The sequence below is a fragment of the Dipteris shenzhenensis genome, chromosome 33 (genome assembly GCF_047967505.1).
Source record: "Dipteris shenzhenensis isolate YYH24624 ecotype China chromosome 33, Dip_SZ_1.0, whole genome shotgun sequence".
NCBI lineage: Eukaryota > Viridiplantae > Streptophyta > Polypodiopsida > Gleicheniales > Dipteridaceae > Dipteris > Dipteris shenzhenensis.
In genome coordinates this window covers 12,388,436-12,460,524 of record NC_141628.1, presented here as the reverse complement: position 1 = coordinate 12,460,524, position 72,089 = coordinate 12,388,436, and the positions used below count along the sequence as shown (strand labels likewise).

General features: G+C 43.6%; 2 protein-coding genes and 1 pseudogene across 4 annotated transcripts; 2 read left to right on the top strand and 1 right to left on the bottom strand.

The window, feature by feature from the left end:
• The first annotated feature begins 3,670 nt into the window (after positions 1 to 3,670).
• Positions 3,671 to 6,429, top strand: LOC147879706 (putative xyloglucan galactosyltransferase GT15). Its single transcript, XM_087371437.1, has 4 exons — positions 3,671 to 3,767; positions 3,900 to 3,949; positions 4,031 to 5,235; positions 6,192 to 6,429. Exons 1-4 carry the CDS (start codon positions 3,671 to 3,673, stop codon positions 6,427 to 6,429), a joined length of 1,590 nt encoding a protein of 529 aa, XP_087227563.1.
• Positions 6,430 to 28,991: 22,562 nt separating this feature from the next.
• On the bottom strand, positions 28,992 to 69,133 carry SWAP70 (Pleckstrin homology (PH) domain-containing protein). Of its 3 annotated transcripts, none has more exons than XM_087371876.1 (11): positions 68,995 to 69,133; positions 68,744 to 68,860; positions 67,983 to 68,044; positions 67,729 to 67,812; positions 67,561 to 67,592; positions 67,361 to 67,442; positions 46,992 to 47,220; positions 46,669 to 46,875; positions 30,283 to 30,551; positions 29,732 to 30,108; positions 28,992 to 29,579 (listed from the first exon to the last, which is right to left on the bottom strand). In XM_087371876.1, exons 1-11 carry the CDS (start codon positions 69,028 to 69,030, stop codon positions 29,569 to 29,571), a joined length of 1,506 nt encoding a protein of 501 aa, XP_087228002.1. In that variant the 5' UTR covers positions 69,031 to 69,133; the 3' UTR covers positions 28,992 to 29,568. The 3 variants fall into 3 exon arrangements, with proteins under 3 accessions (XP_087228002.1, XP_087228001.1, XP_087228003.1); XM_087371875.1 differs by having other exon boundaries at positions 28,999 to 29,579; positions 46,648 to 46,875; XM_087371877.1 differs by having other exon boundaries at positions 29,019 to 29,579; positions 29,732 to 30,081; positions 46,648 to 46,875.
• LOC147879705 (uncharacterized) lies at positions 48,127 to 50,590 on the top strand (annotated as a pseudogene).
• Positions 69,134 to 72,089: the final 2,956 nt, after the last annotated feature.

The following is a 72,089-nucleotide window of genomic DNA, read 5'->3' as shown; positions in this document are numbered from 1 at the left end:
TCTTAATGATACTAAATATATTAAAAAAGTACCTGGTCTTTAGATTTGCTTGTAGTTGACTACTCGTATTAATTACTTGCCAATTGATGATAAGTCACGTCTTCACTCTACATTACAAATGTAAACACTTGAAGTAGGATGACACGTGAAAGTAAACGAAAACTAGAACATAGTTGAGAATGCATGAAAGAAATGTTGTTTTAATTGATATATATAATCACGTAGCATTGTGCAAATGTTGCATACAACTGCACATTGATGTGGATATAAAGTAGATAGCAAGTTGGTAGTGTATGTAATCATATGGTCATGTAAAAGCATGATCATCTGGCTACAAATTTTGTAATATATATAACCATATGTTCGTGTAACTACACGCTCATGTGGGGGGAGCGTTGGCACAGTTTCTCTCCAAAAATTATAAGACCAAGGAATGTGCCATTCCTTGGGATCTTGGAAATTGCCTAATGTATTTTGTACATTTTCATAATATGGAATATGTTGTTGCATATGATCGTGTATCCTGTGTTTTGTAAGTCACATAATGTATTTTGCATATTGCATAATGTGTTTTTTTTCAAAGAATTTTCTTGTTGTTTTTATTATTTTAATAAAGAATGTTAGAAGAAATAGTAAAGGTACCTTTTTTAATGAAGATCCTTGTATGAAACAATGATTTCCAGTTCCTTGCAGTACCTGCAATGTGAATATGTACAAATGTTATGGAATTCAAAATTGATAAGCTGGCATTTCTTGATCTCCACAAACGATCATCGGAGGAGGAGATGTATGTGAAACTTGCATTGTGCAAACCTGGCAATACACGAAGCACATGACCACCTTGTCAATCAAATCATTGCCATGCATTTTTATAGACAGGGCCTCTTTGACCTTGGCGATTGTTTCATAAACGAAGCCCTAGATACAGGTGGTGGTCTGAAGGCACCCTTTTATGAGATGTACCAGGTATTGGAGGCCATGAAGGTGAGAAACTTGGAGCTTGTGCTAGCGGCTACACTACAGGAGGGGGCAACTCCAGTTTATATACCGATGTACACATAATGCATTTGTTTCTCTCTCTCTCTGGGCAGAAGTCTTTTCACTGCGTGGATAACAGTAAGGACAAAAAAGTTGAGAGCTCAACACATGGACCAAACACCTTTGAGGATGAGCTAGTTTTGTTGAGGTAAAATTGTCAATTCATTGTACAACTTTTCATCTTCCTTAGGTTTGTTGGTCACACCTTCAACACTCACATGCCGATGACAAATGCTTATCACAAAAGAACGACAGATCCTGACAAATGCTTATGATGGAATGTGCGCACGGAGAAGAATAGACAAGCAATTGCACAAGGAAAATATTTATCAACTGACAATCAGAAAAGGTGGTGATTATCTAAACATTGCGGCATGCAATGTAACTTTTGCAGCTCGTTGTAGAAGATACTGTAGTAAATAGGATGTGTTGAATCTACTTCATAGTGGAAGAAAGGGTGGCAAAAGGCAGTCGAGAGGCACTCAGCTAGGACAATATATCTGCAGTCGCAATGCATGTGGTAGAAGCTGAGCTAGCTCAGTTACAAAAGCACACGACAGGGGACAGTGTTGGCCAACAAAAAACAATATGGACGACGGTTCAATTGTAGCGATCAGGAAGTCCAATCATGTGCAACAGCCTGGCGAACCTGATCGATTTGTGAATGAGATCATCCTCCTATCCAGCATCAACCACAGAAACATTGTTCAGCCACTAGCTCAGTCTTGGAGAAGGCTTGGGTGGCATAGTTTATAAGCTCCACAGATTGTCGCAGAGATCGCGTACTCTAGTATGAGCTTTTGAATCCCTGGATGAGGTCCAGAAGGATAGGATCATAACTGACTTCCGTCAGAAGAGCACCATGAAACGCGCTCGAGTTTTGCAAGCGAATTTGTTTGTACGATTTCAAGTCTTTAGTTAACCGATAAGCGAGCACTAGAGTCGTTGACGTTGTTCACGACCAGAATGCTAGCTTTTTGAAGTGGAAAGGTGTCTAAATTTTAAAGATATGGTGACACGATTCTCCTACCAAAGTACGACGGTCTTGTTACGGCGCTGAATACGCACAATAGAAATCCGCCCCTCAACTTTGAGGATTTCAGATCAACAAGCTACAGAAAGATGGATGGGCGGAGAAAATATGAACGGGAGAAGAGATGGACAGGCAATCATGCATGCAAAGCATTAACATGCAGCGAGAGAAGGAGAAGCCAATTGAACAGAAGGCTCGTTGTGGCAGTGGAGCGATTGTCCTTAGAAATTGATCCTCGTTGAGATCAATCAGTCGCGTTCTACTTCAGGCTGGACCCGACTAATCACCAGCACTACCGAATCCACAACTATTAGCCCCACGGAGGCCCATTGCAACCGCACGGCTTTTTCGTCTAACCTAAAGACAATACCTCGGATTCCATCAAGGATATGATTAGATCTGGTCTCCATGATAAGAAGATTAGACCGTAGCCTTGCCCCTAGGAAGCTAGGACTCGGCCTGAATTGAACCTTTTCTGGTGTGTAATAATATTATACTGTTGTGGGCGCTTCAGACACCGGTCGAGAGACTACTGCTCGCAGGCTTGGTTGCAAGGCTTGGTTGCACAGAATGATCACCTCTTCATGCTTCGTTTGGACATTGACAGCATCTAGTTTTGCAGCCTATTGCAAACGAAAAGGATTATCAATGGATAGAGTAGTTTTTGTGAATCGGATGATAGCCAAAGCTCTGCCAGAAATAGAGGAATTACGAAAGGAGCGACCTCCATAAATCCTAAATGATATAGTAGTTTTTGTGAATCGGACGATAGACAAAGCTTTGCCAGAAGCAGAGGAATAAAGAAATAATGATTGGTGGAAGGTCGTTGAGAGACCGAATGTGCAAATTTTATCTCGAAATGTGCTTGCCAGGATATACAAACTCGATGGATTTGATGGATTCTTGCTATGGAGCAGGGCTTTCACTGCGGTTGTGAACTATGGGACGCGAGTGCCCAAGAATTTGCCATACAAGGCGTTCATGTGCCAATCTCGTTAGGTAGGCCTGAGGATGTGTGAGGATGGGGAGGGGGTCAGAGCACGGTGCTCGACAGTCCTCTGTGTGTGTCATCAAGAGCGAAGAAATGCAGAGGAAAATGAAAATTGGCAAAGAAGGCTTACCTTAATGCAGCTGCACTTGGAGACTAAGAGAAGGAACGATCCAGAAAATTGCAACAGGCAATGCCCAACCCACAACTGCAAGGAACATTTAATCGCAATACAGCTATGCAAAAGGCAAACCATCCTTTTAGGATCATGCAAAAAGCAAACCATTCTTTATTTAGGATCACGACTGATGAGAGCTTGAATTAGATTGCCATGTGGGTGCTTCAGAGCTTGGACAAGTGGCTCAACCACGGCTTGCCTTTTGAATTGATCCCGCTATGGTGTGTGCCGAAAAATTGTATTGGTTACCGAAACTGTTGAAGTTGAAGGATTTGTATTGGGTACCCAAAAATGTGCATTGGTGAACACTCATTGCGTGGCGAAAGGCACAAAAGCCCGAAACGTGTGTGGAGTGCAAGTGCGACGACGTGCAAAGCAAGATGGGGGGTGGCGCGTTGTGAAAGATTGTCAACGTAAACGTTGACCAAATCCCATGCACGTAAAGATCAACGTCGTCTTTCTCCGTTCATCTTCTTCGTCGTCGTCTTCTTCGTTTTCTTCTTTGAATTCTTCGAATTCTACGTCTTCTTGTTGCTGCTGCTGAATCGTGCGTTTTCTCCGTTAATCTTCTTCGTCTTCTTCGTTCGTCGTCTTCTAGTTCTTCTTCTTCTGAGCTTCCTCCTCTTTGAATTCTTCGAATTCTGCGTCTTCCTTGTTGCTAGCTGCTGCTGAATCCTTCGCCTTCTTGTTGCTAGCTGCTGCTGAATCTTTCGTCTTCTTCTTGCTGCTGCTCACAACCATGTCCTCCCTCCTCCTCCTCCTCCTCCTCCTCCTCTTCTCTTGTTCTTCCTCCTCCTCCTCCAGCTCCTCCTCCTGCCTTGGCTCCCGTATCTTCCTCTACCCCCTCCCCCCCTCCTTCAACTCCCTCTTGCTCCTCAAATGCTTCAAACTCATCACCCCCTGGCTTGACTTCTGCTCCCACATCTCCCACCATGGCCTCGGCCTTCCCCTCTCCCCCTCCCCCCCCCTCGGCCCCGCCTGGCATGCCACCGATGCTTACATGCTCGAAGTCATCTTCCACTCCCGTATGCAACGTTACCCCTGCCTTACTGACGACCCAGACCTCGCTGATGCTTTCTTCGTGCCTTACTACACCGGTTTGGACGCGCTGCATTACCTTTACAAGTCCCACAGCCGCCCAGAAACCCCGCATGGATGGAAGCTTGTTTCTTGGCTCGAGCGGAATGCACGGGAGCAATGGGAGAGGTATGGAGGTCGGGATCACTTCTTGATCATGGGGCGAACGCCCTGGGACTTCGTTCCGGCAAATCGGCAATGGGGCACAGGCATTTTCGAGTTTCCTCACTACGCAAACATGACGGCCCTTCTGATCGAGAAGCAACCCTGGATGCCCAACCAGCAGGCTGTTCCCTACCCGACCTCGTTTCATCCTTCTCCACAGCAATTGCTACAGTGGTCTGACAAGGTTAGATCTGTAGAAAGGTCGTCCCTCTTTGCGTTTGCTGGCTCTATCCGCCCTCACTTGATGAAAGGCGGCATCCGGGACATTTTGCTCAAGCAATGCATCGATTCAAGCAGATGTGCCCTCTTGGACTGCAAGCGGTTCAAATGTTCCCACAATCCCGAACCCATCATAAGCACATTCCTGGGATCCGAGTTTTGCCTTCAGCCGCGAGGTGATACTCCCACCCGCCGATCTCTCTTTGATTCTATAATCTCCGGCTGCATCCCTGTTTTGTTCCATCAAGATACGGCCTACACGCAATACACGTGGCATCTTCCGAAGGATGCAAGCAAGTGGTCTGTTTATATCCCTGAGGATGAGATACGGCAGGGTGCTTCTGTGGAGGAAGCTTTGAACTCTATTTCACAGTCGCAGATAGGGCGGATGAGGGGGACTCTGATTAACTTAATCCCGAAACTTATATATGTAGGCATGTCTGATGAAGAAAACCGCATGGATGGGGTAAGAGCACCGGATGCTTTCGATGTGAGCGTCCAGCAAGTCCTAAAGAGGGTTGCTAGTATGAAGCAACAGCTACGGGGAGACGAACGGGTGGACGTAGAAGCTCCCTGAGTCTAGAGTGACAGTTGCCGGCCAGCTACAGCCTACAGGCATCGTCGCATGATCTTCCCGTGCAACGGTTGCGGAATGTTCCTGTTATTCCATTAACTGCAAGCTATCTGCCTGATCTGCAGAACAGAACTTGGAAATCGGTACCAGTAACTCTATTCGATCTAGTGCTTTGTTTGGGACCGTTACACTGTGAGTCATGTGGATAGCAAGCCATTCTAATTTCCAAATTCTGAGTTTGCTTCTACGAAAAGCTTAGTGCCTCGAGATTGCGGAGAGGGGATTTACGAAATTGCGGAAATTTGTCATGACAAATACTTTGTGACGCAGAAAAGATTTGGATTCAGTTTGGGTCGCGTGTGAAGGAAATGAGGCCCAATAACAAGGCCCAAAAGTATTCGCCTTTTACATGTAAGGCTGACAGTAGATTTCGTATATCTTGCTCTCTTTTGCTACCAGCCAATTCTCACTTGTCATAGAATTTTTCGTGTTCTGAGAACTCTTTACTTTTTCTGTTACTTCGATTTGATTTGCGCTCGTATCAGGTAAGGAAATTTTTATTAGCATTACATCGGTTGAGAAGTAGGCTATAAATTCTAAGCTTAAACAATCAACTCTCACACACATTGTAAGCTCATTACACTCATCACACATCAAAATGGAAAGGACTTCATGATTCGAGTTGAGAAAATGTTATAAGAACGATGTTTCAAAAGCTTTTGAAATGTAACTCTCAATAAAATATGATCGTGATTTGACGTCCCAATGTACAAGCTATCTTTTGGCGCACAAGTTTTGGAAGCCTACCTCTACGCCTCCCCCACATAAGACTTCTTTCCACACTCGTAGAAATGCGGGCATTCGGTGCTGAGGCCGAGGCAATAGAGCATTCGGTGGTGGTTTGGGTGTTGCAAAAAAGGTTGGACTCCTTCCGTCGCCTAGGTGCGGGAGGCCTTGGGCAAACTGCCCATAGCAGGCTTCCATCCCTCCTCTGCAACCCTGCAACCTCCCTCTGCAGGGTTGCAGTTTTGGTTCCCAAGCACTTGCCTTCAGACTCCCTTAAGCTCCTTGTGGGTAAGCATAGCAACTTAGGGAATAGGGAGGCTAGACGAAATGAGCAACCCACTCATGAAAATGGAAGACAAAAAAAATTATGAGTACTAAGGAGATATGGCATAATTTATGCCTACCATAGAAGTAGTCCTTGTAGGGCCCAAAAATTACATGTAAGCCAAACTAATGCTACAACCAAGTCACTCTAATCACTCAGTGCTTAGGAGATATGGCAGAATTTATGCCTACCATAGAAGTCATCCATGTAGGGTACAACAATTCCACATAAGCCTAGCTCGTGTGTATTGTGTTAGACATCACAAGTCCACAATAAGTATCAAGTCACAGCTCTTCTATGGTCTAGTATAACATGCACAACTCTTGGAACCCCCATAATCCACTATATTTAACATGAATAGCTCTTTAAAAATCTAGCTAAGAACATACACATCAAAGGCAATCGAATATGGCATTGGCGCCATAGATCTAAGAGCTTTGGAGTAAGCCATTTAAAAGGGGCAGAGTGTTGCTTTGATTGCTCTACATGAGCTTGAAATTCAGGATCTATTTCTATTCTTTTATTAAGAGTGATGAGGAAATCTCTCTACTCACTAAACTAAGAGGATTTCCCTATTTAATAATCACACATTTCAACTAGTGAAAATTTGGGTAACAATATTTGTGTCTATAGCACACTAAATCAAATAAAAGAACCTGTCTTTAAAACCCTTATATTTAGTCATTCTATGTAATTGTCCTATAATCTTTATCTAATTGTAAAAAACTAGGTCCATGAAAGCCTTTAACATCTATAGCCCATAGCTCAAAGAGAGCTCAAACAAGTGTCTAAAATAGAATCTTAAATTTACATCAAGAATGGACCAAGCATTAATGTATTAAATTACCAAGAAATACAAAAAGAAGCTTATATTATGAGGCATCTCTACTCATATTTATTTTAGGCCCATAAAAAATTCAATTTGCATTTGGCCCATAAAGATCCAAGAGCTTTGGAGTAAGCCATTTAAAAGGGGCAGAGTGTTGCTTTGATTGCTCTACATGAGCTTGAAATTCAGGATCTATTTTTATTCTTTTATTAAGAGTGATGAGGAAATCTCTCTACTCACTAAACTAAGAGGATTTCCCTATTTAATAATCACACATTTCATCTAATGAAACTTTGGGTAACAATATTTAGTGTGTCTATAGCACACTAAATCAAATAAAAGAACATGTCTTTAAAGCCCTTAAATTTAGTCATTCTATGTAATTGTCCTATAATCTTTATCTAATTGTTAAAACTAGGTCCATGAAAGCCTTTAACATCTATAGCCCATAGCTCAAACAAGTGTTAAAATAGAACCTTAAACTTGCATCAAGAATGGACCACGCATCAATGTATTAAATTAACAAAAAGAAGCTTATACCATGAGGCATCTCTACTCATATTTATTTTAGGCCCATAAAGAATTCAATTTGCATTTGGACCCAATGCTACTTACACCCTATGATTTTCTAACCCTACTTAGACCTAGTGATATTTTAAACCCGATGGTTTTTGGCCTATGAAGGATTTAACTTTCATTTGGCCTAGGAGAAACCTTGCCATGAGGTCTAAAAGGCAAAAAAATGGCTAAGGAGAGTCAAAGGTACATCTTCCTCATCATGCAATCAAGCAAGATGGGTGGGGCTTGATGGGTGAGGGCAATTTGTAGCAACATGGCTTAGGAAACTGAGAGGAAAGTAGCTACAGAGGTGGATTCCTCCCACCATGAAATTAGGGTCAACCAAGACGAATCACACAAATGAGAAATACAAAAACCTTTTGCATTATGAGATATGAGAACTTGCTTATCACACATTGTTTTTGTGTAATTTTTATAATGCAAGGTTTACGCATTATGTATTTAAAAATTTAACTTCAACATTTCTTTATGTTATTTTAGATGGGGTGAATTATTAAGCAAAAAATATTATTTAGGATATGATATTGTTGTGCACCACACCACTCATAATTTTCATCGCTAGGATGTGGATACATAATGAATACACAAATTTTGCACAAATAGGCAAAAACTATCCTCCTCCCTTTTCATTTTTGCTTCTCCTCTTCTTTATTTCTAACTTGTTCGACTCATTATTTTTTCAACAAACCTTTCATATCTTCCCAAAGTGGTTGTAGGAGATCTTTTACTTTAACAAAGATGCCAACTCGAGTCTCTCACCACATTTCATGAAAGACAAGGGGGTCCCAAGTATCTTCTTCTTTTTCCTTAGTTTTTTTTCTTTGATGATGATGTTCTCTTTATCAAAATACTCATCCTCTCTTGAAGAATGTGATCTTTGAAAGTCACTTTCAATACTCAACACAATTGAATGTTCAAATGGTTCACAATATTGACAAGAAAATGCCATAATCTAAAGATAACCAAAACATTTCATTTTTGTCTTTTAAAGGTATATAAAAGAAGATAAGTTATCTTTATGTATCTTTAAGAAATGGAAAATTTACCTTTATGAAAGATACACATAGAAAGCTTATCACATTTATACCATGAAGAAAAAATTCCATTCATTTATCAATTAAGTGAAACATTAGTGTTTGAGGTTTGTAAGATTATATTCCTTCATATACTATTCAAAAAAAAGAGAAATATTATTAACCTTGAACTCCACTTTAACTTATGCATAATTCATTCATAATGTGAAAGAATAATCTTCTACTACTAAGTCTAAGAGAAATAAAAATAGAAGCAAAAATTTGCTTTGCAAAATAGGATAAGACAAAAAATTTTAAATCGCTTTGCAAAGTAGGATAAGACAAAAAATTTAAAACTTCACAAATTTATAATAATGCCTAGAAATCTGAAAAACCATAAGCTATCCCCAAGGCATGTGAGCTATTAAATGTTGTTGCCGACACAAATAATCTAGTGAATGTCAACGACAGTGAAAAACATGAGTCTATTAGTGTAAAATAGGAGTTTTCAATATATTTGTGTGATTATATTGAATGGAGAATAAAATTTTATCATGAGGAGAAATCTAGAGGTCCCTGTCGTATAAGGGGTTTAAGGGGTCACTCACTTTGTTTTGTGAACAAATGCATTGCATTTTTTTAGTGCTCTAAAAGAAGCTCACTCAATAATTTAAGAAAAATGTAGGGGCAAATGGAAAAGAACAATTATGAGTGATAGTTCCGACGTCCCATGTTCCATTACTCTACAACAATATCTAATTATACAATAGTGCATAAGTAGTGAGGATTACCCAAGCCCATTTTAGTAGTATTGGTGGAAAGCACACATGAATCGAGTAGCAAGAAACAAATCCATCTCTCCTACATAAACCTGGAGTTATTTGCTCACAAAGTGGAAGTCAAAGCATGAGGCAACTATCATTTATAGATAGTCTTTGGATCCAAGGCTTTGAGATTTCGCATTTTGGGGAGTATGGTGAATAATGAAGACATGTAAGATGCATGGATTTGCATATAGGTTATTAGCATAAGGGATTTTCATATAGGGATTGGTACGTAGGGATAATTCTAGGAGTTTCTGTATCTCTCTTCTCATGGTCAACAATGATGAGGAAACTTCCACTTGCTAGGGCATCAACTTTTGACTCTTCTTTGAGTCCTTCAGGCTTGCATTAGTTGTTCTATTCTTTGAGCCTTCATTGCTTCCCAGTTGTGGCCTCTTTTTGTTCCCCTTTGGATATTGTTTGCTCTCCAACTCCCTAGCTACTAGAGCTAGCAAATATGTGAGGAATTAGCTTGGGTATAAGATTTGCATTTAGCCTGGTCAACTCCTATACTTCTTCCTTAAGAAAGAGGTGCTTGAATCTCACAATATCACAATTCATCTCAATAACTAAAATTTGCTTATGTGGGGAGTAAATTTTGGAGGGCACTGTGAACACTCACTAGAAGATCTTTCATCTTCACTGTAAGTGACAAACCTCACTGTGCCCCAGCACCTATAGTTCTTCTCATCTACCTATAGAGTGCAACCCCTAGACAAATGCAAGAGCAGAACATTCAAGGAACCATCTATGATGAGGAAATGGGTGGTTGTTCTATGGTTGGGGATATTGGTGGGTGGTCTATTGTTAGGGGTCTTCATCTATTAATTGCACTGCCAAGAGCCTCTATAAAGGTAATTTAGGTTTAGTAAGCCTTCTTTACTGACTGCTTAGGGCAAATATCTTGGACTTGACAACTAGAGAGGCTTGCTTAGTAGATATCTTTTTGGGGACGACACTAGGGAGTCACTCTCTAAAGCACTAGCCTTCTTACTTACAATCTTTAGCTTTAATGGTCATCATAAAGAAAAGGAAACAATTTGGTAGTTGGATTCAAATCCATTGAAGAAACTAAGCAAAGCTACAAATACCATCTTAAATGAACTTTCTTAAGGCAAAGAATTGATTTTTGATACAAGAACTTCATCAATGTGGAAAATAAAGCTAAAAATTATAGTGAAAACAATGAGAAAATTGAACTGAAAAATACCCTAAAACACAAATGAAGTCTATCTCAGGGATCAAATTAGCATCATTTTAAAAAAAAATTTGATCCTTTAGATCAATGTAGCATGAGATGGACAATAGTTTGATACTTGAGAACAACAAGTGGCTGAAAGAATTAGAATTAAAGGCAAAAGCAAAAAGAGATGAGCCAAATGATAAATCCACAAGGCCAAAAGGGCGAGGATCTTGAGATGATGGTGGCCTGATAGGAGCCACAGGGCTCGGTAATTGAGACCTACAACCATGATGGCAATTGGTTGGGAATAGGATAAGGATGGTAGCATGGGGAGCCGGAGTACAAGTGGCTAAGGGAATTGGGAGGGAATTTAGAAAAGTCATGGCCAAAATGCTATAAAAGGGCATGCCCTCTTCCATTGTAGGGCTTAATGGATCATGAGGGTGATAGATTGAGCAGATAGATCAAAGCTGATGTAAAGATTGACAATTTATCTTTGTGTGTGTGTAGTTAGGTGGGTTGAGGGTGTGAAACCTATGTCACTCGGAGGTATATCTATGAGTTGTAAAGCTAATTTGACTTGAGGTAGTAGAACTCTAGTAGAATGGCCTCTATATGTGTGTGTGTGTGTGTGTGTGTGTGTGTGTGTGTGTGTGTGTGTGTGTGTGTGTGTGTGTGTGTGTGTCTATCACTCTCTCTCTCTCTCTCTCTCTCTCTCTCTCTCTCTCTCTCTCTCTCTCTCTCTCTCTCTCTCTCTCTCTTCTCTCTCTCTATGTTGTAAAAGCTATTTTGACCTCATTAAGGCTAATAAAATGGACTGATTTGTAGGTAGTCATTGAGAACATCTAGATTTGGTTATTTGGCACCTATGTATTGCCCCCCCCCCTCTCTCTCTCTCTCTCTCTCTCTCGGCTATATATATATATATACACATATATATATCAGTCTCTCTATCTATCTATCTCTGTTCACGCACGCGTGCGTGTGTGTGTGTGTGTGGAAGACAAGACAACAACCCCTTTTGCATAGTGAAAAGACAAAAGAGTTAGGCTAAAGGATAGAAAGAGAACATTATAGAATTAAGAAAGAGTTTGAGCATGTAGGTAAAGCACCTACGAAATTGCTTAAAAAGTACATAATAGATTTGATGAGAAATGACAATAATGTTTTTGCAAAAAAAAATTGAAGCTTGGTGAAGTCCTGATAAACACCTCCTTTATTGAAGATAAGACTCTGCGTACCTACCACCATCCAATAAGAAAACATGGAAAAAAACCAGCTTAACTTTAATTGAGAAGACAAGTGTCATAAACACCCCTCCCTTATTATTAGGGTCACAATAAAATAGTAGCATAAACACAGACTTAAACAACTCGATGTGGACTTTAAAGGTGTAATAAAAAGGGCCTAGAAAGAATTTGAAAAAAAGAAAAAAGGATTTAAAAAGTTAGTTTTAAAAAATTGGGGAGAAATCAAGTGAAATTAGGGAAAATTATGGGGAAGGTGTGGGGGTTAAAGGTCACTGTGCCTTTACCCCGGTTATGTACAATACTCAAACACATATATAAATGAATGAAAAAGAAGATTAGGGGGTTCTGCACCCAGCAAAACTTGTGTGGCTCTCTGTTTTTCTCTCTCCCTCTTCCGTTCTTGCTTTCGTTGAGAGCACTCTCAACTGGTATCAGAGCTCGGGTGATCTAGTTGAGTGTGCGTGAATGCTTGAAGCTCAACAACTCTGTGGAAGGAAGGAGAAGCTCTGTGGGAAGCTTTGTGGGTGACTTTACTTGCATCCGAGTGTGCAGAGACCTTGGAGGAACCTTTGGAAAAGTCACTTTGGTTTTGCGAAGTGGTTTTGAGAGCCTGTTAAGTGTTTTCAAAGAAAAAGTTGTTTTTTGAGCTTTTCTCTGTTCCGAGACTCCATATTGACTTGTAGAGGCAACTATTGCTTGCTTTTAGTGTCCACTTCACTTCAAGAGCTTGGAAACACCTTCATTCCTGAATTTGGGATCATTTCATTGGATTTCTGACTCATCGTGTCAGTTTCTGCGTTTTTCTGCCCGGGTGTTGGAACTCAAGTTTGGAGCAACCATTTACAGATCTGTCGGTTCCGGTGGACTCAGGAGGTCCTAAAACTTCTATGTTGCTCATCATTCGCACTCCGGTGGAGTTTACAAATAGCTCTGTTTCCAAAAACGTTTTTCAGTCCGTGTGTTGGATCCGGTGATTGAGACCACGGTTTCCAAAACCGTCTATCCCATTGCGTTCCGGACGCCCAAAAACCCCTACGTGTCAGTCCTTACATGATTCGATGGAGGATTTTCAGAGTTATAGATCTCTGTGTATTCAATTTCGTCTCTCTGTTATGCATTTTTCATTCTAAGTTATATGGTGTACAAAATGAAGGTCACAGGTGATGATGTGCCTAGGTACAAGGCCCGTTTCATCGCTAAAGGGTTCAAGCAAGAGAAGGGTGTGGACTTTGATGAGATATTCTCTCCGGTTGTGAAGATGACCACACTTAGATGCATGCTTGGACTAGTGGCATCAGAGGATATGGAGCTTATGCAGATGGATGTCAAGACAGCTTTCTTGCATGGGGATTTGCATGAGGAAATTTACATGGTGCAGCCGGAAGGCTTTGAAGAAAAGGGCAAAAAGTATTTAGTTTGCAAGCTGAAAAAGAGTCTCTATGGTCTTAAGCAAGCGCCTAGAGAATGGTATCAAAAGTTTGATGCTTTCATTCGGTCCCAGGGTTTTAGAAGGAGTGAAATTGATCACTGCCTCTACACTAAAAGGGCTAAGGATAATAGCCTGATAATCTTGGCACTATATGTGGATGATATGCTATTGGCTAGCAAGAATACTTATGAGCTAGATGCATTAAAGGCCAAGTTGCATGAGGCCTTTGATATGATGGATTTGGGACTTGCAGGTCATATTCTTGGTATGCGCATCACGCGTGATCGGAGTAGGAAACTCCTTTGGCTTTCACAAAAAGAGTATGTTACAAAAGTATTGCAAGGTTTCAATATGGAGGAGGGGAAGGTAGTGAGTACTCCATTGCCTCCATATGTGAAACTGAGTCATATAGATAGTCCCAAATCAGATGAGGAAAGGGCCATGATGGCCAAGGTTCCTTATGCATCAGCAGTTGGGAGTCTTATGTATGCTAGGATAGCTACTAGACCAGACATTGCATTTGCAGTGGGAGTTGTTAGCCGGTATATGGCTAATCCAAGAAAGAGGCATTGGGAGGCAGTTAAGTGCATCATGAGGTACATGAAGGGTACCAAGGAGATGTGCATCTGCTTTGGTAATGGAGACATGCATGCACTTGGGTACACAGATTCAGACTATGCAGGGCATGTGGATAGTAGGAGATCCACTTCTGGTTATGTGTTCACCTTTGCAGGTGGTGCAGTGTCGTGGATGTCTCGCGCACAGAAGTGCGTTGCTTTGTCTACCACAGAGGCTGAGTATGTTGCAGCCACAGAGGGTTGCAAGGAGGCTATATGGCTTGATCAGCTAGTGGGAGATTTGGGGATTCATACAGGTGTGCCGACATTGCATAGTGATTCCATGAGTGTTATTCAGCTAGCACGGAATCCGGTCTTTCATGCAAAGACCAAATACATTGAGGTCAGGTACCATTTCATCAGGGAGGTACTTGAGGACAAGCGCATAGAGCTTGTCAAGGTTCGTATAGATGATAACCCTACAGATATCCTGACGAAGAGTCTACCTTGTCAGCGGTTTGAGTATTGTCATGTATTGATGGGCATTGATGACAACCCTCTTCCGTTGAGAGCTCTCTGTTTCTCTCTCTCCCTCTTCCGTTCTTGCTTCATCAGGATAGTGCTCTCTGTTTCTCTCTCTCCCTCTTCCGTTCTTGCTTCCGTTGAGAGCACTATCCTAACGCAGAGTCTACCTTGTCAGCAGTTTGAGTATTGTCGTGTATTGATGGGCATTGGATAGTATGCTCATTGGTTGTTCTCCCTTAAAGGCACATTGTCCTTTAAGTGGGAGGTTATGGGGGTTAAAGGTCACTGTGCCTCTACCCCGATTATGTACAATACTCAAACACATAAATAAATGAATGAAAAAGAAGATTAGGGGGTTTTGCACCCACCAAAACTTGTGTTGCTCTCTGTTTCTCTCTCTCCCTCTTCCGTTCTTGCTTCCGTTGAGAGCACTCTCAGAAGGAAGGGGGGGGAAATGGGGAAGAAAATAGGAGAAAATTAGTTAAAGATGCCGGGGGGGGGCGTCAGAGAGAGAGAGAGAGAGAGAGAGAGAGAGAGAGAGAGAGAGAGAGAGCTTTAAGAAAGAAATTGGAAAAATTTAGGAGGAATTAGGAAAAGTTAGGGAGTGTTTGTGAGATATAAGGAAAAGGAATTAGAAAAAATAGGAAAAGGGAAAATTAAGAAATTAAGTCGATGCAAAAGAAAAAGGAGAATAGTAAGTGTGTGTGTACCCACCTTTACCCTAATAGGATACAACACACTAGGTGAGACAGTAGGTCATCACCTAGTGTGATGACCTATTGTGTACCCGAAAAGGACTAGTAATGTTTTAGAAGTGTCAAAATAAGCAATGGAAAAAGAGTAAGAGAAGTGCTAGAGTAAGACATGCGATTTTGGATCAACGGGAGCTATTGGTTTTGCAAGTAACCAAGGGATAAAAGAGTTTATATGATAGCCATGACAGGGATGGAGTGGGCTAATCTAGGAATTGTTTGGGGTGGAAGACTTCTTAGAAAGAAGAAAAACCAAAAGAAAGATAAATTGCTCGGCGAGCGATGAAGTGAGTCAAAAGGAAACGCCATGATGACTTAAATGTAACAAGTGCAACCAACCAAAGATGCTTGGGATGAGGGAGAATGAGCCGGAAGAGGGTTGTTGAGAGATTCTGATTGGAGCAAAACATCCCATGAATTTTTTTGAAAGGAAAACATGACAAGTTAGAGAAAGGAGTCAAGAAGCCAAAAAAGCCCTTAATGACTTAAGTGTACTATGTGCAACCTTCCAGAGTTGCAGGGAAAAGGACGTGTGTGGAAGACAAGACAACAACCTCTTTTGCATAATGAAAAGACAAAAGAGTTAGGGTAAAGGATAAAAAGAGATCATTATAGAATTAAGGAAGAGTTTATGTAGGTAAAGCACTTACGAAATTGCATAAAAAGTATATAAGAGCTTTGATAAGAGATGACAATAATGTTTTTGTAAAAAATTATTGGAGCTTGGTGAAGTCCTAATAAGCATCTCTTTTATTGAAGAGGACAATTTGCATACCTGCAACCATCCAACAAGAAAACATGGTAAGAACCAACTTAACTTTAATTGGCAAGACAAGTGTCATAAACACCCCTCCCTTGTTATTGAGGTCACAATAAAATAGTGGCTTAAACATAGACTTAAACAGCTCGATGTGGACTTTAAAGGTGTAAAAAAAGGAGAGAATTTGAAAAAAAGGAAAAAGGATTTAAAAGGTTAGCTTTAAAAAATTAATTTAAAAAATTAGGAAAAATCAAGTGAAATTAGAAAAAATTGTGGGAAAAAATTTGGAAAGAAAATCAGTTAAAGAGGCAGGGGAGAGAGAGAGAGAAATTGAAAGAAATTAGAAGGAATCAGAAAAAGTTAGGGAGTGTTTGTGAGATAGAAGGAAAAGGAATTAGAAAAAATAGGAAAAGGGAAAATTAAGAAATTAAGTGGATGGAAAAGAAAAAGGAGAATAGTAAGTGTGTGTGTGTGTGTGTGTGTGTGTATTTCTCCCTTATATGACCAGCTGCAGTGCTTGTCCACAAATCTAGAATGCGAAAGACCAAAGGGAGAAAATATTCACTTAACAAATCCAATCTTTGGGAATGGATGTTTATAATTATGCTAATTTGATCCCAAGGATTGGCTTACCTTGCAAGAGCACACTAATTTGATCCCAAGTATCAAATTACATGTAGCTTTGTTGAGATCGAGATGAAAATCAATCAAACCTAATAAAACAAATAAATGTTTTTTCTCTTTTTTATCAACAAATTTTAAAACAAAGGAAATTAAGAATTTTTAGAAAAGAATTTGCATTGTATCCAAAAAGCGTCAAAATAAAATCCTTTTATTATGCTTCTTTAGATTTTAGGCCATTTTGTTGAGGATGCAATTCTTGATGTTTAAGGATTAGTTGAGGGAAACACACACTATCATGTGTTGTGTTGAAAATTGTTTAGGGAGAGGAGGGGTGAGAAAGTTAAGACGTATGAGGACAATACTTTGGTTTGAATCATGAGGAATGAGATTATTACTTGAATGCAACAATCACCCCTCTAAAGAATGAGCAAGAAAAGTATAGTTTAGGGTGTATGCAAATTTGTAGATTAGCCTTTGTAACATTCATACCTTGGGGAACATAAGGCTAGCACATGTGCAAAAGAGGTTTTTAGAAGTCACATCTTACAAGGCCTACCAAACATTTAGCCTCGATTAATCACTATGGTCCATCCCAATTAAATTTTAAATTAGGATTCAAAGGACCAAGCTTGGCATTGTAGAGAAGAACCAATATTCCTTCCTTAAATGGCACATAACGATAGTCTTGGACTCTATGAACCCTCCGTTGATCATTAATTACCCCATTACACTTATGTGTCCATTGAATATCTTGCATGTTGTACTAGTATTACAATGATGAGGGCTCTTTCTCATGATTCCACCTAGCCGCCGCAGATTCCAATGATCCCCATGTGAATACCCTCTTTCCTTCTTCATCCTGGAGATTTCTCTCTAGAAGCCTCCCCCTAGCCCAATGCTTGCCAATTGGCCTCATACCTTGGTGCCATGTGTCCCACAAGGGACCTTACCATTCTAGCCCTCACATAGAGCCCATTTACACCCCTTCATTAATGTCTAGGCCTAGGTGTAACCCTAGTCCCAAACCCTCTAGGCCTCATAGTATGCAAGCATCATCGAGCCCTCTGGTTTCCTACCTAGCCATAATCACACCACACGGTTTCGGAATTATGGCTGACGTAACATTCCCTTCCCCTTAAGAATGGTTTACATCCTCAAAAACAAAATTGGGAAACCTCCTCTGGAGATTGCTTACCCTTTCCCACGTTGAACTCTCTTCAGATCTATCTTTCCACTCAACCAAACATTCTTGCCATATTATATGTCACGTTCTTTTTTCTTGTCTATCTAAAATTCTTTCTTGTTCGTGTGGTAAAGATGCAAGTTCAATGAGTTCAATTGGGACTTCATTCCCTATGAGATTATCATCATCTCCTAATTTTCTTTTTAACCTTCTAATGTACTCTACATCCTTCGGATAAGGCTAATTTGTAAGCAAGTTCTTTAATTCTCTTAAGTATTGTGAAAGGTCCACAGCACCTAGGAGATAACTTCTGACATTTACCTGTCTTTAGAGATTCTGAAGATTCAGGTACCTTGAGGTAGACTTTCTCATTTACTTCAAACTCCGACCTTCTACGGTGGGGGTTTGCATAACTTCACGCTCTATCCTGAGTTCTTCTTATGCTATCTTTAGCTAACTTAAGCATTTGATTCCAACAAGAGCCCCCATCCCCTAGTAGGATCTCCTTTGCAAAAGGATCTGATCACCTCATCCATCCTATGTATGAGGAAAGCCCGCTTCTTATGCCATGTCACTCGATGTGAGATCCGTTGTGCCTCTGGTGAAGTCAAATGTCCCAGTACTGGCTCACGTGTGAGGTGGGTTCTCATCTCTCTGCACTCATCGTCAAACAAAGGGTTTTGGGCATCTTTCCATCTGGGGCAGATGCAGATCAAGTTGTGGGAAAGGATCTAGTGGTAACATGATGTATCATTGAGATAAGGGTATTTGATGCATGTGCGAGGCCCGTACCATCTCCAAGTAAGACTAGAAGCTCAAAGGCCAAGAGGCTCTCACGTACATCGGGTCAACAGCACGGTCAAAATGGATTTGAACACGGGTGGGTGGCGGGGGGGGTCTCCTCATGGCTAGCATGGCAGCAAATATACAAAAGGCAAGGTATGAGTGGTCGGGACCGAGTAGAGGAGGAGGCACAATAAAATTGTGCATCTGTGGGGCAAAGGCTAGTGGACCCAACAGGTAGTCCACTGTACTTCTCCCCCCACCATGTAGGAAACAAGTGAGCCCACCAGATGATGGCCATCTCCAAAGACCTCTATATGATCAAGTCATGGATAGCCCCCAACTCAAGTAGATGCCTCCCATATGATGTCACTGGTGTATCTGCATTTGCCGATTGCCTCACGATCCCCAACTCTGCTACATCCATCTTCGGTACTATGAGGGAATCCTCATCAAAATCTAGTAAGCCAACTTGTCTATTCCTAGTACGTGCATTGAAGACACCAAGGAGGAGAGTGTCCCCCTGTCTAAAAATCTTTGTGATGTGCCCATCAGTGGTGGCTTTTCATGTATAAGATGATGTGTCTGGGTGAAAGTAACACAGTGCAATGAACATCAAGAGTGTATCTGGTAGCTGAACTTGCACCCACATGTGTCGTGCGTGCTTCTCTCTCCGGATCATAGATATGGGTGGTCTCATATGTGCTTTGAAAAGGATAGTCACACCTCCTGACCCCTGTATCCCACTGTCTCCTCTCATCTCCTTCCTATGGGCTAAGATTCCCAACTATATCCTGTCACTGTCGGCAGCCCTCTTTTCGGGCTTTCATGGGTCTTGATGTAGAAGATCTCGTCTTTGTTGCTGTATGTTTCCAAGAAACCCCCAGGATTGAACCAAAGGGTACCATTGCAATTCAACACTGCTATTCTCAACCCCCTTTATGCCCTCATCTCCTAGGTCTAACACTATCATGAGCTATCCATCTCCCCCTCCTCTTTCCTCCTTTTCATCCCATACTACTCTCCCTACGATAATCACTTTGCCATCTCTATATGCAGCCCATTTACCTGCATCTCTTGCTACCATAACACGCACCATTCCCTCTCTCTCATGCTCCTGCAATAGCAATGTGAGGTCATCGTCCAAGTATATTCTTGTCCCTTTCAATGTTGTCCTCATGCTCATGAGGGTAGACCTATCCATTGCTATCCGGAATTTCATTATAAGGGGTCTTGTTGGAGCCTTGGCTTTGCCAACTCTCCCTGCTGTCTCGCATGTGAGGTTGACTCCCATCTTGGTGGACAAGGTTTTGGCATCTAACATGGGGGTATCTTTAATTGTTAAGCCTCTAACCAAGACATTCAAATTCTTGTTGCTCCTCCTCGAGAGCCTCAGAGATGCTCTCTTGCTTGGGGGCTGCCACACCCTTCTTAACCACATTCTATATGTTTGCTTCCCCTTTGGTGATTTGTTGTGTAAACTTGGCATACTTTCCTTGTATGGTTGTTTGCAAGGCTGCCATCTCCTTCTTGAGCTTCTCATTCTCAAATTTCAGCTCTTCCATTGCCTTGTGTGCCCCTTTCGGTGTTCCTTGCATGTCTCTTAGTTGCTATAATTATGTCCCCATAGCTTGCCTTTTGTCATTAAGGCCGTTCTTTTCAGTTTCCCATGCTGCCTTCTCCTTCTCCCACTCATCCTTCTTGTTTCTCTCCTTTCTCCATTCATCTTACATATGCCCTCCTTGTTTCTTCATTTCATTGAGTGTCTTGCTTTCTCTATTATTAATGTCATGTTGATGGTCTCGAGGCTATCCACTTTCTCAATCAAGGCCATAAAGATTTTGCTAAGGTGAGTCAAGACCTCACAGGTATTTTTGGCCGGTGACCCTGCCATGTAAGCAGTCATTGCACTTTCAAGAGCTTTTATATAGCCTCGTGTTGTGATTATCTAGTGTGATGAAGCTGCTCACTGTTTATTGCATATTCCAAAAATGAAAGGCAAGGTAGTTGCTGCCCTTGGGACCTCCAAGTGTGTTGGTAATGCTTCTCTTCCCTTTCTTTGACTTTATACTGCCACATCCACCAGTGGAGCATTCTTTTCTCTTCACTTTCTTGGTGTTGATGCTAACGTTCTTGATTTTCTTGCCGTCCTTGCAGGTTGGGAGCTGGTGGGAGTTGCAAATTTGAACCTTTGTTGGCTACCCAAGCTCTGTTGCCCCAACAACTAGGTGGAGTTTTAACAGGGGCCTCCCGAGTCTCGCAAAGGTAGGCCTTGCACGCATTGAGGATGTGCGAGGTCTAGAGACAGCTCCCATGAGCTGCAGGTGCAGCTGTGCACCAATGGGGGAGGCAAGGGCCCCTGTGAGCTACAACAGTAGCTCTACGCACCAGGAGGGGAGGCAAAAGTGGGCAGTTGCTTCGCGATAGTAGCTGTCATGGAAAAGTGGATGAGGGCCTAGGTGAGGCCAAGGGCCCGCAAACAATAGCCTTGGATGCCCCTCATGACACAACAGGCAGGTGGGTTGGAGAGAGAGAGAGAGAGAGAGAGAGAGAGAGAGAGAGATTGTAGTCTACATTTATCTCTCCCTACAGTACTGTAGAGACCTATGGTTGTAGCACCAGCAATAGCCATCATGGTTGCCATAACTATAGTGTTGTATAGTAGCAGCAGCTGCTGCTACCCCACTACCCACACTATCAAAACCCCCTTCTCTTCTCCATTTCACTACCCCTCATAGTTACTAACCCCCACCTATCTCACTCTTACCCCCCTTGCAATGTGGTTGTGCACTAGTAACTAAAGCTATTGCCACAAGGCTACAGTAATAGAAACAACAACCACCATCATTGCCTTAATAGCCCCCTTTAATAGTCTTTCCCTCTTCTATATCTCTCTACCCTTAAGGCCCTCTCATTCTATCACTCCACCCACCCCCCTTCTCTTGTATATCTAACTTTGGAGTTAGTGCATGTTATGGATGTCTTTGAAGTGGCATTAATCCAATTGGAAGATAACAAGTAGGAGTACGATGGAGGTGAAGTACAACTTCATCAAAGTGGGAAGTGTGAAGCGTGGGTGCTTCATTGAATGAAAGGGGAAGTACAACAATTTTGACCCCCTTTTCATATCTCACTCAACATTTTCACACACATCATAAATTGCATTGAATCGTACACATACTTGTGACTCATATAACAAAAAGTAATTGGAAACTTAACTACTTTCATTGTCATAAAAAACATGGAAAATAATCAAGAATTTGTACTCAACTTTGATCCGCAAACAATTATACCAAACTTTATGGAAACATCATATACTCATATACACCAAAGTTTTTTTGGCAAGGTTGGTGAATTTTGTGTAATCATGAGGTTTGCAAGTTCTTCAAATTTAGCACAAAAAAGCAAGTGCATTTAGCATGGCCAAGAGATTGTTATTGGGTAGTTTTTAAGTTCCATTTTATCAAAAATTGCAAAAGTTTAAGATTCCATGCTATTTTATGAAAGAGTGTGCTATATAATAAAATTAGACAATGCTACTTTGTGAAAGAGTGTACTACAATGAAAGATTCCATGCTATTTCATGAACGAGTGGGCTACATGATAAAATTAGACAATTTCCAATGACTCGTAGTTTTGGTTCTTTAAAAAAAATCTTCGAAAGATTTCTTTTGACTTCCATTTGACTATAATCATCCTTGTTTCAAATGTACCCCTTCCTCCTCTTCTTTTTTTATTTTATTTTAGGGTGTGTATCGAGGGGGGGGGGGGTTGGTGATGAGGTAAATTTAGAAACCCTCGTTCATATGTATAATGTTTTTGAAAATTGAACTTAATTATCTCATATATTTCTAAAAACTCATATAGTACGTGCAAGAAAACATCTGTTAAAATGCCCCTATGATTAAGATTTTACATCTCTTCACATAGTAATAGAAATGCAAATGCTTATATGCAACGCTCACATTCAGATACACATTTCTTGCACTGCTAAAAAGGTGTAAATAGGACATGGGATGACAAAATGCAAAATACTTATGTTTGTTCAATCCTTTTCTGAGCAACTCTAGGTATGATGAGATTTCGATTTCCATGTTAAGATATTTAGCTTGAGAAGAATGTGTTGCATGTGCATGGAACCGAACAATGTTATTCATGTTCTCCTTCTAATATATTTGGATTCATGCATGTTATCCCTATCTTGGAATTTCTCGATTTCTAATATCCATCATGGGTGCTCATCAGGGTATTCCCAATGAGTGCACCATGAACATTATGATTTCTAAATGTGTTGTTCTGGCAAATTGCATAGAAGATAATGCCATGGCACATGCAAAGCTCTCACTTTCCCCAAGTTTCATCTAGGAGCTCACAAAAGGATGCTCTAGTATTTTACCTCCCACTACAACTATTCATTACTTTTCCAATAAAGAGGACAATTGAGCTTCATGACTATAGGGTTGATTTCTTAATTGCTAAAACCATGATCTTGAATTATTGAGCTTCAAGATATACAATTTAATATGCCAAATCTGTATGTTCTTCAAAGCGTGCATGCATGTATGTATGTTGTGCATACATACATATACATATATGTGTATGTATATGTATATGTATATGTATATGTATATGTATATGTATGTGTGTGTGTGTGTGTACACACACTCACACACATATGTGTTTGTGTGGGTAGGTGCTTTTCACCTAAAAAAGTGTGTAGGTACCCCACTGACCGGGTCGCCTCTCCTCTACATGCAATCCAATGTCCGTCCTAAGCCCAATAACGTCACCATGATTATTACACGGCAATACTACACAGCTGAATATAGGACGAAAAATCACCTGAGGAGGAAAACAGCAACATTATCGCGTACTCATAGTCCTCGTCTTCGATGGATGGATCCTATATGAACCTCTGGACTGCTCTCACACCCTCCTCCCTTTTGCTTGTCAGATATGGCAACACCTGGATCCAACATTGTGAGAGAATCCAACATTGTTGGTGACTTGCGCAAAGTTTTTTAAAAGAGCGAATCCAACATTGGGTCTGTGATCATACAGGGTAGTCCACTTTCCAACAACTCCACTACTTTGCAAGAATGCATAATTTTAGTCTCCATGTACTCTGGAAACGTCTCAGAATACCTAGTATTTTCTGGTCATGGTGGCACATGTTCGTCCAAAAGGATATAGCCACCTATGAATGTATAAGGGATGTCAGATCATGTAACAAAGGGAACCAAGTGTAAAGCCTGTCGGAAGACTTCGAACTTGGGACGAGGAAGTGCCTTTATAAACATATTTGCTATGTTGTCCTCTGTGGAAAGATAGAACAACTCTACGTCTCCTGCTGACAACCGCTCCCTAACATAATGATAGTGAACTTCAATATGCTTGGTACGCGCATAAAACACTGGGTTACCCGCAATGGCCAAAGCACTCTGGCTGTCAGTGTAGACAATAGTGAACGATGTCTAGCGAATACCAAGATCTGTAAGTAACTGTCGAAGCCAAACACACTCTGCTGTAGCGGTGAAAGCTGCCCTGTACTCAGCCTCACAGCTAGATGTGGCAACTGTTGGTTGCTTCTTGCTGAGCCAAGAGATACATGAATTGCCAAGCAAAAAACAATTGCCAGTATGTAACACTCTGGTGTCGAAACATCCTGCCCAGTCACTATCCATGTAAGCATGCATGGTCAGTGAACCCTCATCACCATAAAAGAGGACTAAATCCTGAGTGCCTCTGCGATATCTGAAGATACTCTTCACTGTCTGCAATTGCTGTGAACTGGGCATGTGCATGAATTTGCAGAGCTGAGATACTGCATACTGTAAGTCAGGTCTCGTGTGACATAAATAAATAAGGCATCCAACAGCCTGCTGATACATAGATCTATACAAAGCCCGTCTGGTTGCAAAAGGGTATGCCCAACAAGGCATTGACTTTGAGGAGACATTTGCTCTCACATCCAGGATTACCACCATTAGATGTGTCATTGCCATTGCAGCCCATCATCATTGGCAAGTGCACCAACTTGACATCAAGATTGCTTTTCTTCATGGGGATCTGCAAGAAGAAGTATATGTCACACAACCTCCTAGCTTTGAGGTTGTTAATTCTGAAAATAAGGTATGCCGGCTTAGAAAAGCCCTTTATGGTTTGAAGTAGGCACCCAGGGCACGGTATGCCAAAATTCATGCACACTTACTATCCCTTGGTTTTCAGAATAGTCCCACAGAACCCACTCTTTATGTCCGTGGGAGTGGATCTGATTTATTAGTGCTGATTTTATATGTGGATGATATGCTCATCACGGGCCCAGATACTCAACAAATTGCAACTTTCAAGACTGATTTGCAGCAGGTCTTTGAAATGTCAGACATGGGACAACTCCATCATTATTTGGGCATTCAGTTCGCTCATGTTAAGGGGGCTATCATGATGTCTCAGTCCAAGTATATTGGACAGCTCCTTGATCGTTTTCAGTTTGAGGATTGCAAGCCAATCTCTACTCCAGTGGACCCTGGCTTCAAATTCTCAGCTCATGATGGGAGCCCACCATGTGATATCACTCTTTGCTGCCATCAGATTTCCTTTTTAATTTGTAGACCCAACGGGTTCCAATGGCATGCTTGCCTAGAGGGAGATCTACTAATTCCCATGTGTCATTTTTAGCAATGGAATGTAACTCAACTCTCATTGCATCCATCCACTCTTTGCTGTCAAAAGCATCTTTATGGCACAAAGGCTCTTCATTGCAAGCTGTAGCAAGGAGTGCAAACTCAAGAAAGTGACCATGCATCTGTCTATTCCCCGATCTTGTCCGAGCAGCAAAAGGCTGATCTTGTTTGCCATCCCTCAATGTATCAAGAAGCCATCTGGGAACTTGCCTTTGCTGTCTATTGACAGCTCTTTCTTCAATCACTGCATCATGAATAGAGGGATCATTTTGTGCTGGAGGAGATAACCTGCAAATCAGCATGGGGTACTGGCTGATCATTGCTTGTTGGAGGGCCTGCAGGAGACTCATGTTGCTAGTCAAAGTCCTCTTCTGAGGATGGCAGAGGTAACCAAGATTCAAAAGCATCAAACATGTCAACATCTGGCTTAGCTTTGCAGTCCACAAGAGGAGAAGCTGAATGTTCAGCAAAGATTACATTTCTGCTGACAATAATCTTCCCAATATTTGGTTGATATAACCGATACCCTCTGCTCTCCTGGCTGTAACCAATAAATATGCATTTGATTGCCTTGTCATCAAGCTTATGTCTCAGCTGAGACAGTACATGAACATATGCAAGAGACCCAAACTCGTGTGAAAGTGAAGGCTTCCTGCCTTTCCATGCTTCATAAGGTGTAACAGTCTTCAATGCCCGTGTGGGTAAACTATTCAGCACATAGTTGGCACGCATCACTACATCAAGTCAAAATTTATTTGGCAAAGACTTGGCCTTAAGCATCCATCTGACCATCTCCATTGTGGACTTGTTTTTCCTTTCAGAAACAGGATTCTGCTAAGGAGTGTAAGGAGTAGTGCATGAGTGAATAATGCCCCGTGAAGACAAAAATGCATCAAACTCCTTTGACATATACTCTCCCCCCTATCTGTGTTGAGGGTGACAAGCTTGCATCCTGATTCATTCTCAACCATATTCAGCCACCTCTGAAAGCATGAGAAAACTTCAGATTTCGCTTTTAAAGGATATACCCAGCAATATCTTGTGAAATCATCAATGAGAGTCATGAAATACTTATACCCCCCAATGTCATTTGTCCTCATTGGGCCACAGACATCACTGTCTACTAGCTGCAATTTCCTTTGTGAGAGTTTTAGATAATTATTTTGAAAAGGAAACCCATGCATCTTACCCAAAAGACAACCCTCACACACATGTTTGGAAACTATGTGAGTTTGAGGTACATCATTTGCCATCTACTGTGAATGTAACTTTGCAAGAGCTCTATAATTGAGATGACCCATTCTATCATGCCAAAGATGAGTTTCAGCAAGCTGTGAATCTGAAATTGCAAATGCTTCAATAGAAAGTGCAACTAAGTGATGATCAAGGTGATGAAGCCCCTTTTGCAAAGTGCCAGTGAGAACTATGGCATTATCATCACGAATATCATATACTAGGGATCTACAGCCATTAAAAATCACTCTGAAACCTGAAGTAGCAATTGCTGAAATTGAGATCAAGTTGACTTCAATTCCAGGCACAAAGAGAACATTTGTCAAAGTGACAGGATGGCTTGAAATGGATGTGAGCTGCACATCTCCAACTCCTTTTACAGCATATGAAGCATTATTAGCACAGAGGTGCATCAGCTAAAGAATGAAACAACTGTCTGCAAGATGTGACATGCTTGGAAGCACCACTATCAAAGTACCGGGACTGAGCATCATTAGCAATAAAGAATGCTTCAGCTTTGGAGGGATCAAATGAGCAATGGACAACCCATGCCCAATCATCCTGAAGAGCATATGCATGTGAAGCATCTTCTGTCTCATAAGATTCAATAGCATGTGAGGCATTAATTGTCAATCCTGCTTTCCTTAACGCTGTATTTTTTGATGCATGGGAGGAATTGCAGCTGCTATGCGCAGATTTTGGCTTGCCCATAGGCTTGGAAGCCTTGCCTCTTCCTGTTTGCTGTAAAGCAAATGCATGATCAGGAATAATGGCTTGTCGATTAGCTCGACTCTGCTCTTCCTGCAAAAGCAAAGTAACTAACTGCACAACTTTGCTCTTCCTACAAAAGCAAAGTAACTAGCTAATCAAAAGAATAGTGGTCTGGATTACCCATGGCCACTAATCGAAGGATTGTAGCAAACCCTTGATATGTATCTGGCACTCCATTCAGTTGACAAGCTGTGAATTTAGCACCACCTCATCAATGTTGACAAGTTGTTCCATGAGGTCCTTGACCTTTGTCAGGTATGCATCCATAGAGTCACCTTCATTCATAGTGACTTCCTGTGATTGCCTTCTCAAATATGCAACACGTGCTTCATTGCGAATCTGATAGAGAGAAGCCAATTTGTCCGAAATCCTTTGCTGTCCTACAAGACCGGATGTGTGGAATAAGGATTCTCTTGCATGATAAAGCAATACATGAATGTGCATTTGCATCTCTTGCATCCCATCTTGATTGTTCCTGAGTTGGAAGAGCAATATCAAGAGTGCTAGAGGATGAGGTATCAGAAGTAGTACCCCCTGCAGAGGGACCAGCAGTAGAGGCAACCACTGTGGCATTGGCTGGCCTCAGAGCATCAAACCCCACAAACAATATTCCACAAATGCTTTGCAACAAGAATATGTTTCATGAGATAAGACCACATCGGATAGTTGGTGCCATCCAACTTATCGTCTTCACAAAGAACACCAAATAAATCTTGATTGTTCCAAGCCATAGCAAATGTGATACCCTGAAAGAAACCTGAAAACCCAAAAGCCTCAAGGCTATCACTGCAAAAAGCTCGCTGTCCAAAAATGACAGCAAATATTTACAAATTTTCGACCCAAATCAAAGGGCAAATGCAGATCTGATCCAAATGTGACTGTGGCAGGCAATGTTCACTGCAAAAACAGCAAATCTGGCAAAGGCCCCAAATTTAATGAGGGCAAATAGGCCAAAGAAAAAAGGGCAAATGCACAAAAGCCCCAAATTTTGCTGAAATTTTCGCAAATGTGACCCAATGTATGATAATCTCACTCAATGTCCTGCAAAAGTGACTCAATGTCCTGCAATCTGACCCAATGTACTTGTACGTGTAAAACCTGTACGGAGATCTCGAAAGAAGTGCTAGCTGTACGGACAACTCAAGTACAATGTACAGTGATTGAAGTACATAGCCCTGAAGTACGGAGACTCCCACGTGCAATACGAACAAGTATGCAGTGTAGGTACAAATCAATTACTAGACCTTCTGTACGCCTGTACGAAAGACGTACGACGATGCAAGTACTGATGTACGAAACGCATGTACTCTGTATGACGGCACAAGTACAGACGTACAACGCATGTGCGTAACAAGTACTATGTACGAAATATACCACGCAGATACGTACGGAGGTAAGCGTAGATACGTATGGTGGCGCAGACTGAATGCAGGTACGTTGTACGATGGCGCAAGTACAACAATGTACAACGGGTATACGGGCAGCTGGTACGAACTGTACGAAAAGGGTGCGCAAGAAGATCTGGGCTCTGATACCACTAAAGGGTCGATGGCAAAAGAGAGAGTACAGTTACGTTAGAGTCGCACTAGTCTTAGCCGTCACATCAAACTTGGATAAAAAATAATAGAGAGTACAAGGTACTTGTACCTAGACCTAGGACTAAGTGTCCTAGGTGTCACATAGGACTAATTGTCCTATATGGCCTAAAAGGCACTAACACTACAAGTGCCTCTATTTATGCCTACAAGGCACATACCATGGCCTATAGGGCATCACTAGAACCACCAGGAGATGGCCTACAGAAACACACTAGCAATACTTGATATTTCCATTCATTTCTTGTATAAATACTCCATAAGAAGCAATGCCTAGCTTACTGGGCTTAACTAATGTATACTTCCAGATCAAAACGCCATGCAAGGCCACCAAATTTCATCTGCATGCAATTGTCTGCTGGGATAGACGCTATCTTATTGTCAAACCTTTTTCAATGACTCCTGGGAATACATCACCTTTTTGTTTGAATTGCTGTCCTCAATCTACAAGATTCTGAAGGCATAGAAGGCAAACCTTACAAATGTAAGAGTGGGGGAGGTGGAGATATTAACTTCTGGAACTGTCACTTTTAGCATTTTATACCTTTCAAATCCTGAGTTGCCCATGAATAACCTTGGATTCCTCGGTACATGAAAAATGTTGGCCTGTATCTAGATAACTCCTGGATGCAAGACATGAAGAGCCAGTCAAAAAACGGCAATTACGGTCAGTCCTTGGATCTAACACTTCAAGGACATCCTCAAAACATTGTTGATTTAAAAATCCTAATCATACACAGATTGATAATGTCATCTTGCTTGTTGCCATCCATACCTTGTTTCACAGGGGGGTTCGTGTCACCAACTGCAATGTCTTGAGTATAGGCCCCTTCATTCAAATCATCTGCATCTTCACTTTTCCGTAAAGGTAGATCAGGCACACTAGCTCTCTGTTGTTCCAGAGAAGAGAAGCCTGTAAGCATTTCAGCTCTGTCTATTGCCTCTGCATAGGCTAACTGTCCAACTCCTCCTTGGACTGGACTCAATACAACTACAGGAGTTTCACTGACATATTCACCATCTCCCATCGAAGGAGATTCTACACTCTCTGAAGAATATGGAACGCTGTTAAGTTGTTCCGTGCCCCTTGAAATTGGTGGCTGGTCAAGAGCGATTTCCACATCTCTGGACAAGTTTTCAGACATCACAGCACTGCCAAATCTATGTTCAAATATAAGAGGACATGTATACATATGCTAACAAATCAGAATTTTGAGCACAAAGTAGTCACCTGTATAAACGACCTTGAATACTACACTGGACAGGTATATTTTGCTTTGTGACACAGAAAATTTAAGCTCTGAAAAACACAAATAGGCAAATCACCTCTTTGAAAGTGTGCGTAGCAATTCAACTTCTTTTTCAGCTGCAACCTTGGCAGACATGGCAACTGCCTCCCTATCAAGGCAAGCTTTTAATCGAAGTTCAGTATCAGTAAGATGTCGTGCACTCTCTTCAGCTCGAACAACAGCTGCCTCCATAACCACAGCATGTTCCCTGGCCTTTCCAAGTTCAACACGCCAAGTGTGTGCTTCTTGCAAGGCCTCATCCCGAGCTTTTTCGGTAGCTAATAGTTTTCCCTCCAGAGACTTAAGCTGCACATCAAATTATAGTCATGAATATAATTTATTACAATGCAAAATAGAAGAAATCAAACAGATCTAGATATATCTAGGGACATGTCCAAAAAAATAAAGACAGACACTTTTCAACACTCAGAGGTTCTAAACAACCCACCACCTCATGCATAGCAGAAAGTTGCATCCACCATCATTTAACACGGAATGTAGATGTATGCCCTCATGGTAAAGGATGCAAAGGGAGCAAGAGAGCTCCTCTAAATTCCAAGTACCTCCTAGTTAGAGACAAGAGATCTCTTGCTACAGCCAACCCCTATGGAGCAAATAAAATAAAACGTCTTGAGATCTCACAAGCAAACTTCAAATGCCAAACTCACTGCTTGTATGTATAGAGAAAGAAAGAAAGAAAGAAAGTTTATTAAAGTCTTCGGAAGACCGATGGGTCTATGAGACTGTGAAAATCCTGACACAAGCGAGCTGTGAGGGTGGAGCTACTAAACGAGCATCCACACCAATGCAGAATGCAAAAAAAGGTAGAATGGTAGTACTAAATACTAAGTACAACATAGTCATGTCAGTGACCAACTACATATCAGTCACATCATCATCACCAAAATCATCATCATCATCATCATCATCAAGACATCAGGGGTGGATGAGGCACTGGAAGCATGAAGTCAGTGATAGAGTGCTGTCGACCACTCGAGGGTGCCGTCTTGTGACGTCTCCTCGTCATAGCTCTATGCCTAACAAGGGCTACAGTAACCCCTGTCGGCCGTGCTCCAACGCGAAACATGGAGGAAATATCCCCAAGTGTAATCTATGCACCCGTCCTCTATCTAAGCTGTCGAGTCACTAGATCTGGGTCCCGATCATGTCGAGGTCTCGTCTTGGGGGAGTCCAGGTGGATATGGCTGAAAGAACTCTGTGATACAACTCTGAGAGGGGTCTGCCAAGGAAGAGGTATGCTTATGTCTCCGTGATCGAAGTATCCTCTCGCGGTGTCTGACTACCTCATGAATGAAGCCTACCTCTGCTGATCTGGATAGGAGAGAAATCGGGACAAAACCCCATAGCTATCTATGAAGAGGCAGTAGAAATGCCCTCGGATCTCAGAGTAAACGGGACACCTGAAGATGAAGTGCTCCTCCGTCTCAACCTCGTGCATGTCACATAATGTGCATAAGCGCCTCTCCCTGGGTAGGCGCTCTACTCTGCCGCTCTCGATACAAAGTCTATGTAAAGAGACCCGCTTCCCAATAGAGATCCTCAGTGAGTAGGGTAAGTGGATCTGCGTATATCCTAGTGGATCAATGAAACCCTCCTCTGTGATATGTAAACAATGATCTCTGTAAAAGCTAAGCTTCACTGGGAGTTCGCTCGGTCCCAACCAAGTCCGTAATGTGTGTAGCTGTAAGAGATCCTCACAGATTAACTGGTTGACATCGAGTGACATGAGGGGGGGAAATGGAGAGTCCATACTCAACTGGAAGGGAGGGAGGGAGTCTATCCATGTGGAGCCCACTCCCTAAAACCATCTCTCTGTGCGTGCATACCAGCATCTCTGGTCACCCCTTGCTGAGAGTGTCATAGAGGAAGACAATGCTAGCCACGACAACCTGCTGCGTCCGAAAGAGTAATCCCCATACTCTATGACTCGGTATAGGTATGTGATAACCTGAAATGCAACATCTAGCTGTAATGGAGACGATCCAAACTCAGCTTGAATGATCTGGTGAGGAACGGATGGCTTACTGCGAATCATCTGTGATAGCATGAGAACCTGTAGCCATTCCACCACGCCCACCCTGTATCCGATAAGTTTGGCCCCCAACAAGGACTGCCATACATTCCCGCTGGACGGACCAAGGAGTCAAAGAGCAGCCCCTTGGTTCGTGGATCCTGAAAGTGCGAACGGAAGCACTGCCTCTCTAGTCTGGCCAATGAAGCGTATCCTCTACCCAAGCGTGCCTGCATCGCGAGTCTCATAGTGAAGATGGGTCCAAAGAAGGCAACCCCAAGGTACGTGTATGATGAAACTATCTCAACAGGTGACCCATCAAACGTGAACTACTCCTGGTGCATGACGGCTCAAGATGTATTGATCATAACCTTGGTTTTACCTAGGTTGACCTTCAGATCATGAGACTCACAAAAGGAGTGAAGTGCGTTAAGGTGTCTCTGGAGTCCCTCTACAGAGGAAGATAGAAGAGCCACGTCATCTGCATAAAGCAATATCTAGATCAATGTGCCAGCAAGAAAGCAACCATCCCCTCCTAGTGTCTGCATCACTGTCTCGAGCTCATCTATGTAAAGGCCAAACACGGTAGGTGATAAAGGACACCCAATAGTACTCATGATCTTGTCTGTGCACCCAGATTCTCCTCGGACCCTACCTGCGACTCTCTCGTAAAGTGCCATGACAGCCCAAATGATCTCCTGGTCATAACCCAAATCCTGTAGGCCCAGTATGAGGCAGACTCTCAGGACTGTGTCAAACGCCTAATTCACAAAGAAATAGTAAACCCTCTGCTTTGTGCCCTCGCCTCCTTGATGATACAATTGAGCGTGAGAATGTGATCCATGGTGCCCTGATCACGTCGGAATCCAACATGTCCTGCTGCTCTAAGTCCTCGACACTCCGCAAACTTGCTGACCTCAGAATCAAGCACTGATGCATAGATCTTGGACATAACATGTCCAATCATAATGGTCATGTAATTCTTCGGGCTCATGGGATCCCCTGCCTTGTAAATGGGTGAAATAGTGTTAATAGTCCAAGTGCGTGGAAACCCCAAACAGACAGCTTAATTAAATAGCTTTGCTAAGATCGGGGCTAGGAGGTTAATCCCATATGCAATAAACTCAGTGCATAGCCCCTTATGATCCTTCGCTCGGCCATTATGAAGTTTCATTACGGCATCCTTCACTCCCCCGTAGTGAAGAGGGTGCAGGATGTGGGGCATGGCATATGTGAGAGGTCAGGGGCTGACTGGTTTTGGATGTCATATAATGTGCGTGCATAGTTATACCAAACCTAAGTGTTGGTGAGTGGTAAGGGGGACCATCCCTCTAAAAATCTCTACCACAAGTCTTTAGAGTTGTTACTAAACAAAATGTTCAGTAGTTCCTCCTCGTTCCAGTGTACCAGTTGACAATACTCGCGTAGCGTCTCTAGTTTGCTCGGAAAGCTGTTTTTGGTTTTGAATATGAGCTGATGGCATAAAGCCTTACACTCTTCATCGTACCAATTATTGCAAGGTACGGTCCCAAAAGGTGTTGGGCATGTGGAGGGAGTGGTGTGAGGGAAAGCATGAAGGGCAGCCTCATGTAGTGAGCGGGTGATCAAGGCAGCACGGTCCTCTAATAGGGGTATGAAGTCAATGTAAGCGAGGAGTAGAATTTCATAAATAGATTGTTGGAGATAAGTGCACACTAAGTGTACTATTTCCCTAATCTACATTTGTCTAGTCTAGTCTAGTCTTTGTGTCTTGAGTGTGTGCCATGTGGCACCTCTACAATTATCCCATAAGCACTCTTGCTTTATGTCTTGTACTTTGGCCCATATATTCATGGGTCACATCATTGCAATCTATCTAGCTTGTGTCTTGTCTACACTCATCTACAAGGTAACTCTTTGTCTGTCTTTCAATCTTGTTCTTATTTTACTTCTAGTTTTCTAGTTCCTAGTTCTTGCTTTTATATTCCTACATGGTATCAGAGCCATGTAGATCCCTCTTCTCTCCCCTCAGTCTGCTGTAGCCATAGCCGCCTCTTCTCAGATTTCTGCCCCGCTCAGCTGGTCACCATCATCTCCGAAACGGGCTGCTTCTTTCTGCCCGGCCATTCTCTGTGCCACGGGCTGCTCCTGTCTGCCCCGCCATCTCTCTGCCAGATCTGCGCCACCACATCAGGCCGCCATCTCTCTGCCAGATCTGCGCCAGATCTGCATGCCATTGCGCTGCCAGATCTGCTGCGCTCAAGGCGCCATCTCTGCCACATCTGCGTGCCAGATCTGCGCGCCATTGCTGCGCTCAGCTCGCCAATGCTGCGCTGTGAGCTGCCGCCCCTGTTCATTCTGAAGAGCCGCTCCATGTTGCTGCCCACAACTTTCTGAAGCTGCTGCCCGTACCTTTTCTGTTCGAAACAAAGAAGGAGCTGAAGCTGTTCTATCTCTGCCCAACCTGCATTCAGTTCTGCCATCACTTCCTCTTGAAGAGTCTACAAGGTACTGTGCATTGTCTGTTAGAATTATAGATATAATTCAGCAGTGACCAATGTAATATAATAAGCTAGTTAGGGGCACTTTTCCCTCTTTAAGAGGTTTTTCCCCCTAACCGCAGTTAGTTCACTAACTATGGTTAGTGACTACTAAGGTTTTGTAACTAGGACAAAACCTTATCTTTCTCTCATTGTGTTGTACTCTTACACTCTTCTATTGCAACTAAGCTTTCAGCTTCCAAGCTTCCAGCTCTCACTCTCTCTTGCTCTCTCTCACTCACCATCTCCTCACATTTGGTATCAGAGCAGGTTCAAGAGCTCCGTGCTCCCTGCTTCCTTCAGCTCCTACTCTTTGCCTCCAGCTCCAATCTCCCCGTCCAGCTCCAGCCTGCATCATCTCGTCCGTACAGTCCGTACGACTGTATGGAATCCCGTCGTACAGTTTCACCGTACATCTCCCGTACAGCGCCGTACAGCTCCCGTACAGCGCCGTACAGCTCCCTGTACAACGCCGTACAGCTCCCGTACAGATTCGCCGTACAGCTCGTCATAGTTGACCGTCCCTGCGCCGTTGCTTCCATACTTGTCGTACCAGATCGTACGTACCGTACCGTACTAGATCATACGTGCAGTCGCTGCTTCCGTACTTACCGTACCAGCCGTACCTTCCATAGATTTGCGTGCAGATCTTCAGTACCACACGTGTGGCAACAACCTGTTCATCCATACAATCTGTACTTGCAGATCTGCACGGGGTTTCCTTCATCTACAGGTGTTCTTTGGCAGGCACATCTTGCAGAAAACCATAGTTTGGCTCAGTCTTTTGGGAGTACATTTGGGGCATTTTGTATGTTGCAGACATTGCAATCATTGTGTAGTTTCGGAGCTACATCTGGAGCAAAAATTGCAGATCTAGTCTGAAATTTGGGGCTTTCGTTCAAAAATTGCAGATTTGGGGCTTTTAGTAATTTTGCCCCTTTCTGGTTGCAATTTCAAGCCACAAATTGGGGCTTTAGTGTTGGGAGAGCATTTTTTGGAGTATTCAGTTCATACTGCCTTTCTTGGAGTGGTTGAAGCACTTTTGGCAGATTTTGGAGAGTTTTTGATGCTTGGACAGATTTCTGACAGTGCAAGTACAGAAATCTAAGTTGTATTTACAGCCGTGCTTGGCTGTGTTTTTTGGGAGTTGTGCATTTCATTCCCAGTAAGGGAATTCAGCTTTGTATCTGCTGCAATCTTTTTCTCAGATATGGCCCATCAAAATCAGAATGAGTTCCAGTTCGGTGGTCTTTCACAAGAAGACAAGTTGGATGGTACCAACTACTCCCTCTGGAGTTTCATGGTACGTAATATTCTGATTTCTCGAAATTTATAGGATTATGTCAATGGGGATGAGATCCGACCAGCAGATATTGCACCTGCTACCCCTCCTCAGCAAGGAGGCGGAAGAGGTCGTGCACAGGGTGCAGCTGCACGACAAGTTGTTGGTGCAGCTACAGTCACTACTCCAGAGCATAAGAGATGGGATTCACGAGATGCCTTAGCTTTGTCATGCATCTCTCTTTCAGTGAAAAGATTTATCATTCCGCATATCCGGTCGTGTAAGACCTCCAGGGCAGCGTGGGATATTTTGGAAAGCATGTATGCAGCTCGGAATGATGCAAGGGTATCTTTCTTGAAAAGAGAGTTGAGTAATACACATATGGAAGAGGGTGACTCCATGTCAGTCCACCTCACAAAGCTACAGGATCTCAGAGAGCAATTGTTAAACATAGATGAAATTATTCCTGATTCAGAGATGATTACAACCACTCTGAATTCTCTTCCTGAGTCTTATCTCAGCTTTCATACTTCGCTGAACTTATCATTGAGGGGGGGTGCAAATCCTCTCACTTTTCATGAGTTGATAGGACTTCTGCTTCAGGAAGAGCAGACCAGGAAAAATTTGGCTTCATGTGCAAGTGAACAAACCATGCTCTCAAAATTTAAATCAAAAACAAAGGGACAGGCAAAGACATCAGTAAATCAGCCTTCCAGTGGGTCAGGACAGCCCAAGAATAAGGGTTTTTGTGACTACTGCAAAAAGCCAGGTCATCACATAGCAGAATGCAGGAAAAGGCTTGCAAAAGAAAAGAAAAACAGCTCAGGTATGGCTGTTTCAGATTCAGCTCCTCATGCATATGACAGTGGGGATGCTGCAGCCAACTTTGTTGGACAGGATTATGCCTTTTTATCTTGCATTTCAGATTCTAGGTTGGCTGTTCCAAATGCTCGGGATAGTACAACCACTTGCAGTGATGATACATATGCATTTTTGACTTGCAACTGTGACTCTTCTACAGATGCATCTGCTTTCAGTGTTAATGAAACACTGAACACATGGTATTTTGACAGCGGTGCATCCAAGCACATCACTTCTAGGAAGTGTCTTTTTACTTCCTTGCATCCACCTCCCATTGGTAAGAAAGTCACTTGTGCCAACAACTCATCATATTCAGTACGTGGCACAGGAGAGGTTGAGCTCACTGCCATTGATGGCTCAATTTTCAGACTTTCAGATGTCTTATATGTGCCTGGCATAACCAAAAATCTCCTTTCAGTGTCCACTCTTAACAGAGGGGGATTTCAGGTCATCTTTGAGGATGACAAATGTGCTGTCCGAGACAAGGAAGCTGACTATGCCTTAAGGTTATCTGGTACTCTGCTGCGTGGGCTTTTTCAGCTTGATATTTTTGAGAAAAGAGCAGCCCATGCTCTTGCAGTTTCTACCCCTACAGCTGCCATGCAAAATGCAAAATTATGGCATGCCAGATATGGCCACAGTGATGTCTGTGGTCCCATGAGGACTCCATCGTTGGGTGGTTATCTCTACTTCGTTACATTTATTGATGACTACTCCAGTTTTACTTGGGTTTATGGGCTGAAAAAGAAATCTGAAGTGTTCACGGTGTTTAAACACTTTTCAGCCATGGTTGAAAATGAAACCGGACTCCAGATACAGACATTGCGCACGGATAGAGGTGGGGAATACCTATCTGCAGAATTTGATGCTTTTCTCAAAGGCAAGGGTATTGTGCATCAGCTCACAGTCAGGCTGACCCCTCAGCAAAACGGCAAAGCTGAGAGGAAAAATAGACAGATGTATGCTGAAAAGCAAACACATGCCTCATAAATTCTGGCTAGAGGGTTTGATGTGTGCCAATTACATTTTGAATCGGGTTCCCACTAAGGCTTTAAAAACAAAACTCCTTATGAGGTCTGGAATGACAGGAAACCTTCAGTGGATCACTTCCGAGTCTTTGGATGCCTTGCTTCTGCACATGTGCCAGTTGAATTTAGGCACAAGTTGTCAGATAAAGCCATCAAATGCATATTTGTTGGATACAGTGCAGAAAGCAAGGGGTACCGTCTCTACAATCCTGCTACACACAAGATCATAGTAAGTAGAGATGTGATATTTTCTGAAAATTCAGCTCACACTCAGGCTGAATTTCAAATGCCTTCGTCTTCAGAGGATGTCTTTGAGGGGTTGCTACCCATTGCCTTGGGTTCCCCTGCTGATTTTTCTGATGCAAATCAGAATTTACAGCAACCTCTAGATGCTTCAGTTCCGCCACAGGATGTCTTGCCCCCTCCACAGGCAGTGGAACAGGTGGTGCAGCAAGAAATTGCAGACATACATGCAGCAAAAACAGTCCCAAACTGGCTGTTACAAACTCTCAGGGAGAGTAAAATTGATGCTCCGTTATCTAGCAAGACTCACAGTGCAGCAAGGCACATGGAAGGTGCTAATTCAGTGGAATCAGCATATGCAGGTACTCTCCTTGATGAGGAGGAGCCTGCCACATTCGAAGAGGCAAAGGATAATGTGCATTGGATGAATGCCATGCACGATGAGTTGCAGTCCATTGCAAAAAATCAGACTTGGGATGTTGTGGACTTGCCACAGGGTAAACATGCCATTGGCACACGATGGGTTTTCAAGGTCAAACGAAAGCCAGATGGCTCCATTAACAGATATAAGGCAAGGCTGGTTGCTAAAGGCTATGCTCAGAAAAAGGGCATAGATTATGAGGAGACATTCGCTCCTACATCCCGGATGACCACCATCCGATCAGTTATTGCAATGGCTGCACATTTTGAGTGGAATGTTCATCAGTTGGACATAAAAACAGCCTTCTTAAATGGGGACTTTCTGGAAGAGGTGTATGTCAAACAACCTCCGAGCTTTGAAATTACAGCAAATGCACTTCAAGTATGCAAGCTCAACAAAGCTTTATACGGGCTGAAACAGGCCCCTCGTGCATGGTATGCCAAGATACATGCCTTTTTGACCAGCAAGGGGCTGCACAATAGTCCTACTGAGCGCACCCTCTACATCAAGATGGATGGGGGGGAAATTTTAGTCATCCTTCCGATGACTTACTGCTCACAGGGTCCAATGAAGAAAAAATTGCAGATTTCAAAGCTGATTTGCAGACCAACTTTGACATGTCAGATTTGGGGCTGCTTCACTTTTATTTGGGGATCCAGTTCTCTCATGAGAGACGTGGCACTGTTATGTCTCAGTCCAAGTATGTTCAGAAACTCTTGGACAGATTTAACATGCATAAGTGTAAGCCCATAGCCACTCCCATGGAGCCGGGGCTGAAACTCACAATGCATGATGCAGGAGAATCAGTTGATGCCACACTTTACAGTCAGGCTGTTGGATGCCTCATATATCTCTGCAACACTAGACCTGATATTCAGTTTGCAGTATCTCAGGTGAGCAGGTACATGCACAGCCCAAAAACTATGCATTGGCAGGCAGTTAAGCGCATCTTCTGTTATTTGCAGGGCACAAAGTCTTTTGGCTTACTATTTCCCAGGGGGGGTGACTTGCAGATGCATGCCTACAGTGATTCAGATTGGGCTGGTGATTATGACACTAGGCAGTCCACTAGTGGCAATTGTTTCTTTTTGGGTAAATCTTGCATTTCCTGGCTGAGCAAGAAACAATCTACAGTGGCTGCCTCATCATGTGAAGCTGAGTACAGGGCAGCTTTCACAGCAACAGTTGAATGTGTCTGGCTGCGACGTCTATTTGCTGATCTTCATCTGTCTTTGGAGGGTCCTTCTCCAATTCTCACTGATAGTCAGAGTGCCATTGCAGTGGCAAAGAATCCAGTGTTTCATGCTCGCACGAAGCACATTGAGGTTCACTATCACTACGTCAGAGAGAAGTTGCATGCACGAGAGATCAGTATGATCTTTGTGTCCACACATGACAACGTTGCAGATATTTTCACCAAAGCACTACCACGTGAAAAGTTTGAGGCATTTCGCAGTGCCCTGAACTTATATCCGTTTGGTGATTGATCAGCCTTGTACATGACATTGGCACTGCAGGGGGGTGCTAGAATTATAGATATAATTCAGCAGTGACCAATGTAATATAATAAGCTAGTTAGGGGCACTTTTCCCTCTTTAAGAGGTTTTTCCCCCTAACCGCAGTTAGTTCACTAACTATGGTTAGTGACTACTAAGGTTTTGTCACTAAGACAAAACCTTATCTTTCTCTCATTGTGTTGTACTCTTACACTCTTCTATTGCAACTAAGCTTTCAGCTTCCAAGCTTCCAGCTCTCACTCTCTCTTGCTCTCTCTCACTCACCATCTCCTCACATTGTCTCTTCAGTTTGCTGAGCAGTCTTTTTTTGTTATCCTCATATCTGCAAACTGCTGGTTCCTCCTCCTTCAATGGGCTGTCACATGCTATGGCCTTGACAAAGTGGTGAGAGAACCGCCTTCTTGGATCTCTTCTTTCATTTATTTCTGCAATCTTGTGAGGGAATAGACACTGCCCTTGCATCTTAGCAAGAGGTAAGACCTTCCCACATGGCCTCTTCTACTCATTCTCTCATGTCTATTGACAAATTTAATGGGTCCAACTTTCATACTTGGCAAATCAAAATCAAGTGCCATCTTATGAAAGAAGGTCTTTGGGACATTGTTCACCGTGCGACTCCCGAAGATCCCGACATTGAGCAAGTTGTCACTGCCAAGAACGACAAAGCCTATGCTATCATCTTGCTCGGTCTTGGAGATGAATACATTCATCACATCTCCGACATACAGTCTGCTCCTCAAGCATGGATCACTTTGGATACCCTTTTTGGACCCCGATCTAAAAATTCTAAGATTGCACTCATGATCTCATTCTTTGATCTACATATGCAGGAAGGAGCTACTATAGCCTCTCATGTCAATTATCTTCGCAGTCTTATGGTTCAGCTTGCATCAGTAAAGTCTCCCATCTCCGAAGATATTGCTATTGTTGTGCTTCTCAAAAGCTTACCTGACACCTATGCTACTCTTGTCACTACCTTCAAGTATCACAATAATCCTTCTCTTGAAGGTATCATCAATGCTCTCCAAGAGAAAGAAAGAACAACAACGAAAGGTAACTAACACTGCATTTTTAGCAAAGAAAGGAAGTTCTAAGGTAAGAAAGCCTTGCACCCATTGTGGCAAAACTAATCATATGGAGAAGGACTGTTTCAAGGCTCATCCATGCACCATTTGTGGCCGTGATAATCACTGGGAGAGGGACTGCTACTCCAAACCCTCTACATCAGCCCCTGCATCTACCTCAGCCCATGTTGCCGCAACATCTCCATGAGCAGATCCTGCTGTTCCTTCCTCATATGATGAGAAGTGGGCTTTCTGATTACTTCATATTTCTTGTCTACCACTTTGACCACCGATGATGTAGGTCAAGGGGTTCTAGTGTCTTGGTCTTTCTGTTTGTCTACAATCAGTCTTCTGTCTATTTAGTCTTGTCTGTCTGTGTATTTGTCTATCAATCTAACTGTGTTTTGTTTTAGATCCATCTTGTCCCTACCCTTGTGGACCCATATGAGGATATCACTTGAGGAGGGGTGTCTCAGGATCTTTGTCTATCATGTCTTCTGTCTTGTCTCTCAGTCTATCAGTCTTTATGTCTGTCTTCTAGTCTTGTCTTTCTGTCTTACTCCTAGTGTCCACTTAAGGAGGGTGTTGAAGATAAGTGCACACTAAGTGTACTATTTCCCTAGTCTACATTTGTCTAGTCTAGTCTAGTCTTTGTGTCTTGAATGTGTGCCATGTGGCACCTCTACAATTATCCCATAAGCACTCTTGCTTTATGTCTTGTACTTTGGCCCATATATTCATGGGTCACATCATTGCAATCTATCTAGCTTGCGTCTTGTCTACACTCATCTACAAGGTAACTCTTTGTCTGTGTTTCAATCTTGTTCTTATTTTACTTCTAGTTTTCTAGTTCCTAGTTCTTGCTTTTATATTCCTACATACATAACAGATCCAAGTACAAAACCTTGTCAACTCTATGCCATCACCTACAGCAAACAATCACTAAGGTAGGGCACCAGGCTCAAACTCTGTTTCCTGCTCCTACCATGGTAGAACTCTCCTAGGTCACCATGTGTCTCTGTCAGACTTCCATCTGCAGCCTCCAGGCCGCCTCCTATAGCTGCTGCAGTACCCAACTACCAGTACCTACTGCTGTAGTACATCTGCTGCTGCCGCTGAGCTGTTTCAGACTTCTCTTCCTCTGCTGGTGTGCTGCAGGCCTTCCATACTGCCATTTGGCAGCCCTTTGGTGGCTGCCATCTCGAAGTCTTCGTAACTAATCTCAAGTGTCGAAAGCCTCCACAATGAGAAATCCCATTCTGTCTATACGGAAGGCTTTTGCCTCACTCTCCATTCTCCATCCAACTGAGAATTTCTATACAAACAACCATCCCCAAGCAATCTGCTGGAATCACCAATGAAACATATTGAGCATACATACCTTGGAAACTCAGTTTGATATTGCTTGCCATCGGAGCAAGCCAAGTACCTCACAAAAGTACCCACTTCTTTCATGCCTTAGTGTGTCTATATCCATGCTCCCCCTGGTAACTTCAAGCTCATCAAGCTTCATCTCTGAGTAAGCTCCTCCATCTCTGTAGATGGTACTGTGACTCTCATAAACACCATCACACTTGGGTCTACGAACATTCTCACAATCAGACATGGAGTTGCAACTAAGAAAAGTCTCTCTTACCACATTGGCAGATGCCGTGTCAGACTCCTTTGCTTGGTTCATTAGTCTTAGCACAATGTCCACGTATGTCGCAATAGAAGCACTTTTTCTTGTTCTCTCTCTTCTTATTGTTCTCTCCATCAGACAAGTCCCCCTCATCATTTGATATCTTAGCATTCTTCTTTTCCTGCAGCTTCCTTTTTCATTCTTACTTTTGGCCATGAAAGCCTTTTTGTCACCATCGTCACTTCCGTCATACAGCTGCATATGGGCTTTTTCCTGAAGCAATAGCAGGCAAATTCCTCAAACATGATTGGGCTTGCCCATTCTCCAACAGTGAGAGTCATCACTAACCCTCAGTAGCATTTCTAATCAGAAGCATGGCTAACTAATATATATCCACCTTGTGACAAATTGTTGTCAGTTGATCCCTGAGAATCTTCACCTTCACAAGGAATTCATGGGCTGACTCTCCTTTCCCCATCATCATGGTGAAATATTGATTCTGAAGCATGATGATTCCCTGTCTTTTTTGTTTCATACGATCCTGTAAGATCTTCCACGTTTCATGCACCGTATCTGCCAATTGGATATGAGGTATCACAATATCTGTAGTCGTCCTAATAATCATGGAGAGAGCAACTACATCTTTCAAGTTCCAATTCTTCAAGCTAGCTGGATTTGCCCAAATTGAGATCTTCCCTAAGGCATTCAACATGTCAACAGGTTTCCACTCTATGCCTTCCATCACCCCCTAGATTTCCCTAGCTGCTAAATGACTACGAACCTTCCCTGTCCATATACGACAGTTGGTTCCGTCCAGCTTCCTAGCATCACCGCAATTCAGAATGAGTGAACTGGATACCATGGCAGGGTGTAGATGACTTGAAGTCTTTCGACATGTTTTTGCACTCACTATAAGTCAACAAAACACACCTGAATGTGGCTGCTCCTTCCTCCTCGGCAAAGTCAGCACCCTTCACTTTGGAGAAGGCCTTCTTGTTGTTGATCTCCTAACTCTAGTGCTTGTAGAAAAGGGACCGCTTGCTACAGCCAACCCCTACGCCGCAGAATAGACCATCTCAAGATCTCACAACGAAAACTTCAAATGCCAACTCACTATCTGTGCTTGTATGTAAAGAGAAATCTGCCCCACTGCAAGTCGCACAAGCACACCTGAATTTTGTGAGCTCTTTCCTCCTCGCCAAGGACTCCATCTTTCAATTTGAAGAAGGTTCTCGGTCTTCGATCTCCTGGGCTGTAAGTCAAGCGCAAGGCTATTCCTAGATGATAACCTTTGGCTCAAATACCATGTTAGAAAAGTAGAGGTAGGTTGCTTGCTTAAGGCCAACACTACCCAACAGCGAAAGATTCTTGCTTAAGTCCAACACTACTCCGCCGCGAAACAACACAAATACACATGCTTACTTAATGTAGTGAGGGAAACTCAGATCTGAAAGAGAACTCAGATAGACATACAGATGAATCTCAAGTACAAAAACTTGCCAACGTATGTACTAACACCTCTGGAAACAATCCCTAAGATAAGGAACCAAAACAAGGCTCTGTTCTTTTTTTCCCAGAAAAAGGAGACTTTTCAAGCACCATACAAATCAGCTTCCAAGAGGAGCTAAGGATGGTAAGTACAAATAGAAAAAACCAGCTGTCAGAAGATTCAAGAGAAACCAGCCTGCATCCAGAGATCCCAGCTCACTGCCTAGGGAATCTCCGGAGGAGGGGCTAACAGCCAGGGTCGCAGTCTATACAAACAAGGCTCTGTTTTGCTGCTACCCTCTGAAAAAAACTCCTCCTCTCTGCCACACGCCTTTGTGAAGGCTTTAGTAGCTACTAGAGGCTGAGCATTCCTACAAAGATATGCTCCCTTGGTGTGTACTATAGACAAAGCTCCCTTTGCTGCACCCTTATGCCTACAGTGCCTAATGCTGCAAACATCTACACTTCTTCCCTGCATGAACAGTCTATGTATGTGGTATGCCCGTTGCTTAGATCCTGCTGGTCTACAGTTTGGAGTGTCCAGAGGATGCTTAGCTCTTGCCCCTGTGAATGATTCAAAGGCCTCCAAGGGAGACCTTTATATAGGCCTCGGACTGTCCCGACCTAGGCACAGACTAGTGGATCAGTCTGTCAACCGACTGGTTCTGTACCTTCTGCCGACCTAGAGCTCACTCTGTTTCCAACCTGCCACATGGCATGCTGACAGGCCTCCTGCCTTTTACTGCCCCGATGTGCTGCTGTCAGCCTGCCGCTTGTTGCAGCCCCATCCTGCACTTGTAGTCTTCCACTAGCTGTCCTCAGCCATTAAAGCAGACTGCACATTGATCCCTTGGTGACGAAGCACCTCTCCGTACCAGGGCCTGTGCAGATCTTTGCACATCCTCCTATCCAGGGTTCCTGCCAGATTTGGTGCTGGCCAATGGGTGCCAAAGTTGTGCTTAAGCGGAAGCACAATTTCCAGTTAAATAACTTGATAAACTTAGAATTCAAATAACCATTATTCAAAATCTAACAATGAGACAACACATCATTCAAAAATTTCACACAAAAGATGAAGTAGAGGAAAAAAAAAAGAAAGGACTCTGCCACCCGATGGGGTGTGAATGATGTACACCCCTACCTAGGCTAATCCCAGGTACCTTTCTTTATTACAATTATGCAAGACTTTAATTACAAATAGTAATTCAGACCCTCGAACAAAACCCAAGGAAACCTAGAAATCCTAAAACATAAATATCTACCCAAGTATTACAATGGTCACCCCAAGAAGAGGAAAATCGAAGATGAGAATCCAAAGTAATAGAAAGTAGCCATTGGCAGTCCCTGGAAATATCCATTTGAAGAAAAGGCCCAGAATCCTCTGAGTAAAGTCCAACCTTAGTAAAACATCAGGGCTGAAATCTATAGAATCACTATACAGGGACCAACCTGTCCCTCAAGCTCTGCTAGCTTCATGAGATGTAGGTCTTCCGCTCTACCCTTTGGTGACCCTAACATGCTCATCTTCATCTTTGCTCGTGGTAATGACCTCGTCCTCAGGTCCATTGTCTGAGCAACATTTCCCATCTTTGACCACAAAGTCCAAGTTTGTAGCCGAGTCGAATGTCTTGTACGATCTCTATCACACCTGGATTTGCAAACCTCACGTCATGGATGCTAGGACCAACCGCTAAGAGAAGTTGTTCAACTAGCAGATTTGTTGAACCACTTGATTTTGTTGATTTTGAGAACTCTCCTACTCCGCTTGATCAGCCATCCCCAACCAGGGCCTGTAAGTAGCCTCACCTCTTGCCCTGGGTCCGACCCATCTAGGGCCCCACCAACCAGGCCATTTGGCTCGCAAACCAGCCAGGCCCTATAAATGTGCCATCAGCCCCGTGGTTAAGGCCCATTGATGGGCTGTGTGTTTCCCCAGCCATGGCCCCCCATTTCCCCCCCCGAGTTATGCATTTCTGAAAAAGTGAAAGCATATCCAAAGTTAAAACTTCCAAAAAATATATTCTATCCTGTAAATGCTTTCCCATGAGCTATTGATTTGCTGGCTGAAAAACTATTCTTTCTTTCATGGTTACTGTTAAGCCCCCATGTCTGCTCAAAGCCCTGGATTTTTCCATTATGGTAAACTATAATTAGTCTAATTTAATAGGGAGACTTCTCACCGTTAGAAAGAGATGGCATTGGCAATCGAACTGTAGCATTCCCAACGTAGGGCAACAATGTGTGAGTTACAGACAGATTGCATTAGAAAGAATTGCAATCAAACTATATCATTCCCAAAATAGAGAAACAACTTTGGTGAACTTACTTCGAAGGCACTGAACCGAACCTTGTCATCCAACTCCCTTCGCAGCTTTGCAATTTCAGTCCTCACTGCCTTCCGTTCCTTGTCCATAATATGAGCAGCTGAAGCAGCAGCTTCTGCTGCTTCTGCTGTCTCTGAAAGTCGTTCGGCCAATTCCTTGATTGTGGCATCCCTGGCTCGCAGCTCCTTTGCCATTTGATGTAATTCTTCATCCTTTACCTTGAGAGTTTCCTTTATCCAAACAAAAAAGAATTAATCAAGCTGAGGGGCTAAATGAAAATAGTATTCCCAAAAATGAGTCTCCTGAAATAGCATTCCACTAAAAGTCAGATGGCATAGCAGCAGACCTTCATAATACTGAGATCATCCATAAACCCATCGTTTCCTTGAGAAGAATTCGATTTCAAAGTTGCCAGCGTTGATGACTGCATCGCGGTAGCTATCTCCTTCGCTGCCTCCTTAGCAGTTGCATTTGCTGCAGCAACAACAGCTGCCACTGTACCAAGTTTTGATGACCCACTTCCACCCAGGGAATTGACAGCCTCCTTGTGAGCCTTCAACACCAACTGTGCTGCCCTGTTTAAACAACCAATGTAAACTCCTGAACACTTACGACAATTCAAGAAAACCCCTGCTCATACGATTCTAAATATTTGAGTAAATGTAACCCTAGAGGCTGACTGCTGTACATGGAAAAAGCATTCAGGTATGCAGCCTTCACTATGAAGAGTACATAGATTGCAGAGCTAAGTGAAATGAAAGTACAAGTCGTAATAATGACTAACCCTAGCGTAGGACTAGGATAGGATTAATAGTCCTAGAAGTCATGTGTTGACTAAAGTGGAAGTGAATTAATTGTCCCAAAATAACTAGAACTAGAAGTACTGGGCCTACAAGACAAATACCAGAGAAACTAAACCTAACAAACTCCCCTTCATGGTACATGGAGCTAATGCCATGGTTTCCATAGTTGCATGAAACGGCGTTTTGCCGGCAGGAAACAAAAACGGAAACGGCCAAAACGCCGTTTTTGTTTCCCTGTTTTTTGGAAAACCCTAATATTGATTTTTTTCACCGTCTTGCGCCGTTTTGCACCTTGTTCGCTGCAGCCTGCTGTCCCATCTACTTGCCTCCACGCTCCACTCTCCTACCTACCCTCCACTCTCCTACCATCCACTCTTCTCTCCTACCTACTCTACACTCTCCTACCCTCCACTCTCCTACGGTCTACCTACTCTCCCCTCTCCTACCCTCCAATCCACTCCACTCTTCTCTCCTACCTACTCTCCACTCTCCTACCCTCCACTCCACTCCACTCTCCTCTATCCTCTTCACTCTCCTCCTCCTCTATCCTCTGCACTCTCTACTCTCCTCTATCCACTTCACTCTACCCCCTCCCTGAGTCCTCCTCCTACTCGTCATACTCTCCCTCCTCTTCCTCCTCCTCCTTTCCCAAATACCGATTACCTACTCCTCTCCACAATGCCGAAAGATGTGTGTTGGAGACATGCCACCTACATTGATAGCTATGCGGGAGGTGGTGTCTCCAAGAAGTGGAAATGCAACTATTGTGGCATCAGCGAAATGGGGTCTGTCACACGGTTGAAAGACCAACTGGAGGGTGTTCCCAACAAGGATATACGTATGTGTGAGTATGTGCCTCGATGTGCTGAATGGCCTTCAAGAATGGAAGCGTAAGCGCATGGATGTTGCAACAAATCAAGAAACCAAGGACACGGAACCATTGCTTGATGCTTCTGCTAGCACATTCAAAGAGGAGTAGAGGGGCATTTGCAACATCGAGCGTGGGTCCTAATGCTAGGAGGACACCCTTGCCACATGGAGCAAGTAATGTGGATGCTAGTGTGGGAAAAAGAGCCTCATTACAAAGGTCTAGCATTCAAGCACGGATGCAAAAGCAAGTAGTCAAGGAGGCCACTAGTGAGCTCACGAAGCTCTTTATACAATGTGCAATACCCTTTCATGCGGCAAAGACTTTGCAATGGAAGAAGGCCATGAGAGCTATCAGTCGCATTGGGTATGAATGGAAAGGGCCTACATGTGAAACCTTGAGGACAAGAGAGCTAAGAAGAGAGAGGACACATGTGGAAGCACAAATGAAGCCCTTGAAAGAGGCTTGGGTAAAGTATAGGTGCACACTCTTATGTGATGGATGGTCAGATGTATGCAAGAGGAGTGTGTACAACATTCTAGTGTCTTCTTACAAGGGGACGGTGTTCTTGAGAGCCATAGATGCCTCTGCCTCAGGTACAGTGATTACAGGATTGTACATTTGGAACCACATGCGTGCAGCCGTCTTGGAGATAGGTGCGGACAATGTGGTGCAAGTAGTGACAGATAATGTCAGTAATTGTGTCTGTGGGTGAGATGTTGCAAGATGAGTTCCCAAAAATTGTGTGGACACCATGTGCCTCACATTATTGCCTTGATCTTTTGATTGAGGACCTAGGAAAGATAGCTTGGATTGGTGCTATTTTCTCCACTGCCCGCAGTATCATGAAGTTTGTCACGAAGAGACCCAAAATCCTCAGCATCTATCGGGCCTACAGTGACCTTGAGCTATTGAAACCTTCAACCACGAGGTTTGCTTACATGTTCATAGTGGTGGAGAGGCTCGTGCGAGTGCGTCAGGGCTTGCTACGCACAGTTGTGTCTCGAGAGTGGAATGATTGGGATGACAAAGGCCATGCAAAGTCTATCAAGTTTGCACGCATGATCATGGATGAAGCTTGGTGGCATGAGGCAAAGGCATTAGTCAAAGTCGTTAATCCTATTTACACACAGTGCTTCGCATCACGGACATGGAGGAAAGCACGTTAGGGCTCTTTTACGAGTTTATGGACAAGATTGGAGAGGCCCTCAATAGAATCACTTCCCTATCACCTGACAAGTAAGACTACAATCACTAAATTACTATTAAAGGCTAAAGCTCATTGCTGCAATTTTTAGTTTATGTATGAATTTTGTATCTTGTGGTGTGATTTAGGATCCAGGACATCCGTGGAGTGTGGAATTACAGGTGGAATTGGTTCCACCGCCCAATCCATGCGGTGGCACACGTATTGCATCCTCTATGGCGTGTTGAAGATCAATATGAAAATTAGGAGTTGGAGGAGGCGCTGCAATAATACCTACAAAAGTGGACAGATAGTGATGTGCAAATGCAACAAAGATTGGAGGATAATCTTCTTCTGTTCCGCAATCACAACCTCTCATTTGGTCAACCTACACCTAAGCTCCGAGAGACACAGTTGCAACCTGTCTCCTGGTGGGAGAAATATGGCTACTGTGCTCCTACTTTGGTAGACACAACTTGAAACTTCACTACTTGTAACTTAACTTTAAAGCAGTTTGAAGTTGTATAAATAATAAGTTATTAATACCTATCTTTGCTTGAATGGATTATGGTAGAAACGAGTTCCTATCTTTGCTATACGAGTTCTCTCCCAGGACTGCAGTTCGGGTCCTTGTGAGAGAAACTGGAGCACTTGGGCCCTCTTCCACACAAAGAAGAGGAATAAATTCAGCACGGCTCAATTGGAGCAGTTGGTATTCTACCATTGCAACCTCCGCCTCCTTGAGTACTCCGCCAACTCCCCCGAACCTCGCCAAGTGGATGTTGACAAGGTGGACGTGGAGAAGATGAAGGCCATACCATATTCCAAGAGAGGAGCTGAACATATATGCCATGTTGTACAAGGAGATGTCGGCACCAGCAAATCGCACACGTTCGTAGCCATCGAGAGATGGTGCTAGCACTTCAGTTGCACCCGATGATGCTTCTTCTTCTTCAAACAGTGACACCCATGACTCATTTGAGGACGAGGAGGAAGAGGATGCCGAGTCGATAAATATGCAGATGATGGAGATGAGACTAGTATTGTACCTTCAGTTGGACAGTGCTAGCCTAGTACTACTAGATTAGGCCCTAGGGACACTTCATATGCGTCTTAGTCTCTAGAGTCTCTTAGTCTAGAGTCTAGACAATGCTATTTCTTTTTTTCATGATTATTGATGTAGTATTGAGTTTACTTTGACAGCTGGCTACCTTTTTTTTGACATGATTCATGATCATGGATGCTAGTAGCTACTATGGGTGTGTGCTTTTATTTTTCAGACATTGATATGTCACATGGTTCATGAATTTAGAATATGGATATTTGTAGATACTATGATGCTTTTTTCTTATGCAGTTGCAATATTGTAATTCGTTTCAGATTGTTGCAACTGTTGTTGATTCTTGAATCTTGAAGCATCATTCATGAATGATAGATCATAGAATCATAGATGTTGAAACTTGAAGCATCATGCATGCTACATAAGTCATGACTTAATAGCACTAGTGACTAAAATGATGCTAAGTAGCATAAAGCTGCATAATTTGTCACGTTAAGCACGCTGCGCTATATTTATAATTGTATTATTCAATTTTTACACATAAATTGTACTCTATTGCCGCTTCTCGTTTCCCCGTTTCGGCGGAGTTTCCGGCCTTTTGGCCGTTTCCGTTTCACATGATGGTTGCACATGTTCATCCAAAAGCATATAGGTTGCAACCTATGGAAGCACAAGGATGACAGTATCATGTAACAAAGGGAATCAAGGCCGAAAAGCTCCAACCTTGGGTCGTGGAAGCACTTTTGTGAAGATATCTGCCAAATTGTCTTGCATCGGGACATAAGACAAGTGAATATCCCTTGCTGATAGCCTCTCTTTGATGTAATGATGATAAACCTCAATTTTCTTAATGCGTGCATGAAACACTGGATTTGGCTAAGCACTCTAGTTGTCAATGTAGATGGTAGTGGGAGATATCAAGGAGCCGAATACATTCTGCCATAGTTGTGAAAACTACCGTGTACTCTTTTATGCAACTAGAGGTAGCAATTGTAGGCTGTGTTTTGTTGAACCGAAAAATACATGAAGCTCCAAGCATAAAACTGTTGCCACTATGTGACACTTTAGTGTCATAACATCCTACGTAGTCACTGTCTGCGAATGCATGCAGAGTAAGTAAAGAGTTGTGACCAAAAAGAAGACCCAAGCCTGGATGCCTTTCAAGTATCAATAGACATGTTTCATTGCCTGCCAATGCTGTGTACTCGGACTATGCATGAATCTACTTAACTGGGAAACAACATACTCAAGATGAGGCCATGTGTAATAAATATATCAAGCATCCAACAGCCTGCTAATAGAGAGTGGCATAAAAAGGCTTAGGAGAAACAAAAACCAAATTCCACAGATGTAGAAACTTCTTTACAACCCTCAAATTGAAATCTCTGTAGGACCTGTCCAATGTATTTGGACTGACTCGTCATAATACCCCCCGCAACATGAGTAGACTAGTTCCAAGATAGTAGTGAAGCTGACCAAATCTGTCTTGCACATTACTGCTAAAAAAATCACCTCAAAAGCTGCAATATGCTGAGTATAAATTCCAATCAAAAGCATATGCTTGTCTTCTTAGACTCGGTTTTCAAAATAGTTCTAAAGAGAGCACTCTTTATGTCTGCAGGCGTGATGCAAACGTGTTGATCTTTCTATATGTTGATAATGTATCTTGTCATACCAAGCCCATGATACAAACCATAAAAGGCTTTGTGCAAGCGGCATAACTTATTATTGGACCCTTTTATCTCAAACCCAAGAGGTTGAGTCATTGAAAAAACAAAAAAACAAGATAAAGAGTAACATACAAAGCGGTTTTGATATCCAGTTGATCCACTTGCCAATGATGATGGGCTGCAATAGCAATGGTACACATGATAGTAGTAATGCGTGAAGTGGGTGCAAGATTCAAATGTATCCTTAAAAATTAGTGCCTTACTATTGAGCATAACCTTTTGCAACAAGCCAGGCTTTGTGGCGGTCAATGCTGCCATCAGCTTTCCTTTCGAGTTTATATACCCACTTGGCCTATAGCACTCTTGCCTTTAGGCAAATCACACAATTCCCAAGTGCCATTGTGGTGAATTGAGTCTAACTCAGATTTCATAGCTTCCATCCAATCCTTGCTATCAAAGCATCCTTGTGACATCGTGGCTCTTCAACACAACCTCCACTAAGCGTCGTTGCATGTGACGAGAAGCTGCTCTTGTGCACGCAAACGAAGGCTCAGCCATCTAGGGATTGCCTTATAGCAGCCCTCCCTTCGGTCAAGGCTTGTTCCGTGGTAGCCTGATCAATGTGGGCGAATTCGGGCTGAAAATCAGAATCTTTTTGTGGCTGTAAATCGCCTGCAAGTTGGCTGAGTTGGAGCCTCCATGGACTCACCAAAATCTGAAGCAGACTTCAACAAGGGAATGTATCAAAAACATCAAAAGTAATAATGGCTGGCTGTTTTTGACAGTCCAACAATTGCATAATGAAATTTTCAGCAAAGATGACATCTCTACTGATAATAATCTTCCCAATACTTGGCTGGTATAAATGATAGCCTTTGCTTTCTGAACTGTAACCAATGAAGATGCATTTAGGTGCCTTGTCCTCAAGCTTATGCTGCAATTGAGGTGGAGCATGTGCATAAACAAGACATCCAAACACTCTCATGTGTCTTACAACCTGTCCAAGGCTCTTAGGGAGTAATAGTCTTCAATGCCCTGATTTGTGACTTGTTCAACGCATAATTTGCACACGTAATGGCATCCGACTAGAATTTGTGGGGCCATCCGACAAGAATTTGTAGGGCAACAACTTACCATTTGTCATGCACTATACCATCTCCATCAAGGTTCTAAATTCGCGCTCTACAACATTTGTTTTGATCTGTATGGCACAATACATTGATGAATTACACCACGAGATGCTAAAATAGCAGCAAGCTCTAAGAACATATACTCACCCCGCCCAGGGCCCCGTGTCAGTGCGAAGTGTGACCAACTTGTGTCCACTTTAATTCTCAGCCATAGCAAGAATTGTTTAGAGCATGCAAAGACATCTGACTTGGATTTTAATAAATAAACCCCCAAGTATGACGGGTGAAATCATCCACAGGAGTGGCAAAGTATGAATATCCACCAAGAGTGCTGTCCACATTGAACCACACACATCACTGTGAACTAAATGCAACTTGCGGGCTGCACCAAGACTTCCATCTTTAGAAAAAGAAAACCAATGTATTCTCCCAAGTAAGCATCCCTCACAAACATGTTTGGATAATGCATGCATCTTGGGGTGTCATATGCACCCCTGCACGTGGGTGCATTGTGACACACTAGTTCATCATCGAGTGCTTAGTAGATCTAGGAATCTGTGATATAACCATACTATACCCACAAATAAACAAAATTTAGCTCATTAGATTCAATCAAAATACTAAAGTATCAAGCTAAGAAAAAGTTTGTATCAAATCAGAGGATGGCCATCACTACTTTGTCATTAACCTCTTTGTTAGGATTTGAGAGGATTGAAATCTCCTCTGTACCAAATGTCATGTACTGAGGTTGCTGTCAAATGATAACCCTAACATTAAATGAGCTTCCAAATTCCTTCAATGCAGCTACATTTGCAGAATTCCTTCATAGTGATTTTGTCGTATGCCGAAGACCCCTTTGTGAGCCCTAGTCAAAGGACAATAAGGCACAAGCTACGTAGGTCAGTCTCACAGCCTTAGTTCAGTCCTTGTTCACTGGTACTCACTAGAGAACTCAGTAGGATTAGCGTTTCCATCTTAGCGTTAGTTAGGTCTAGGTCTCAGCCTAGGTTAGGAGCCCCAAAGTGGCCTCCAAAGGCTGGCCTATGGACTTAGGAGGGGGCTGGAATAGGTACCTTTTGTAGGCAGCCACAGCCGCCCTAAAATTCAGCCATTAGGATTGCTTATAGCAGGCCAGCCAGCCAACCCAACCTTACCAATCAGCTTGCTGATCGGCCTATACCTACATGAATCCAGGAACATTCCCTAACTCACCCTCTAAAAGTTTCAATCTCACGATAGTCACTCATAAGGTTGAAAACCATAAACTCCATCACACATAGCAGGGACTAGCTACTATGACATCCCCACTGACGTCATCAGCGCCTCACAGTGGGGGTAGACCATAGTATAAAAATATGCTGGTCGGCCTATCTGGCTGGCAGTCAGCTGGTTTGAAAAGCTATATAAAGGGCCCTTGCCGCCCTTCATTCCTCATTCACTCCCCCCAGCCTCAGCTCAGTTCCCAGCCCTTGAGCAGCAGCCGCCGTACGGCAGACGTACCAGGTCGGGGTTGACGGAGAGGTCTACATGCAGCCTACACGCAGGGTTTGGACAGCAAGCAGGGCTTGAGGTTTGGGTGTTCTGTTTCAGCAGCTCTTTTCGGTTTATGGCTCAGCTCTTTCAGTTTACCTTTCAGCTCTCAGTTTTCACTCAGCTTTTCTCTCAGGTTCTCAGCTCCATCTCTCAGCTCTCTCTCCTCACATCTCGCACTTCATCTCTCTCTCACGCAGTAACCATGCGTGCCCTTGGACAGCACTAGCCTCATCACTAGCCTTGCAGAGAGGTCTACAACGTCAGTGTGGCCAGCATTGAGGCCTTGGTTGTTGGCTGAAGCTGTTTCTCTTTGGTTTCTCTTCAGAGTTGCATTGTGTGCTCTAAAAGAGTGTCTTTTGTATTTCAAGTTCTCCAAGTTTAAAGCGAATTCTCCCCTATATTGGGGGAGGGGGCCCTCAATGGGTACAAGGACCCAATTGGTTGTCGACTCTTAATCTCTAACCCTTATCTCTCTCTCCTCTCTGTGGTACATACACAAAGACGCCTCACAATAAGGTTTAAAGAAGGTATCATTGTGATTCCACAATCATTAACCGTTGCATGTTACATCGGTATCAGAGCTTTGGTCTATGATCCAGCTTGACTACCGTGAGTGCATGGTTGTGTTGAGATCCAGAAAGATAACATATACCTAGATGAGTCCAGGAACATGCCCAAACTCATCCTCTAAAAACACAACATAATGCAGTTTCAATCTCATAACAGTCACTCATAAGGTTGAAAACCATAAACTCCATCACACATAGCAGGGACTAGCTACTACGACATCCCCACTGACGTCATCAACGCCCAACAGTGGGTGTAGACCATAGTCTAAACATATGCTCTCACACATACAAATCCACACACCCACACATTCTTGAGCACCCATTTATACAAAATCTTCGTACTGAGTTTCTGTCAGCACTCAAGAGGTGAAGGGTAGACTCAACCATGACGAAGGCTAGCACTAAAGGAGAAGGCTAATCAAAAGGTAGTCCAAAATCTCTTCATTCAAGCTACAATTGCTTGTGAAGACTAAACGATTTCATTTTAGTCTCTCCCAAACGAGCATCTAAATCTAGCCGACACAAAGACGCAGTTTGAAGAAAAGGAAGAAGAAAGGCCTAATACAGTCAAATGAGTCTCAGATTTTGAAAATTTGCTCGTATTGATGTAAGAGGGATTACACGCATGGTGAGGCCATCCAATGCGCAAAGTAGGGCCTTGGCCAAGCAACAGCACAAACTAGATCAAGAGGCAATGCTGCTTCAGCACCAACAAATGTTGGCCACTATACAGACTAACATAAGCGCGTCAGTTCCACAGGCACACCAACCTCTACATCAACTAAGGTCACTCCCCCCACCCAATCCACTCCAAACTTCACCAAATACGACGGTAACTGTAACCACTTGACTATTTTGCACGTTTTTCATCGGTTCGCTGCTCATTTTTCAGTAGCACGAATTCAAGATGAGCAAGACAAAGTCCACCTCACAACCCCTCGTCACCCGGTGAGGCGGTTGGGTCGCAGCATTGGGCCAGTAGCCATACCACATATGTCACAAATTTCATTGGGGATACATATGTGTCCGATATTAAGTCTTGTTTTTTGCCACCCCAACATATGCTTAACCTAGAGGATCAATTCTCTCATCTATCCCAGAATGGCTTGCTTATGTTATTCTACTAGTAACGAGATAATCACACCAACAAAACAATTTGGTGTGTTTGAAGACAGCAAGCTGATAACTAGATGAATCCAAGAACATGCCCAAACTCATCCTCTAAACACACATAGTGCAATTTCAATATCATGATAGTCACTCGTAAGGTTGAAAACCATAAACTCCATCATAACAAGCTGAAGCAGGTCATCAAAGGATTGGCCTCCAGCATTCACTTCTCAGTACGAAATTTCGAACCGCTCACCTAGGAGCGTGTGCTTACCCTCCCTCAGAATTATGAAATGATCCTACCCCAGTAGCTCGAGACAGGTGCTAAAGCCCCACAGCAGCCCTCAAACCCAATAGGTAAAGGCCCACAACAGAACGACAATCGGTACCAGAAGAAGGATAACCAATAGTTGTCTGATCAAAAGGAGTAGTAAAAGCCCCAAATGATTTCATGTGAAATTCCAAACCAAGTACTACAAGAGTTTACTTACAACCTGATGAACATAAAAGATACCACATGACACATCAAAATTTCCATTGCCATCATATTGTAGGGCACAGCAAAAAAGATTGTCCAAAGTGGTTAGTCGAGAAGAAAAACACCGGATCTAACCTACCCCCAAACTAACTAAACCTAACCACAACCATGCTAATCTAACATAACCTATTAGGTGAGCCAACTAACCTAACTAAACCAAACGGACTAACCTAGAGTGAGTCTAATCTTAGAAATTAGAGAGATTAAGGTCTGCAAGCACGGAACGGCGACAAACAGCGACGGTGCACCATTGCAACTGACGGACGATGACGAAGATTGGTGGAGGCGGAGTTAAACCTTGCGCAACATGAGCATCAAACAGGGCACCGCCCTTTATTTTGTCGAATAGCATTAGTCGTCTAGAGGCTTGGTCTATGGGGATGGTGGCACACGGGAGTGGCGTTAAGCTGGTCCATGGGGCCGTAGGAGTAATGCCAAACGAGCAAGCTAATCGATTGAAGCGAGGATTATTGAAGTCGTCGATCCAGTGCAACCGAGAACTCAACAATTGCTCCATCAGTATTGGAGAACTAGTGCAGCTCCGTTGAGCAGCACCATGTACGTAGACATCTGACGCGTCCCTAAAGGCTGACGCAACTACGACAGCAAGACACCCTACAACCATCAACAACAGAGCGAAACACCACTCCTGACAAAATCCAACACTTGCTCGCCAAAGAGCCAAATAGATTCAAGCTGTGTCAGGGCATCGCTGATGTAAACCATCGTTGTGATGTTCTGCCTATGTTAGTCTCTCGATTCCAGTCGTTGCAGTTGTAGTGAGTCAGTCATGCGTTTAATCATGCATTCGGCATGCTTGTAGGCTAGATTGTTGCTTGCTTGCGTGTGTCCTTCAATTGTTCAAAGCTGCACTAGTTTGGTCCCTACTGCTTGACGGCTAAGGGGAATGATATTGAGCGATGGCAGGTGCAGTGGCAGTACACCAATGTCAAAATTCCTACCAAAATTCAACACTCAATTGGGATTCTCGCTAATATTCATCTGGTGCTTGGTTGGCAAGAATTCTATTTGATTGGGGCAAGCAAGGATTTGGAAAGGGAGGGTAAAGCAAAGGTGCCAAAACCGAGCCTCTCATATGTAGAAAAGCGGTAGGGGACAAATTGGAGAAAGGGTAATTGAGGAGAGGAAGGGAGAGAGAGGAAGGAGAGAGAAGAAGAGGTGGGAGAGAGAGAGAGAGAGAGAGAAAGAAAGTTGTATTAACGTCTTCAGGAGGCCTCACGAGTCTATGGGACAAGATACAAGATATATGTAACCCATACAAGCCACTATGGGCTGGCAAAGGGCACACTATGGCCTTTGTTGATTGCTAAATGACAAGAATGCAAAAAACCTAGTACAACTAGTACAAAACATAGTAGGAAAAAAAGGGCAATCAACTACTCAAAAGCAGAGCTCCAAGTACATGTGGAGGCTCTATATAGCCCGGCTCCTCGATGGCCCTCTGATGTGATGTAAAGAGCTCACGTATCTGTGTCTGTCGGGTTGTCTCCCGCGGTGGCGGGGGGCCTCTCCCAGCCTCAATCCGCAACTGATGGGACGCGACTCGTATCTATCCAATATCAATCTGTAAGGCGTGTGAAACTCTCCTATCCTCGAGGTACTGGGGCTTGAAGATGAGACCATGCTCCGATATCCTCAAAAAGTGGTCATGATAGAACTGGGTCTTAGTGGGGAACTCCTGATCCCCCCCCCAAGCCCGAGATGTGTGAAGCTGGAGAAGGTCTAATCGTATGATACGGTTAATCTCATCATGTGGAAGGAGCTCCGGTGGTGCATCCATGCTGTACTGAAAGGGGGGGAGCCTATCCATCTAGATACCATGGCTATCAAACCATGTGGACACTCACGCAAACCATGCTGTATCAAAGCCTCTCTCTGCCAGGCGTTGGGATGACTCGAGTGCCAATCTCAGTAATCTCCACTGAGGTAAGGCCCAAACTCTGTGGAGAAACACCACGGTCTGGAAGAGGGTGTCCACCTAGAGTGGTGTCATGGCAAACTCTGCATGTATGATTTGATGGGAAACTGAAGGCTTTTTCCAAATCACCCTGGATCCCATGATCACCTGTAGCCTCTCAAATTCCTTCCATTCAGTAGCTGAAAGGTCACTCCCCCAAAAAGGTGTTGCATACTTGGCGGTCGGTCTCACGAGAGTGTTAAAAAGCCAGCCCTTCATCGGTGGATCTTGGAAATGCACCTAGAAGCACTGTCTCTCTAATCGGGCCAGGGCCCCCTTCCCTCGTATAAGTAGTGCTCTGGCGGCATGGGTCATCATGAAGACTGATGCAATGAATAGGCCCCTAGCTACGTGTAAGACTGCACTATCTCCACTAGCTCCCCACGGTAAGTGAAACTATGTTGACATCGATGTTGATGAAGCACTACTTGGGATGTGTTGAAGATCATAACCTTGGTTTTCCCAAATTTGACTATCAGGTCCCTCTCTCTACAGAACATCTCCAAGGCCTCCAAGTGTTTCTGCAAACCCTCGGCTAAGGACGAAATGAGGACACCATCAAATTAGCCAATAGGGAGCCCTCTCCTCCTAGGCAATCAACAAAGGATGTGATCTCATCATATAAGACAGGGGACCCCATGATACTGGGAACTACCGCACTCTCATGATTGGTCACACTTCGGCTAAGATTTATGGATCGATACTAGAGAGGGCGATCGGTAGTTATACAGAGGATCATGGACAGTGGGCTCTTGTGGATGCGATCAACAAAGGATGTGATGTCATCAATGTATAGCCGAAGAGAGTCGGTGAGAGGGGGCCATCCTGCTTCACCCCAATGGTGCTCTCAACCCAATCTGTATCCCCCCAGGAACGCGGACTCGCCCACTTACGGACTCGTATAGACTCATCACTCCCTAGATCATGACCTTTGGGAGATGCAGCTCCTGTAATCGCCTGATTAGGCGAGAGCGAGGGACTGTGTCAAAAGCCTTTCGAAAGTTCACAAAGCAAGTGTAGACCTTCTCGCGTCTCAACTTCGCCTCCTCGATGATGGTTCTCAGGGTAAAAATATGGTCCAATGTCGAGTGTTGTCTCTAGAATCCTGCCTGCCCAAGAGCCTGCTGTCCATTATCCTCTATATAACTATTGATTACCCTCTCCAGTATCGATCCATAAATCTTAGCCAAAGTGTGACCAATCATGAGAGTGCAGTAGACACAGAGAGAGAGAGAGAGAGAGAGAGAGAGAGAGAGAGATGATATGATATGATTGTATTAAAGTCCTTTTGAGACCCTCCAGATCTATGGGACTGGTGACCACTCTTAAATTAAATAGTGGTCCATTACAACCATTGAAATAAAGGTCTCCCAAATCTTTCTACATTGTTAGGATTTGCTGGGCGATTTTCTGTAATAGTCCGAGAATTTTGCTGCAATGTTCCAAGATTTCTTTTAAGTAGCTTCCAAACTTGTGGGCTAGCTCTTCCAATAGATTCTTCATATTACAACTATTGTTGCCATGGTTGTCCCTTTTGTGTGCGTATGCTCGACATTTTAGGAGAGTATGTGCTGCTCATCTTCTACCTCCCCTATAGGGCAGATTTTTCATATCCTCTCCTCCCTTGGGATCTTGGTTCATATCCATCTACCCTTCTCCACTTCTAGATCATGTGCACTGGTCCTTATTTTGCATTAAAAATTCCTTTTCAAAGTTGAGATGTCCTCCCCAAGATATTTCTGCATTACATAGCTGTCCATCAGGTTGATTTCCCGTTTGTAGAATTGCATTTTTGTGCCTAGATCGTGCCATATTTCATTTTCAGCGTCACTAAGTCCCTGATTTCACATGATTCTTCAGGTATATCAGCCACCTTTATCCCCCATAGTTCCATCCACTCCTCCCCATCTTTGTACCAGCTCGTGGTCTTAGTGGCTTCCATTGCTTTATGTGGTATCCGGTGTTCTTAGCCTTGTTGAGAGAAAGAGGTTGGGAAAGAGAGAGAGTGTAGGCTGCAATGAGGACGAAGAAGGGAGAGTAGATAGGATTAAATGTCACATCAAAAGTGTACAATGAGTGGTGAATGGAGACTTATACAGTCCCTCCACATTTTCCACCTAAAGGGCCACTAAAGTAGCCCTTTTTCCCCCTTCATTACAAAAAAATCATCAACCTCCGTAGTGTTGATAGCTACACCTACGAGTCGAGCTATGAGGGTACTCCCTCCTGCTGGCCTAGCACTAGTCTGTCAAACTCCTGAGAGGCCCTCTCTTGTTGAGCATCAAGGCCAGTGGGACTCGAAACTGAGCCCACTATTCCTGAACACTCCTAATGAGATGGGGAAACGTGAGTCATGCCGACTAAAGCTGATGTGGCCCACGGAGTTGATGAGGAGGTTGGATGGATGGAAAACCATCACCCCTGTTGACTGCATCTCGGGTATCCCCTTGGGTGGAAGCCCCAACAGAACAAACTGTGGGAGCTAGACAGCCCCCTTGGGTGGTAGGTCTAAGATGTCTCCAAGGATGTAAGACCCATCACACACAGCTGTGAAACTATATGCTCCCCTGGTATAGCTGATCCGACTGACTTAGCTCCCTGGATAGAAGACCCATAGGAACTAACTGGATATGATGAAGCTGTTGGACAAGTGAAAGATCCATCCGACTTAACCGTACTGACTGAATGATCCCCTTGGGTGGGAACCCCAAGAGAAGAAGTTGCTATAATTGGATGATCCCCAAGGGTGGTACACCCAAGAGGCTCATCATCAGGGCATGCTCACTAAGCTAAGCTGGCCCGGAGGATGGAAGACCCCTGAGAGCTGGCTGCAATAACCCCATGGGTGGACGACCCTAAGGAACTGCATGTAGCTATTGTGGAAACTGAATGGTCCCCTAGATTGGTAGACCCAAGGGAAGCCACTGTCTGAGCTATTGCAAAATAGTCCGTTGAACAGTGCTTGGAGATGGAAGACTCCTGAGCAGATGAACGACCGGACCGCTTGCTAATGAAGAACTGCCTGTGGATACTGCAAAAGAATAGTCCACCATACTATGCCTAGGGTGCAAGACCCATGAGAGGATGATGGACTCACACTGGTAACTGCGTATGAGGAGAGGAGCTGTGAGCAGGCCATGAGAAACGGTTGGTGCTGTATGGCCACTCAAGGTCACACCGATGTTGGTAACATACATCATATTAGGCGCATGATGGTAGCATTCGTATGAGTTTTGACCAAACCACCATCAGAAGGGCTTTGAACTCAACATTTTTTATTATGGCTTAAATTCATTGCATGGCTTTAAGATATTCTTCCTCGGCCTTTGATTTCAGCAATTCCGATGTCCAGGAGATCTGGTGAGGTGGTGACCTCTATGTGGTCTACATCAATTCAGCCACAACAATGATACCCACGGCCTTGCTATAGCAACAACAAGAGATTTTCCTCAGATTGAGTCTTCTTCTATCCTTAGATCATTGTATTGAGCTTATCCCTGGCACAACATCAGCTAGCAAGCATCCCTACCATGTTAGCGAGATGATGGGGGAGGAGCGGAGCGGAGTGGCTTCATTAGACCAAGCAACTCGTCTGTCACATGCACCAAGGTCAAGCCTATGTGGCAGTGACAACAACTGACTGCCTAGGCACTCTCAACCCACTCCAGGTCGGCCCTTAGGGCTGAGCAAACTGCTAGACCAGGCCAGCCAACCAGCTGACTGGCTGGTCGGCCAAATAGGGCTGGTTGGGTTGGCCAGAACAGGCCCTTTCAGCCCCTATATAAAGGGGGGCTTGCCCCTCATTTCAGCACTCAGCTCCCAGCCTCTAGCAGCGCTTTCAGCCAGCGAGGTTTGGGCTCCTATTTCCACAACATAGCTCCATCTCCTACATGTCGCAATTAAGGGAGTGGTCTCAACACAGTTTTGTATGCCGATTTGGAAATCATGTATAAACAAAGTACCACTAGTCCGGGTAGGCACATGATACAAAATTAGGAAATATCCCAAATATGCTCCCTCGTCTCCTAACTGAGTTCCCATTCCTTGTATAAACAAAGTACCACTAGTCCGGGTAGGCACATGATACAAAATTAGGAAATATCCCAAATATGCTCCCTCGTCTCCTAGCTGAGTTCCCATTCCTAAGCTTTGTTGCCAAGACTCCCTCCAACCTAACTCAGATGAGAAGGAACCATACTGCTCTGATACCAATGTAACATGTGGGGACTAGCTGTGCGGAAATTAGATGAACATACAAGAAAGAACTCAAGCATGAAAAATACTAGAGATCTGCCTAACTATAGTACACTAGTACCTACCCCGGACCAGCAATAGTACCATACTCCATTAGCCTCTCCCTCCCTTTCTTCATCGCGCATCGGGTTGGCTCCTATCTTCACCCGTATGCATTTACACCTCGTATGGCAAGGTTAGGGGGATTTTTTTTCCCTTTGGCAGTCATTGTTGCAGAAGTTGATGGGTCTACCAATCTTCCATCGTGGACCCGTCCAGTAGGGCAGCTCTCAAGCAAGCGTTCAAGGAGCAAGATCATCTCCTTGAGCAAAATCGGCTCTTTTTTTAGCAGCCCTAGTAGGAACAGAAGACAAAGGAGGATGCAATGACATTGGGCCATTTCCGGCTTCTGTTGGAACAGCATACTTGGCCGCACATCGATCCAAACATCGTGCCGACTTGGCAACATATGAGGACCAGCGCAAGCAAGACTGAGAGCAGATGCTTTTGGCCGCTTGTCAATCCACTATGAAATCTTCTAAGTGACTCAAGTGACCTTCATGCTACTCTCCACCTGCAATCCCAAGAATGCGGCCATTCAAGGCGATGGTGCCCATCGAAGAGAGTCAATCAGGCCTGCTTGGTGGCTTTGGTGAAGATAATGTCCTCGGAACTCCTAGAATCTAAAAATGTGTGAGGCTATCCCCTCCGCTGATCTTCAATGCCCTCAATGACAAAGAACGTCCTCTCAGTGGGACTTAAAACCAACTAGGGTTGTCGTCTTTGCTTGGAGATTCTTGAAGTGAGGACAATCCTACTTTTGTGGCCCTAGACGTAACAGTAGAAACAATCCTTGTCCTTTAGGTAAGTCAATCGCGTTGTAATCCAAGAAGCCACCATTGTCACAAGGACGTGAATTTCTAAGCTTTAGGAATTTCGGTGACTACCCTAGCCTCCAACTGATTAAAACATCCCAAAGACCACTTCAATGCAATTAATTCCATGGGCCACGGCAAGGGATTGAAGGTTAGAGAGGGGTGAAAATCCCTTTCGCTAAAAATAGCTCCAAGAACAAGCTAGCTTGTGGGACAAGGCAAAAAGTTGAAATTTGCTTTGAAGCTTGTTTTCCCAACCAAAGAAGAACAAGGAGAGGCAAGTCACATGCTGGGAAAGTCACATTGCCTTGCTGATCTTCGACTACCAAGATAGTCTGTGGGCTAGTGGGCTGCCAGGGCTGCCACAAGCTTAAAAACAAATTCGTTTTTGTGCCAGGAGCCTCTAGAGCAGCTCGTTTTTGGTGCATTCCCGCTGTTCATGCCTTCCCAGAGCCCCAAATCTGATTCGCACTTCTTCTAGGAGCCTTCTAGGCCATGCGCCTATCAAAATCACACTTTTCCAGGCAGTTTGGAGCTTCTAGGCATTTGCTTCCAGGCGGGAGGATTTGCTGAGTCTCACCTGTCAGAGGTTTTCCAGGGCTGCCAGACCTGATTTTGCTGTTCCAGATCCACTTCTCACCAGACATGTCGCTTTCAGAAATTCGCACCTGTTTGAGCTGCTCTGGGCCTCCAAAAATTGGACGAAATCTTTGTTGCAGGCTTCCGGGGTGCCAAATTGGTACCAGATCCATTTCGCCTTTCAGGATTGGACTGCCAGGGGCCAGAAGGGTGCCAAGAGGAAATTGTTTATTGCTGTTTTTCACCTTTCCAGGGCTGTTGCTGCTGATTTCGACCGCCAGACAGCTTGAGGCTGCTCCAGATCAATTCGCCTTTTTGCATGCTGCTGCTCCACGGTTTCTAGGGCCCTCTGATCGGTTGTTTGCCTCCCAGAAGCTCTACAGTTATCTCAGAACCTTCATAGTCTCTTGCCTTGCTGGAGCTAACCTTTGTGTAAGCCAAGAACAGCCACGGCCAGCTGGTTTGATGGCCTCTACCCTGCCAAGACTCCTTTGGAGCTGCCAGGCTAAAACTCATCAGCCAAATACATACAAAAAGTCGCTATGGAATGTTGAACAGGACTGGAATGCCTTTCTGAGACTGTTTGTGTAGCAAGACAGAAGTGCTTGTGAATGGATTATTCAATTGGCTGTTTTTTGTTGGACTATAATTGTTTGCAAAGCAAGACAGAAGTCCCTATGAACGGATTATTCAGTTGGCTGTTTTGGGTCAGATGCACAGGAGTGCTTTTACTATATTTTTAATGCCTTCTAAATAAAAGATAAACAAATACCGAAAGGGGTGCTAAATTTTAGGGCCAATCTGGTGTCTAGTGCAGGCAAGGGCAATCTAGCTCCTAAATATTGAGCCTATAATTATTTGGTGTGTTGTGGATATTTTTCTTTATGGCTAAAAGTTAAGTATTTGCTGGTTGTTATCTGTTCACTGCCCTTTGGATTTCCTGAAGGCGGTTTTAACCATAGTCGTTGCTATCTTTTGTCGTCAGCTCTTCATAGGCTTCTCATTCCCAGGTTTCTTCCCACTGTAGGAATCTTTGCAACCTCTCCATGCTTGGTAATGTGTACTAATAACTATTTCAGAAATACTTCTTATTCATAGGATGTTGGCCTTCAATTGTACAAAAAACGTGGGTATGCCATCATTCTAATCTTCTATTTGGATAAATTAGTAATGTCATGTCACAATGACACCTCATCAACCAAGTCTAGCATGAGCATTCATTACAGAAATTATATTTCTTGCATTACTTGCTTAGGATATCATAAACTTGGAGACTAACAAAGTCCTCCATGGACTGCACCGGATGCACCGAGAGAGCTAGAGGATACTTTGTGCAGTTTATTATATTGGATTGATAGATTCAGTGATTCGTTCAATTGATTGTCACTAATGTGATTCCGTCTTGAGTGCAGGTGATGGGATATACAACGAGGATTGGAGGCAATGTGTGGATACCAATTGAGATGTTGCACAATGCAAAAATGTGGCCATGGACTAGGTTTTGTATTTACATTGTTATTCTATGCCATGAGCGATGTTTTCTTATGAGGGGACAAAAATCATTTTTTATAAGTAAAGCCCCATAGAGCTATGTAAAAGTACCACTTTTATTTGTGGACAAATGCACCACTAATCATTTGATAGAGAGTGTTGCTCTTTGGAGGAATGTCAGAAAATTAAGTCGAGGAAGACCAAACACCCGCTAGTCTTTCGAAGAGTGATAAAGAGCTTCTCACCAGCACAATTCAAGGCTAGGGCTCTGTTTATGGAAGATAAAGACTATTCAATACCTTTCTCCTCCTTTGGAATACCATTTTTTTCTCACAATTCGTGGCAATTCAAAGGGCGGAGCTGAGTGAGTGTGGTGAAACATGGTAATATCAGCTCCAAGTTTTGACTTCAATCCAGCTATATATTCTGATCCTTCTCATAGACTTTTTCTAATGTTTGTAACTATATTGCCTTGCATGAAGCACTTTTCACCTGTGTAGTTGCCTTTGATACAGCCTTGCTAGGTTGCTTCCTATAATAAAGCACCACTACCCAACCTGCTTGGTGTAGATCAGCGATCATCTATGATATTGGCAGAGTATGCATCAATGTACCTACTCATCATTCTTCTTCATCGAGCCCTTCCATTGTGTGAGAATTGTCTTCCCCTTGTTCTTTCACAAAGTGCCCTTGCTTCTAGCCAAAGTCATGACTTCGCTCTCCCTCACATTGGGAGCCTTTCAAAAACATGAACAAGAAATCCTTTATCCTAGAAAAAAACATCATAATGGCACTACAAAAAAGGAAGTGGAAAACACGTACAGTCATCATGTACATTTTCCAGCCAGCCAATCTCAGATTAGGTGTCATGCACATCTAGAAACAGAACTCTAATGCAAATGTGAAACATGGCAACAAACAGTGTAACTATAATCAGCAAATGAACTAAGCCTTATAAGGTTTGAAGAGACTCCATTGAAGGCAGGAACAAAGAGAGACAAAAAAGTAGACAGCATGGAGGAAAGAATAGAAAGAGGGTTCTGACAAAACAACTTTATAATTCATCCACAAGGACCGATATCGACAACTTACTGGAGGGTTGAAACCCATGCTCTTGCAGCCCCTGGCGTCTCTGCACATAAAAAATATTCCTTTTTCCCCAATGTTTCAATATCTGGCATATCCTAAGCTTAAGGATAGCTACCCCTTCCCACAGATCACAAAATTCCATTAAAATTTACAAGATTGATTGACAAAAAAGCAGAAGACATGCATGAGCATCTGAAGGATACAGATACAGCATCCATCATACTTTGGTACACCCCTGCACAAGACAAGTACAAGAAGAATAATGAGCAGCGTAGCCATGTAAAATTACAATGCGATTAAGTCCAGGAGACTAAAGATCATGAACACTCAGAAAAATTCAATCATAGGCACAGGGGAAAAAGTTGGCTTACTGAAAATTGATCGGAGAGACAGTAATAGTGCTACTGGCATCAAAATGAAGCAATCCCTTTAGCACAGTGTCACCCCTCTCAACCCTTATAAACATCAATATGAACACATAAGCCAACCCATGTTCACTTTTTTTTTTTGTGTGTGTGGGGCCCCCCCAACACACACACAACTCGTATATATTAAAGTATACACAAGAAGACAAAATTTGCAACAGCTCAAATAAAAACACGTCATGGTCTAGAGTCAGCCCAACCTATACTCCATCTTCCCAGTCGTTGGATCCAAGGTGAACCAACGTTGATTCCATTTGCGAAGCTGCACAAAACACAAAAGTTCCATCTTACTCAATTCTCAAGAGTCAATACAAACATATTACCAAATATTGCGGACACGTTGCCTGAATAACTTTTGCAATAAGTTCATCATGCAACATACATTTATATTCTTTTTGGGTTTTTTTCCCTTTGCCCAATAAATGATGTGGAAAGTGCTAAGAAATATGATAGCTCCTGGCACGTCAGGGACAGTGCTAAAATACTACACTGCTTAAAGAATCGGATAAATAGACGAGCCTCGACAGTAACAGAATAAAACGGTAAGGTGTCATGAGACTTTGGACGCTCTGCAGTTGGGAATCAGCTTCGCCAGGACAAAGTTCTCAAGCACTCAATAGGCGCTCCTGGCAAAAATAGATAGTGTTGCCTTTTACCGAATATCGGTATGACCCTGAATTTGCTTATGTGATGTAGTCATATGTGGTCGCCGATCCTCCTTTAAGTTTTTATTGTTCATTAGTTCTATTGCGTTCAGACATATACGACAATTATGAACTCCAAGTAACAGCATCACTTCCCAAACAGATACCCCACAATTTCGTTGGACGTTAAACATGAATGGCAGAGTTCTACTTTAGACCGGCAGAACCTCTGTACCTTGCAAGACTAGCGCAGGGCATAGTTCCAACTTCCAATAGAGATCTGGGGTCTGCAAAAACGAGACCAGAAGATCACTTACGGTTTCCGATCGCTTAAGAAGGGACCCCTGCAGCAGAAACCTTCCAGACGTGGTCAACTGCTTCTTGATTCTCTCGAGGCTTGCCTTGGTGCTCTCAAGGGGGCTCTGCGGCCCATCCTGGAAAGGAAAGGCAGGAGCGCAAGGCAAAGATCAGGAAAGCAGCAAAAGGGGCAAGCAAAGCCGCGAATTTGAGCAGCTGAGCAGGAAAAATCAGATTGTGGAGCTGGAAAACAAGACGGAAAAATGCTTACAGAGGGAGGAAGGGGGTCGATAGTAGCATGAGCCATGGCGATATGCTTGGAAGAGAAGGATAGCCGGCTACTCACTGCTCAGACTACTTGGAGTCAATGAACCAATGGGGCTCGTGAGGACCATGAGTATCACGTGTTATGCCCCTCTCAAATATTAAAAATATTGTACTTGGGTGTTTACACACTTGCCCACCCGTGGGCTCGCCAAGGCTTAGGGACAGGCAAGATTGCCCACCCATACCCCGCCCACGATTCAGATGCATTATGGCATCTTGGGCGCCCATAGTGTGTAAACACCCTTAGACTTGCCCCCCAGACCCTGATGTTTTGTTTTGAGAGCCGGCTTTGCTGTGTGAGGCTTACACCCACGAGACATGTCATGGAGAACTCTTTCCCCCCAACTTATTTATTCGGCGCCACCTCAAGTGTGGACCCTACAGAACATAACACCAAAGAGCGGAGAAGATACCAGGGCCCTGACAAACCTAGGCATGCGGGACTTGCCTTCGACCCCCGGGCCTCCAGCTCACCACGCTAAAACTCCATAAACTGATCATGGACGGGCAAGTTTGCCTACCCACGACCCTGTTGCATTCATTCCATGCACATTGGGTGCACATGGACACTTGTTTCTGCATAGCCTACATGTGCGCATTGCCTGCAATGATGACTGACGGAGAGACCATGGTGCCAACGATTTTGGTTCAACTCGTTTGGCCACCCAAGTGCTAGATGCACTGCAAAGGATGCATAATTTCATAGGATGTTAAGAGCCTATCAGCGGCAAAGTTTCCTTCCCGTCATTCTAATTCCCTATCAGTCTACCCTTCCTACAGCGCGTCTACAACTTTGTCCTTTCCAAACTTTGTGGCCCAAATGGTGATGCCTGTCATGCCACCCTCCCCCAGCAAGAACCTCTTATCAGTTGGGCAAATGATAGAACACAGCTATTGAGTCATCTTTGATTGAGATGAATGCACAATTAGAGACAAATCTAGAGGTTTTTAGCTAGTGGGAAAAGCAATTAATGAAGGACGCTTGAGACTACTAGCTTCAGTACCAAATTCGCATGCCATCTGAGCTCAACATCAACCACTACCGATGCCACTTTCTGAATTGGACTCTTGACCCTATCTATTATTACAAAAAATCGTTGCATCGGGATGTAGATTTTAGATATCTTTTCTATTCAAATTTTCCCAGGATTTTGTCTAGAGGGAGCTTCCTCAAAAGGTGCCTAGATGGGCACCACATTCGCATCGCATGGAAACTAGCTGTTAGTGGAGTCCCATCTTTGGATTTGGAAGCCCGTTGTTTTGGCACATGTTAGGCTTCATTTTACCACTCGACCACTCATTCCTCCACTAGCGGAGTGTGTGTGGCACAGGGGACAAGGTAACAGGAGGTGAGTCCGTGAGGAGTTCGAGAGGCAAGAGGGGGGGGGTGGCTGGAAGTAGTGCCCGAGGTGAAGGGGAGGTGCCTGCATGGCAACATTGACTACAGGGTGTGCTCAATGCACAATGGTTGAGGGTAGGTGGTGCCTTAAGCTAGCGGTTCTACATAGCATGCAAGGCCATGAGGGGGAAAGTTTGAGGGAGGGGTGAAAATCAAGTGAGTTGCGTGAGGCACAACAGATGAAGGTGGCAATTGGGAGGGTGTAGGCGCCTGAGGCAAAGGTAGTGGTGGATGAGTGTGCCTCAAGTTGTGCAATAGTTTAGTGGTGGTAGCGCACGCTCATGCAACATGGTGAGTTTACAATGACATGGAGTTCAAGGGCGGATGTCGATTTTGGTGAATAGCATGATTACAATGAGAGAGCACTAATTTTGGAAATAGGCGACACGTGTGGAGCGACGCTCGAGGTGAATCTACAAATGAGGTACAGTGGCCAATTGAGCATGGATTTCAACACCCGTACGATGGTGGCATAGCTTTGAGTGGAGCAGTTGATGAGGCACAGCACCCGAGTGGTGGCATGATAGGGCATGACATCCTAGACGAAGCATGTTAGAGGGTACATAATGGCACGAGGAGCGAGGCCATGGGTGGGGTGCATATGAAGTTCGCACGTGGCAGTAGTTGGTCCTCCTAAGGTGGTGCATTGTGAGGAAGTTGGCTGGTTGGCAAAGCATGCCCGTGGCATGGCCCACAAGGATGATTCGACGTCAATGGATAGTACTAGTGGCGCGGCACACAAGGAGGGATATAGCGCCAAAAGGGGGAGGGCTGGGCGGGAGTCGCCTAAGGCATTGGAAGTGGGGGCGCTTTGACAATAATGACCAATGCCCAAGGCTGGAATTTAAGTAGAGAGGTGAGGGGGTAAGGATTGGGAGTGATGGTAGAACTATGTGTGGGTGGCAGCGTTATGTGCGTGGTACACGACAAAGGAGGCAGGGTGGTTGGAGTGGGTACGTAAGGTGAAAGGGTCATGAGGGGAGTTAACAAAGGACTGGGGGGCAAGGGTGGTAATGGTAAGGGGGAGTGGTGCAATAGAGAGATTGTGAAAGAAGGGTTGGAAAGAGAATGGGAGGGGGCAGGGTGGCTGGAGTGGGTGCGTAAGGTAAAAGGGTCGTGAGGGGAGTTAACAAAGGGAATGGGAGGCGAGGGTGGTAATGGTAAGGGGGGAGTGGTGCAATAGAGAGAGAGATTGTGAAAGAAGGGTTGGAGAAAAGAATGGGAGGGGGGTGAGGAGAAGTGGGAATGGAAGAGGAGAGAGAGAGAGAGAGAGAGAGAGAGCGAGAGAGAGAGAGAGAGAGGCGAGAGGGGTGGGGACTAAGAATGGGTGGAGGGGAAAATGGGGTGGGATAGATGGAAAGGGTGGGTGGAACGAAGGGACAGGGAAGGGAGAGAGAATGGAAGGGACTTAAATAAAGACAGGGGGACAGAAAGCGACTGAAAATAAAGGGGGAAAGGAGGAGAGAAGGGAAAAGAGGATATACCATGAGACGTTGAGATGCTTGACAGAAAAGTGGGCGTGGTGATGGTGGAGGTGGTAGACGAAAATGGAGGGGGTGGATGGAAAGAGGAGAGGTGGTGAACAGAAAAGTGGTGCTAGAGATGGACGGAAGAAATGAAGGATGGATGGAAAAATGGTG

What these genes read in the sequence shown, in the direction of transcription:
- LOC147879706 (XM_087371437.1), top strand. Translation starts at nt 3,671, where the DNA reads ATGCACGTAAAGATCAACGTCGTCTTTCTCCGTTCATCTTCTTCGTCG. An exon ending in TTCGAATTCTACGTCTTCTT is followed by an intron (nt 3,768 to 3,899) that starts GTTGCTGCTGCT and finishes CCTTGTTGCTAG; the next exon opens with CTGCTGCTGAATCCTTCGCC. An exon ending in TAGCTGCTGCTGAATCTTTC is followed by an intron (nt 3,950 to 4,030) that starts GTCTTCTTCTTG and finishes TGTTCTTCCTCC; the next exon opens with TCCTCCTCCAGCTCCTCCTC.
- SWAP70 (XM_087371875.1), bottom strand. Translation starts at nt 69,030, where the DNA reads ATGGCTCATGCTACTATCGACCCCCTTCCTCCCTCT. An exon ending in ACTGGGAAGATGGAGTATAG is followed by an intron (nt 67,813 to 67,982) that starts GTTGGGCTGACT and finishes GATGTTTATAAG; the next exon opens with GGTTGAGAGGGGTGACACTG. An exon ending in GTCTCTCCGATCAATTTTCA is followed by an intron (nt 67,593 to 67,728) that starts GTAAGCCAACTT and finishes TGTCTTGTGCAG; the next exon opens with GGGTGTACCAAAGTATGATG.